At 41.9% G+C, this 72089-nt stretch overlaps 1 protein-coding gene and 1 long non-coding RNA gene across 4 annotated transcripts; one reads left to right on the top strand and one right to left on the bottom strand.

Annotated features, from left to right (window-relative positions):
- Positions 1-15396: 15396 nt before the first annotated feature.
- Positions 15397-37551, top strand: LOC140467417 (uncharacterized). 2 transcript variants are annotated; one of them, XR_011955448.1, is made up of 3 exons: positions 15397-15507; positions 26567-26668; positions 37322-37551. It is a non-coding gene; the product is annotated as an uncharacterized lncRNA (long non-coding RNA). The 2 variants fall into 2 exon arrangements; XR_011955449.1 differs by lacking the exon at positions 37322-37551 and adding an exon at positions 27988-28125.
- Positions 37552-40481: 2930 nt separating this feature from the next.
- LOC140467415 (ras-related protein Rab-7b-like) lies at positions 40482-68686 on the bottom strand. Of its 2 annotated transcripts, none has more exons than XM_072563757.1 (6): positions 68471-68686; positions 58632-58693; positions 55376-55502; positions 53682-53897; positions 44940-45065; positions 40482-41930 (listed from the first exon to the last, which is right to left on the bottom strand). In XM_072563757.1, exons 2-6 carry the CDS (start codon positions 58682-58684, stop codon positions 41847-41849), a joined length of 606 nt encoding a protein of 201 aa, XP_072419858.1. In that variant the 5' UTR covers positions 58685-58693; positions 68471-68686; the 3' UTR covers positions 40482-41846. The 2 variants fall into 2 exon arrangements, with proteins under 2 accessions (XP_072419858.1, XP_072419859.1); XM_072563758.1 differs by having other exon boundaries at positions 68561-68686.
- Between the last annotated feature and the right edge of the window lie 3403 nt (positions 68687-72089).

The following is a 72089-nucleotide window of genomic DNA, read 5'->3' as shown; positions in this document are numbered from 1 at the left end:
GGCCAGAGTCGAGAGTGTGGTGCTGGAAAAGCACAGCAGGTCAGGCAATGTCTGAGGAGCAGGAAAATCGATGTTTCGGGCAAGAGTCCTTCATCAGGAATAGTTAATCAGGATAGTTAATAGTTTGCTTTATTATAGGATATGTCTGTTTCTTTCGTCACTTTGAACAGTTGAAAGTTCTGGATCTTGAATCTGTGGTGATCTCATCGTGAACTGAAAGTTCTGACAAACATATACCAACCCACCAAAGACAAACTGGATTTTGAGTTCTGTTTAGCATTAAGAACAGTTCCTTTTACGTCATTGTTTAATTTGAGCCTGTTGCGTGAAATCATATTGGATCAGAAGGGTGCAACCCTTTGAGTCTGCTTATCATTTGGAACAGCTCAATCAGCAACCCTCCTTCTCATTCTGAGCTCAGAAACAATGCGACCTGCTGAACAAAGACTTAGCTGCTTTCGAATGAACTTGTTTTGAAAATCTGTCAATAGTAATGATAACAGGAGCTGCAGAAAACTAGTTCGGCATCAGAACACAAAAGAAATGGTCACTGGAAGGTGGACCTATTTTTCAAAGTGTGGCATAAAGATTATATATTCTGCTGAAATATAAGGAGGACAGGGGGCTAGTGGGATTAAACAAGTGAAGAAATATCAGGCACAACTGCTCAGCTGAGTCACTGTTTTTCTGTTCAATTGGCTGCTAAAAGTGAGTGTAAGAAAACAAAGTATAAGGCAAGGCCAGCTGGTATGGCAGACTTGTTCCTTCGAAAGACCATGTACAATTAGTCTGTTGTGGACTCTGCCTTGTTTATTAAATCTCTTGAGAGAAGTGAATAACCACAGGTAAAATTTCCAAGATAAAGCTCTGTGAAAGTTATCCCTGACACCCTAAGGTAACATAGCAAAACCCTCAGACATTAGGCTAAAATTACAATCAGCATTATTCAACCCTTGCCAATCGCATTCCACTGGTGACACTTTCTTGGTCTCAGAAGTACAGAAGCTATTGTGTTCCAGAGTGTATTTGAATACCTGTGTCACCGTCATCACCTTCAACCTTGTTCTTTAATAAACCAACAAATGCTTTTTTAGGGAAATTAATCAAGATCGCATTAACTGATTTTTTTGGTGGAAATCCAGTTCACATATGGTTACAGTGGCAAGAGTCAAACTTAGTTTCTTGCTGTACTTGAGACTTTTCTTTTCTGTATCACTATGATCAGAGGTTAAGTAATTCCCTGTATCGATGTTATCCATCCCTTCCTGCATCAGAGAGACTAGAATAACTGTGCTGCCTTAATCTGCTTTATTCAAACGGAAGCAAATTCAATTCCACAAATCTTCCTTCCAAATTAAGAGCTTTAAATAAGGGCATCATCCTTGTTAAAAATAACACAACACCAGGTTATAGTCCAACAGGTTTAATTGGAAGCACACTAGCTTTCAGAGCGACGCTCCTTCATCAGGTGGTAGTGGAGGGCTCGATCCTATTAGGATCGAGCCCTCCACTATCACCTGATGAAGGAGCGTTGCTCTGAAAGCTAGTGCTTCCAATTAAACCTGTTGGACTATAACCTGGTGTTGTGTGATTTTTAACTTTGTACACCCCAGTCCAACACCGGCATCTCCAAGTCATCATCCTTGTTGCCCTTCTCTAAACCTCCTCCACATCATCAATGTCCTTTTGTAAGTTGATCACATTCAAACCTAGCGCTCCAGAAGTGAATGAACTTACAAATGAAACAATATTGAAATAACCTGTTAGAGCTTACAAACTTAAGGATATTTCTGGTACAGAAGGGGCCTGACACTATTAACCAGGATCATCCACATTTCCTCTTTAGGTTCTTGGAGAACTTTATGATGTGTTTGATACACTTATGGTTTAGCTGTTTAGCAAGCTTTGGAATGTTTGGATATGAAAAGCAGGAGAGATCATCCTGATGTTGTAGCCAATATTTACTTGTTAACCAATAACACTAAAAATAAAGTTTGCCTGGTCATTTCCTTTTTTTAAGTGGGATCTCACCATGCACAAATGAGCTACCTCTATCTCCTATATTACAACAATGAATAGGCTTCAAAACCAATTTATTGGCTATAAGATGTTTGGGATGTCATGAAAGATGTTATATAAAAGTAAGTGTTCTCTTATTTCATCCTCTTGGCATTCACTTATTGTCCAGCCTTAATTATGTTTTATTCTGATGTGTAGCACTTGATTTTACTGCTATTAGGAAGCGAAAACAGCTAAGCTGGTTTTGTTAAATTAGGCTGCCTCAATGGGTTTCATGGGTATGTTACTATTCTGACGAATGTGACATTTTAAAAAGACAGCCATAAGAACCAAGAAATGGAAGGCAAGTTAAAACAAACTTAAGGAATATGATAAATCATTTTGTTTATTTTTGGATGGTTTAATAATTTTGCTGAATTGAAGAATTATCTGGCTTTGGCATTGATTGCGGTTTTTTGACAGATGCATTGTGAGATGTTCGAGATGGCCATTCAACTATGAAAATGGCCATTGCCCATGATATCTTTCAAATACAGCCTTAGTTAGTTTGGCAACAAATCTTTCCTTGAAATGCAGTATCACGTTTACTAATTGGCTAGCGCTTGTCATGGTTAATGTGTGAAACCTCCCTTAATGATGAGCAAGAGAACACAAGACTGACAGAATTGGTGGAGAATGATCTTGGCTTCAGTGTTGTAAGACCTAGTTCATTAATTCATTGGTGTTCTGGGGTTATAGAGTCATACAGCACAGAAACAGACCCTTCAGTCCATGCCAACCAAGCCTCCCAAACTAAAGTAATTCTATTTGCCTGCATTTGGTCCATATCCCTTTCTTATTCATGTACCTGTCCAAATGTCTTTTAAATGTTGTAGTTGTACCTGCATCTAACATTTCCTTTAGCAGCTCATACCACATACGAATCACCCTCTGTGAAAAGACTCCCCCTCAGGTCCCTTTTAAATCTTTCTCCTCTCACTCAAAATTATGCCCTCTAGTTTTGAACACCCCTATCCTAGTAAAAAAAACCTTCCTATTTACCTTTATCTATGTCCCTCATGGTTTTATAAACCTCTGTAAGGGCACCACTCAGTTTCAGTAAAATAGGTGCCAACCTATCCAGCCTCTCCCGATAACTCAAATCCTCCCATCTCGGTAGTATCCTCGTAAATCTTATCTACACCAACTTACATAAGGTTGAGGAAACAAGGTTCAGACAGAGCAGTGGAGGGATACAGGATAGCCAGAAGGGACCTGAAGAAAGGGATTAGGAGAGCTAAGAGAGGGCATGAAAAATCCCTGGCGGATAGGATCAAGGATAACCCCAAGGCATTCTATGCGTATGTGAGAAACCTGAGAATGACGAGAACGAGGGTAGGTCCGATCAAGGACAGTGGTGGGAGACTGTGTATTGAGTCGGAAGAGATAGGAGAGGTCTTGAACAAGTACTTCTCTTCAGTATTTACGAACGAGAGGGACTGTATTGTTGAAGAGGAGAGTGTGAAACGGACTGATAAGCTAGAAGAGATATCTGTTAGGAAGGAAGATGTGTTGGACATTTTGAACAACTTGAGGATAGACAAGTCCCCCGGGCCTGACGGGATATATCCTAGGATTATGTGGGAAGCAAGAGAGGAAATTGCAGTACCGTTGGCAATGATCTTCTCGTCTTCACTGGCAACGGGGGTGGTACCAGGGGACTGGAGAGTAGCGAATGTTGTGCCACTGTTCAAAAAAGGGAATAGGGATAACCCCGGGAATTACAGGCCAGTTAGTCTTACTTCTGTGGTAGGCAAAGTAATGGAAAGGGTACTGAGGGATAGGATTTACGAGTATCTGGAACGGCACTGCTTGATTAGGGACAGCCAGCACGGATTTGTGAAGGGTAGGTCTTGCCTTACAAGTCTTATTGAATTCTTCGAGGAGGTGACCAAGCATGTGGATGAGGGTAGAGCAGTGGATGTAGTGTACATGGATTTTAGTAAGGCATTTGATAAGGTTCCCCATGGTAGGCTTATGCGGAAAGTCAGGAGGCATGGGATAGAGGGAAATTTGGCCAATTGGATAGAAAACTGGCTAACCGGTCGAAGTCAGAGAGTGGTAGTAGATGGTAAATATTCAGCATGGAGTCCAGTTACAAGTGGAGTTCCGCAGGGATCAGTTCTGGGTCCTCTGCTGTTTGTAATTTTTATTAATGACTTAGATGAGGGAGTCGAAGGGTGGGTCAGTAAATTTGCAGATGATACAAAGATAGGTGGAGTTGTGGACAGTGAGGAGGGCTGTTGTCGGCTGCAGAGGGACTTAGATATGATGCAGAGCTGGGCTGAGGAGTGGCAGATGGAGTTCAACCCTGCCAAGTGTGAAGTTGTCCATTTTGGAAGAACAAATAAGAATGCGGAATACAGGGTTAATGGTAGGGTTCTTGGTCAGGTGGAGGAACAGAGGGATCTTGGGGTCTATGTACATAGATCTTTGAAGGTTGCCACTCAGGTGGATAGAGTTTGTAAGAAGGCCTATGGAGTATTATCGTTCATTAGCAGAGGGATTGAATTCAAGAGTCGTGAGGTGATGTTGCAGCTGTACAGGACTTTGGTTAGGCCACATTTGGAGTACTGTGTGCAGTTCTGGTCGCCTCACTTTAGGAAAGATGTGGAAGCTTTGGAGAGGGTGCAGAGAAGATTTACCAGGATGTTGCCTGGAATGGAGAGTAGGTCGTACGAGGATAGGTTGAGAGTTCTCGGCCTTTTCTCGTTGGAACGGCGAAGGATGAGGGGTGACTTGATAGAGGTTTATAAGATGATCAGAGGAATAGATAGAGTAGACAGTCAGAAACTTTTTCCCCGGGTACAACAGAGTGTTACAAGGGGACATAAATTTAAGGTGAACGGTGGAAGGTATAGGGGAGATGTCAGGGGTGGGTTCTTCACCCAGAGAGTGGTGGGGGCATGGAATGCGCTGCCCGTGGGAGTGGTAGAGTCAGATTCATTGGCGACCTTTAAGCGGCATTTGGATAGGTACATGGATGGGTGCTTAATCTAGGATAGAAGTTCGGCACAACATCGTGGGCCGAAGGGCCTGTTCTGTGCTGTATTGTTCTATGTTCTAACTCACATTTTATAATATCTTTCTGATAGCAAGCGACCAGAACTGTACACAGTACTCCAAAGTAGCCTTACCAACATTCTGTATAACAACATGACGTCCCAACTCCTACATTGAATGGTCTGAGTAATGAAGGCAAGCTTTCCAAATGGCTTCGTTACCATTCTGTCTATCTGTGACAAAACTTTCAAAATGCTATGTCCTGAACCCCTAGGTCTCTCTATTTGACAAGACTCCCCCGAACCCTACCAATCCAAAAATGTGCAGGTGTGGTGAATTGATCATGCTAAATTGCCCATAGTGTTCAGAGGTGTGTAGGTTAGGTGCATTAGTCAGTGGAAAATATAAAAAACGTAATAAGGTAGGGGAATGGGTCTGGGTTGGGATACTCTTCAAAGGGTCGGTATGGACCTGTTGGGCCAAATGGCCTGCTTCCACACTGTAGGGACTCTATTTAATTGTATTAGTCCTTCCTGTGCTTGTCAACATGTCAAAGTCTCAGGAATTATTCCAAAACTGAATTAACTACCATGCAATACAGGCTAGCTCGGTTGATTGGATGGCTGGTGAATGATGCCAATGGTGTGGGTTCAATTCCTGCACAGACTGAGGTTACCATGCAGGATTCTCCTTCCCAACCTCTTCCCTTACCTGAGGTGGGGTGACCCTCAGGTTAATAAACTGCCAATTGTATTTCCTTAATGAGAGAATGGGATTGTGCTGACCTTGCCTTTTTTTAAACCAGACTTGAATTTTTGTTCCTCGTCAATTCCTTCCAAAACCTGAGGTTATTTCAGGAAAAAAATGTCCTGATATAAGAACCTGCATTAAATGAACCTGCATCACCTGTAAAGTCCTAATAAATCTCAAAATCTTAAGGAGAATAAGGTTTCAAGATTATTAATGAAAGTCTTATTTGAAGGCTCCACCAACAGTCTGTTTATCTTTTTCTTCAGAATTATAAGATATAAGCGTTGCTGACAAGTCTACCATTTATTGCCTACCTTTAATCATTACTCTTGAGAATAATTGTTGATCTTCTTCAGTGTCTCCAATGGCTGTTGCCACAATTAGTGAGCATTGTTCTTCTGATTTCTGTGTTTTATTGTGACTTCAACAATTGCCAATAATAATTACGTTAGTTGTTTAAATGCTGTCCAAGCCACTTCTTGCCTCTGATTCAGGTGGTCAGGGTTAGAAATCCATTTCAAGACTCAAGCACAAAATCTAAGACGGCACTTCATACAGAATGGTGTTGTTAGATATGATGTCAATGATGAACATTAAACATTCCACAGCATTATTGAAGAAAGTTTGGAGGCGCTGTGACCAGAATTCTTCCCTTAACCAATAGCAACAGATATAGTTTAGCTGCTATCCTGCCTATCTGTCACTAGCCTGTGGGATTTTACTATGTCTGAAATACCTAGTACCTTTGTCTGTATGATAACAGAAATGCATTCAAAAATAATTTGTTAAAAATGAAATAGTTTAAGGTCTTGCTGGAGAAATACTACAAGGTGGTATATGAACGCTCTTCAGAACACTTACCTATCCTTACTGAATTCATGAAACCTTTCCTTTGAAAATGAATTTGACACATTTACCATTTTGTAATACTCTTCAATAAGCTTCTTGTAGTTTAGGTCCTTGTTTTTCACTTATTCCAGATGTTTCTTGGTTTCCCTGTTTGAAAGTAGTCTTGAAGGTTGATTTACCACTCTGAACTAGTAACCAGATCCAAACAGAATTTAAACAACTTTCTGTGAACTTAAGAATTCTGCCAAACCATCACTTAGAGTCATAGAGTCATAGAGATGTACAGCATGGAACCCGTCCATGCCGACCAGATATCCCAAACCCGATCTAGTCCCACCTGTCAGCACCTGGCCCATATACCTCCAAACCCTTCCTATTCATATACGCAACCAAATGCCTCTTAAATGTTGCAATTGTACCAGCCTCCACCACTTCCTCTGGTAGCTCATTCCATACACGTACATGAAAAAGTTGCCCCTTAGGTCTCTTTTATATCTTTCCCCTCTCACCCTAAACCTCTGCCCTGTAGTTCTGGACTCCCCGACCCCAGGGAAAAGACTTTGTCTATTTAGCCGATTCATGCCCTTCATAACTTTGTAAACCTCTATAAGGTCACCCCTCAGCCTCTGATGCTCCAGGGAAAACAGCCCCAGCCTGTTCAGCCTCTCCCTGTAGCTCAAATCCTCCAACCCTGTCAACATCCTTGTAAATCTTTTCTGAACCCTTTCAAGTTTCACAACATCTTTCTGATAGGAAGGAGAGCAGAATTGCACGCAATATTCCAACAGTGGCCTAACCAACGTCCTGTACAGCCGCAACATGACCTCCCAACTCCTGTACTCAATACTCTGACCACTAAAGGAAACCAAACGCCTTCTTCACTATCCGACCTACCTGCAAATCCACTTTCAAGGAGCTATGAACCTGCACTCCAAGGTGTCTTTGTTCGGCAACACTCTCTAGGACCTTACCATTAAGTGTATAAGTCCTGCTAAGATTTGCTTTCCCAAAATGCAGCATCTCACATTTATCTAAATTAAACTCTATCTGCCACTTCTCGGCTCATTGGCCCATCTGGGGTCAAGATCCTGTTGTAATCTGAGGTAACCCTCTTCGCTGTCCACTACATCTCCAATTTTGGTGTCATCTGCAAACTTACTAACTGTACCTCTTATGCTCACTTCCAAATCATTTATGTATACGACAAAAAGTAGAGGGCCCGGCACCGATCCTTGTGGCACTCCACTGGTCACAGGCCTCCAGTCTGAAAAACAACCCTCCACCACCACACTCTGTCTTCTACCTTTGAGCCAGTTCTGTATCCAAATGGCTAGTTCTCCCTGTATTCCATGAGATCTAACCTTGCTAATCAATCTCCCATGGGGAACCTTGTTGAACGTCTTACTGAAGTCCATATCAATCATGCCCACTGTTCTGCCCTCATCAATCTTCTATGTTACTTCATCAAAAACCTCAATCAAGTTTGTGAGACTTGATTTCCCACGCTGAAAGCCATGTTGACTGTCCCGAATCAGTCCTTGCCTTTCCAAATACTCCTCAGTCACCTGCCCAGCCTTATTTCCCAAGAGTAGGTCAAGTTTTGTAACTTCTCTCCTAGGTACATCCACACACTGAATCAGAAAATTGTCTTGTACACACTCCATCTCAACCTTTAACACTATGGCAGTCCCAGTTGATGTTTGGAAAGTTAAAATCCCCTACCATAACCACCCTATTATTCTTTCAGATAGCTGGGATCTCCTTGCAAGTTTGTTTCTCAACTTCCCTCTGACTACTGGGGGGTCTATAATACAATCCCAATAAGGTGATCATCCCCTTCTTATTTCTCAGTTCCACCCAAATAACTTCCCTGGATGTATTTCCAGGAATATCCTCCCTCGGCACAGCTGTAATGCTATCCCTTATCAAAAATGCCACTCCCCCTCCTCTCTTGCCTCCCTTTCTATCCTTCCTGTAGCATTTGTGTCCTGGAACATTAGCTGACAGTTCTGCCCATCCCTGAGCCATGTTTCTGTAATTGCTATGATATCCCAGTCCCATGTTCCAAACCATGCACTGAGTTCATCTGCCTTCCCTGTTAGGCCCCTTGCATTGAAATAAATGCAGTTTAATTTATTAGTCCTACCTTGTCCCTGCCTGCCCTGACTGTTTGACTTGCTTCTGTTCTCAACTGTACAAGCCTCAGATCGATCTCTTTCCTCACTATCTCCCTGGGTCCCACCCCCCCACCTTACTAGTTTAAATCCTCCCAAGCAGTTCTAGCAAATTTCCCTGTCAGTATATTAGTCCCCTTCCAATTTAGGTGCAATCCGTCCTTCTTGTACAGGTCACTTCTACCACAAAAGAGATTCCAATGATCCAAAAATGTGAATCCTTCTCCCAAACACCAGCTCCTCAACCAGGCATTCATCTGCTCTATCTTCCAATTCCTGCCCTCACTAGCTCGTAGCACCAAGAGTAATCCAGATATTACTATCCTTGAGGACCTCCTTTTTAAATTCCTGCCTAACTCTCTGTAATCTCCCTTCAGAATCTCAACCTTTTCCCTTTCTATGTCGTTGGTTCCAATATGTTCAATGACCTCCTGCTGGCCCCTCTCCCCCTTGAGAACATTCTGCACCCTCTCTGAGACATCCTTGATCATGGCATCAGGGAATCAACACACCATTCTGCTTTTTCTCTGCTGGCCACAGAAACATCTGTCTGTACCTCTGAATACAGAATCCCCGAACACAATTGATCTCTTAGAACCTGACGTACCCCTCGTTGCATTAGAGCTAGTCTCAATACCAGAAACTTGGCTGTTGGTGCTACGTTCCCCTGCGAATCCATTACCCCCTACATTTTCCAAAACAACATACCTGTTTGAAATGGGTATATCCACAAAAGACTCCTGCACTAGCTGCCTACCTCTCTTACTCTTCCTGGAGTTAACCCATCTATGTGTCTGTATCTGAGACTTTCCCCCCTTCCCCCATCACATACTGTTGCTGTTGCAAATTCCTCATCGCTTCTATCTGTCTCTCCATGAAATCCACTTGATCTGATAAGATTTGCATCCAACAGCATTTATGGCAGGTGTATTCCGCAGTAACCCTTAAACTCTCTTTAAACTCCCATATCTGACAAGAAGTACATCTCACTGCAAAGGCCATTTTTGCTCCTTCACAATCTACAGACCCAGAAAATAACACCGTCTTATTCCTCTACAAACACTGCCCCAGGTTATATTAATAACTATGGCTTATATATTAAGTTTAACCAAGAGACTTATCTCCAAAAACATATAATCAAGAAAGAATCCACTGTACCCACTACTGCAGCCTTTCTCTTGGACAGACTTAAAACAACAATTAACTTACCTGATTCTGTGCTGTGAACATCGCCCAACAGTTCCTCCAAGATTAGTTGTGAATTTCACTGTTTGTTAATTTTCCCAGATGCACTCCGATGTCCAGCGATACACGAATTCAAACAGTCTTAACTGAACACATCACATCGCATGATTGTATTTGAATTTAGTAAAAACTGGTTCCTCAAGCAAGCTGCCCAGAATGAATCCTATAATATCTTCAGAATTTCTTTGGGCTTAACCCTGAGTAAACAAGGTTTTTGAGCGCGATAACAGAAATAAACTGACAAATACCAGCCTTCAAGTTAGGAAAAAAAATGTTTAACTGAAATCCACACACACACCAGAGTCATAACTGAGCACCGTGGGCCTCTCAATTTTCATGGATAGGCCATATGGAGCCATTCAGTGATTATATTAAGCAGACAGACCTTCTACTACAGGAAATTCCCTGTTTGTATACAATATTGATTTCTTCCACTAACCTGAGAAGTTATTGGACTTCCCCTTCTCTCCATTGCCCCAGATAGCACTGGAAGCAATCCAGATACTTTCACCTTTGCACTCTTCACTTTTAAACTTGCATATCATACCTTGCTTTCCTGCTGTGCTTCTGAACTATTGTTCAGACTTGACTAGTTAGATTGATGGATAATATTTCTCTGGTCCCAGTAGGACTGCAACAAATGTTCCAGGGGACATTTGATTCTCTATGTCGAAGCCTCTGCTTTTGACTTTTAATCCCATTCTTAACACCATGTTCATCCAGCTTATTTTCAAATGTTAATCAACATAGCTTTGCATTGTGCCACATATCTATTACTCTACAGGGAGAAAAGGCTTCTAATCTTGCGTGAGACTTGCCAATTTTTGTGCCAGTGTTTTCACTCATTTTGATCATGGTATAAGCTGGATTGCATGCTTATATCTGCATTATTGATGCATATCAAATAAAGTTTTGGGTGGGTGGTGGTCACACTGCACTGTTTTGCCTTGTGTATAAAGCTTCTTCCTGGTTTGGATGAAGTTTGGACACAGTAGTGCAAAGTATGCAGAAACACGTAATGCAAGTTGTGGAAAGCCTTATCTGGAATATGACTTCCAAACAAGGAAAGAGATTATGGGGAAAGGTTTAAAAGGGCACAATATTTATTTTTCATTAAGCATCAGGTTGCCTCTGATTCATGGCAAAACTTAGTAATCCTTGAACTTAGCAGTAATAAACAGATCTTGATAGAGAGGATGAGTAGTTACAAAGTTATTTTTCAATATTAGTTTGTCCTCCGATCACAACAGCACACCTTCACACCTCAACTTCTGTGTAATGAAGTACAGCAAGCACGTTTTCAGAAGGCAAGGTGAACAGCAAGCACAATGTCAAGTGGAATTAATGGAGAAGGTCAAAGAGGTGGTGAAAGAGGTATGCTTTCAAGATTCATTTGAGAGCGGACAGTGGGTTTTGAGAAAGGAATTCAGAAGAATTGGCACCTAAAGTGTATACCATCAATAAAGGAGCAGCTTTGGGATAGAACAGATGGACTGGGGCTGCCTGGGTGGAGGATGCTGTTGAGATCTGTTTAGCAATAACATTGCAGGCTAAGGGAAGAGAAAGGTAATGGAATTTTGGAGATAAATATTGGTTATGATTCCATTGCATGGAGAAAGCAAATAGATTGATATGTGATCAGAAATGTATATGGGACACAAAATGGTCTCTGGGTAAATTGGAACTTGAGTAGAGCATGACTGGGTCAAAGGTTTGCCAGAGGTTTTGAATTTTGGACCAGATGGAGCATTCTGCTGAAAGCTATATGTGATATAGGGAAATTAGGGAGTGGTAATCAGAGGGCAGAGGAGGGGTGATCGGTTCGTACACAAGATGTGTGATTTGAAGTCCAATCCTGGGTTCGTGAGACAATGTAGATTGGTCGGTTCAACTGAGTGGGAGCCAGTATGAACAGTGGAACCAAGACCTGGAGCCTCCTGAGAAGTACTGATCCAACTAACTCCATATGGCTGACATTGAGCTGGTTCTTTCCGAAAGAGGGGCTGGATTTTAGTTTCCCGACCCGCGAGCAACACGGGAACTTGGCAGCACATACGGAAGCCAGGCATTTCAGAAAACATTTGTTTGATCGTGGCGTCTTAACACAGTCAGTGCATTAGCAACTGATATCGTGGGTTTCTGACCAATTAGCGCAAGTGGGTGTGGTGATGACCTGTATCTGTCTATTGCAGCTCAAATATTTAAAAGGGCTTGTTAAGATGAGATTTGAAACATTGTACAGCTGTTTAAACAGAGCCAGAGCCTGGAGCTATGGATTCACAACATTATAACAAGGTAATACCAAGATAATACCACTGATGCCTCCCTGGAGATGATGTTGGCTCCAAGGGCCCACAAGGAGATTCAGTTCCCTGCCAATGGGAAGAAGAAACTTAATACAGAGTACAAGAAAGTGTGGTTAGAAGTTGCCGAGAGAAGTGAGCAGAGAAAGTGCGGTTCTACGCTCCTGGATATAGTCCTACGAGAAGTTAATGACCTTATCAGAGAAGGTAAGTAACGTGGCACAGTGAAGAATTTCCAAATGTGTGTCTTAGCCCAGCAGCCCATCAATCTGCCTTCCAAAGCTTTCTCCAGCAAATCACACTCATACCACACCTTAGAAAGACACCCAACCCTCTGTGTTGAGATACTTCCTCACATTACAATCTGGACACTCACTACCTTAATGCAGTGTTATGCCATCACTTTCTATGATTTCCTAAATCTTGCCTTTATGCCCATTCAATTCACTCCTTTTCTTACACTTGAAGTCTCTACTTTGCTTGCTTTCAGGAGGAGAGAGCTCAGAACACCATGGAGAGGCAGCTAACTAGTGCCATCTCTGGACAGATAGAGTCATAGAGAGGTCTAGCACAGAAACAAGCCCTTCGGTCTGACTTGCTTATGCCGCCCAGTTGTCACAATTTAACCTAGTCCCATGTGCCAGCACTTGACCCAAATCCCTCTAAACCATTCCTATTCATATACCCATGCTGATGCCTTTTAAATGTTGTAATCATACCAGCCTTCACCACTTCCCCTGGTAGCTCATTCCATGCACACACCACCCTCTGTGTATATAGGCCCCTCAGGTCCTTTTTATATCTTCCCCCTGTCACCATAAACCTATGCCTTCTAGTTTTGAACTCCCCTACCCTGGGAATAAGACTTTGTCTATTCATCCTGTCCATGTCCCTCATGATTTTATAAACCTCTATCAGGTCACCCCTCAGCCTCTGACACTCCATGGAAAACAGCCCCAGCCTATTCATCCTCTCCTATAGTTCAAGCCCTCCAATCCTGGCAACATCCTTGTAAATCTTTTCTGCTCCACCTCAAGTTTAAAAATGTCTGTTCTAAGTTAGGGTGACCAAAATTGAATGCAGTATTCTAAAAGTGGCCGAACCAATGTCCTGAACAGCTGCAACATGACATCCCAACTCAATGCACTGACCAATAAAGTCATGCATGCCAAATGCTTTCATCACTACCTGCGACTCCATCTTTAGGGAGCTATGAAACTGCACCCCAAGGTCTTTTTGTTCAGCCACATTCCCCAGGACCTTACCATTAGTGAATAACTCCTGCCCTGATTTGCCTGTCCAAAATGCAACTCCTCATATCTATCTAAATTAAACTCCATCTGCCACTTCTCGGCCCAGTAGCCCATCAGCCCATTGGCCTAACTGTTGTACTCCGAGATAACCTTCTCTGCTGTCCACTACACCTCCAACTTTGGTGTCATCTGAAAACTTACTAACTATCCCTCTTATGTTCACACCCAAATCCTTTATATAAGTGACAAAATGCAGTGGACCTAGCACTGATATTTGTAGCACAGCGCTGGTCACAGGGCTCCAGTACAATAGCAATCCTCAACTACCACCCTCTGTCTCCTACATTCCAGTCAGTTTTGTATCCAAATGGCTAGCTCTTTCCTTGTATTCCATGTGATCTAACTTTGCAAACTAGTCTACTATGTGGAAGCTTGTCAAATGCTTTGCTGAAGTCCATATGGTCAAAGTCCTCTGCTCTGCCTTCATCAATTTTCTTCATCATTGCTTCAAAAAAAATAAACCAAGTTAGTGAGACACATTTCTCACACGCCAAGCCATGTTGACTATCCCTAATCAGTCCTTGCCTTTCCAAACACATGTAAGTCCTGCCCATCAGAAACCCCTCTAACAACTTACCCACCACTGATGTCAGGCTCACTGGTCTATTGTTCCCTTGCTTTTCCTTACCACCTTTCTTAAATAATGGAACCACATTAGCCACCCTCCAGTCTTCTGACACCTCATCAGTGGCTATCAGTGATATAAGTATCTCAGCAAGGGGTCCAGCACTCACTTCCCTAGCTTCACACAAACTTCTCAGGTACACCTGATCAGGTCACGGGGATTTATCTACTTTTATGCATTTTAAAAGGTCCAGCAGCTCCTCCTCTGTCATGTGGCCGATATTTCAAGATATCATTATTCATTTCTCCAAGTTCTCTAGCTTCCAAGTCCTTCTCCACAGTAAGTACTGACATGAAATACTCGTTTAGTATTTCATCCATTTCCTGCTGATCCACACATCAATGAACTCGTCGATTTTTAAGGGGCCCTATTCTCTCCCTAGTTACTCTTTTAACCTTAATGCATTTGTAGACTCTCTTTAGATTCTCCTTAACCTGCTTTGCCAAAGCTATTTCATGTTCCTCTTTTGCCCTCCTAATTTCCATGTTGAATATATTCCTACTGCTGTTATACTCCTCAAGGGATTCACTCAATCCCAGCTGTCTATACCTACCATATATCTCCTTTGTTTTCTTGACCAGTGCCTCAATTTCTCTAGTCATCCAACGTTCCCTACACCTACCAGCCTTGGCCTTCACACCAACAAGAACATACTGTCTCTGGACTCTGGTCACCTCATTGTTGACGGCCTTCCACTTTCCAACCATCCCATTACCTGCAAGTAACCTTTCCCAATCAACTTCTGAAAGTTCTTGTCCACTACTGTCAAACTTGGCTGACGGAATTGGAGTGGGAAAGCGGGGTTTCCACATGCCAGATTGTCAGAATAGGAGAGATAGAATCTTCCAGCTACCTTTAGACAGAATTAATTACCAATGAACACAGCCCACAAAGCATTCAGTAGCTTCCTGATGTAAGCAGGACTCAAAAATGATAAGATGGGTGCAAGCCAGACTGGAAAGTCACAAAATGTAACCCCACTATTTAAAACAAAAGGAGAGAGAAATTGTAGAATGATGGGCTTGTTGATTTGTCATCAGTAGAAGGCAATGTTAAGATTGCTTTTATTCATTCACAGGTTGCTGGCTGGCCCAACATTTATTACTCATCCCCCGTTGTCCTTGAGAAGGTGTTGGTGAGCTGCCTTCAACTATGAATGAATGATGATATATTCTCAAGTCAGGATGGTGAGTGGCTTGGAGGGGAACTTGCAGGTTGCAGTATTCCCATGTATCTTCTGCCCTTGACCGGGACATGATCTGGGTTTGGAAGATGCTTTCTCAAGAGCTATGGTGAATTTCCACAACCCGTGTTTTGGATGATACATACTGCTACATCTAAGCATTGGTAGTGGAGTGTGCGTATGTTTGTGGTTATGGTGCCAATCAAGGGGGCTGCTTTATGCTGGATGACACAATCCAGGACAAAACAAACCAATTAATTGCCAAAACATCCACAAAACATTCAATCCCCCCACTACTAATACTCAGTAGCAACAGTGTGTATCACCTGCAACCACTTGAGTATTGGTGGAGCTGCACTCATCCAGGCAAGAGGGGATATTTGGTCATGCTCCTGACTTGTTCCTTATTGATGATAATCATGTTGTGGAGAGTCAGGAGCTGAGTCCTCCACTGAAGGATTATGAGGCTTGATCTGTACTGTGGGTCGTATGTTAACTTTCAACCTCCATGTCTGTGGATAGGCTAACTTGCATTACATATGTGTGGTGAATTTCAGCTGGATATTCCCAACCGTCTGTTAGAAGGGTGTTTTCGGAGCACTGCAGTTGGAGTAATCACTGCTTCAAGCAGTGCCATGTAGATATTGCCACAAGTGGACAGATATATTAAGACATATGGAGAGAAAGACTAAACATTACAGTCTATAATGCATGGTAACTACAGGCAAAGTTATGATAGATGGTCCAATGAGAGAAGTCCATCCCCAGATGCTCAGACAGCTGCTGTAATGACTTGGAGTTCCAGCTTTTCAGATCAGCAGGATTACCCAAAAAGTGGGGGCTTTATTGATCTTCAGGTCGTCCATCACAGTAAGCATTGAGCATGGGGAGGAATTGAAGCTCAATCTGAAGTTTCAACCTGATGGAATATGTCACTCCAGTGTCTTTTCTCAGAAAATACCAGAAATTGACCAACTTCTGCCTGTGAGGTAGTGGATAGGATAAAACAGGTATAAGAGAACATATTTACCAAGAGAAAGCACGAGAGGAAAAAAATGATTGGCAATGACACACATCATGTATAGAATTATTTAAAAATCTGTTAGCACTGATGAGAAAACTGAAATACTTTAGTCAAGAGGTTGGTGGATGGAGTCGAGTGCAATGTGCAATTTTTAATATTTGGAAGTTACTGTGGCCGTAGTTATTTATTTACAATCCCTGCAGCTTTCCCCCAGCTGCTGTTCATGATGCTCATGTACGTGCCACCATAATGATGCTCCTTTTGCATGACTAAGATGCCAAGATTACCACAGGCCTTGACCTCTTAGCTGGAATTCACAGTAGGACAACATTAGCATCCAAAACTGCTGAGTCAACATTCCAATGATGTGGTTCATGACCACTCTTGTGGAAGTCAACACCTGGGTGGTTAGAAATGACTAAATCCTATTGTCGATGCTGTGCTTTGTTTGTAGGTTATGTTTAGTGTATGTTTGTTGGGTGGAGAGAATGTGCACATCACAATACGTGCTGCAGCTCTGCTAATTTAGGTGTGGCTTTTTGTAAACTTCGCTTCTTGTTCTTTTCATCCATGCTATGGATCAACTGAAATATTCTTGGTACATTATTCCCAGCCTCTTCATATTTATTCCATGCGCATATTTGTTTAAAAGAGTCATGTGCTTATCTCTACCACCAGCATCAAGGTGTGATTGTCAAACCTGCAAAATGTTCATGTTATCAAAATCTTTAACCTTCTTCACTTCCTTCACCCATCAACTGGAATCTATTCATAAGATCTTCAATTTTTATTCATTAGCCCTTTGTACAATCAGCCCCTATGAGATAATATTGGAGTGGCCTGTATGTATACTCTGCCTTGCCAATTTATGAAGAACAAAATAACTCATTATATGTATGAAAGTACTGCACAAACCTGTGATATGGTAGGCTAGTATAGAATGCTGATGTCAAACAGGAGCATTGAGGGCAACTTTATTCTAACCTGCTAAGGGCAATGGGAGACAAGCAATAAATGCTGCCTCAGCCAACAACGGACAAATGACATGAGTGAATTAAAAAGAAAAGCTGATTGGTTGTATTACTTGATTTACATCCCACCTATTCTCAACTGAAGTTAATAAGAGGTATATTGAGTGTGGTGTAAAACCAGCTGATCTTGTGTTTTCTCTGTCAGCCAGGAGTCGGGTTAAAATATCCTTGGTAATGTGCTGCATTACGCAAATTTCAGAGCTACCAGTAATCAAGAAAATATCAACGCCAAGATTTGTGCAATTGTCAAAAACCACAATACATTACTCTAAACTGGTCTGACTTGGTCTTTCTCTGGTTTAAATAGAAACATGTGGGCCTATTTAATCAATCTGCCAATTTTTAAAAAATGTTGACATCCATAATTGTTTTTTATGTTTAAGCACAATTGTGCTTACCAATGTCTGATTTGTGTTTTCCCATCATCTACATCGTGAACTCACATCAATCCAATCCTCTCTATAGCAACAGATTAACTCTGGACACCAAATGAATCTTGAAGCCACTAAATGTGTGGGTTGCTCCACTCATGAGTATCTGTTCTGATAAATGTTGGTACGATAAAGGGTGTGTTGACCGTAAATCTATTTCAAGCTCAGCATGTTTAAAGGTTGGGGTCATCTTATAATGAAATACAGCTACAAGTTTTATCAATTTAGATCGGTAATCTTAACCGTTTTGGCAATTCAAAAGATCCAACTTAATTGCTGGAGTATGAGCTTGAAAAGTTGTTGATTGTTAAGGCTGTTTTCCATTTGTTTGCTTTCATGTGTAAGGCTCTCTGTATTCATTTGAAAACGGAATGCTGGGCGGTGCTGTTCTCTTCAATTCCACCTGTGTTGCCATGTATCTGATTCATTGGGAGTGAATGCATGCGGAAGAAACTGGACTTGCTCATCCACTTTTATTCCTCGTTCCTTCAGGGGAACTGTTCTGTATCATTTCTGTTCTCTTGGGAACGACTGCAATGGGAGTCAGGAACTTCTTTCTAAAGTGTCTGTGAACCTTTTACTAATCTGTTTGACTACAGGGCTTAAAAATTTTAATTGGAAAAAAAAGTAATCAAAGCAGTTCATGAACGCTGGGAAACAACTTATTAAAAATGATAAAAATTTGATGCTTCTTTCAAAGCTTAGGGTTTCCATTTTCTTGTCTGTGACAACCTACTCTGAATGTTTTTGCGGTCTGGCAAGAAAATATTATCCTGATGTTAATCAAACTGGCACCAAAGGTTTGAGAGTTAAATTATAATAAAACTATTGATGAATAAACACAAAAATAATACAATACTCATCACTTTGAAATGACATTGATTGTGGTACACTGACACTTGATGCTTTGTCAACTGTGGGAAATGTTCTATGGATGACCTCATAACAACTCAGTCAAATATATTTCATGCTTGTGAAATAACCCCACAGAGGCCGGTATCCAGTCACCAAGTCACACGTGCACAGTACCTGACACTGATACAGCTACTTCAGAGTCAACTCTCTGAGCAAATAGAGCCTCTGACACTCCTGTTTATATTTGTCAGCCAGAGATCTCTGATTGGACCAGATTAACAGCCGTAATCAGGGAACTCATATCCTATGAGAACTACCTGGTTGACCTCATTATAATCACTAGATCATGGTTGCCCACTTGCCAGTTGTCACTGCCTGACTTTTCCTTATTGTTCTATTATTATTCCATTGTTGTCAAAATGCCTGGCACCGTTCTGTATGTCAGATAAGCAGATCGCTTCCTCTTTGGGTCCAGCTTCCCACAGTTGTGGATATATTGACCATATGACTTAAATCGTTGCTTCTTCATTTTTTTTCTTGAATCATTTCCTTTGTACCCAAATTGCTCTTTCTCCTATTGACCAGCTATCAAATACAGTGTTCATCTTCCACAGAGGTACAATCCAATCCAACAGAGTTTCTGTTCAGTTCTGAAGGGTAAACATCCCTTGATGGAGCACTGCAAGAGAAATCCAATCAAATGGTTAACCAAAACTTACAGAAATGCAATGGAAACTTACCAAAATCAAATTCAAATAACATTAGAATTTTTGAAAAGATTTGTAGCTCAGGTTGTGGATGAGGTTGTAGATTTGTTTGCCAGGCTTCTACAAGATACCCTGCAAGGACTGTGAAAAACACTACATAGGACAAACAAGATAAAAACGGAATTTACGAGTGAATGACCATTAACTCACCACTGCCAGACACGACCAGTACTCTCTCCTTTCTACCCACACAGACAATGAAGTAGACAAATTCGACTGGGACAATGTAACCAGCCGAGCACAGGCAAAACAGAGACACGCTAGAGAATTCTTTGAAACCTGGCACCCCGACCAGAATTCAGTCAATAAACATATTGAACTGGACCCGCTATGCAAATGATTCAGATACAGAACTGGAAGTACCAGAAAACAGACACATAAAAACAAGGCGGGACAGACCACCAACGCTTCATCGGAGGCACACTGTCGATTACACCTAGCGTGGTGATGAAATGTCTGGGAGCCAAACACACTGATGATGCACCCTAACCCCTGAGGTGCCCAACAGAGCTTCTGTACTGACCTTGTAACTGGACTGCAGCAACCTACTGCTCAACATTTTACCTTGTCACTTACTTTTCATGAGATGACACAGATATGTTTGTAGCATTTCCTGACTGCTCCACAGCTACATACTATAGAGTTCAGGGTTGTTCATGTTTAAAAATGCAGTGAGCACCATACTTGCACTGTCTTCCTGTAACTTTGATTTAAGCTCAAACTGTGTTCCTTCTAAGAACAATGGTACAGATAATTGCACACTGTCTGGCTTTCTTCTCCAGGCTTGATTTAGAACATAGAACAGTACAGCACAGTACTGGCCCTTCAGCCCTCAATGTTGTGCTAACCTTTTATCCTACTCTAAGATCAGATTAACCTACATGCGCTTCATTGTCCTATCTTCCATGTGTCTCTCCAAGAGTTGCTTAAATGTCCCTAATGTCTCCGATTCTACTACCACTGGTGGCAGTGCATTCCATCCACCCACCACTCTCTGTATAAAGAACCTGCCTCTGACATCTCCCCTAAACCTTCCTCCAAACACCTTAAAATTATGCCCCCTCACGATAGCCATTTCCGCCCGAGGAAAAAGTGTCTGGCTATCCACGCTATGCCTCTTATCATCTTTTACACCTCTATCAAGTCATGTCTCATCCTTCTTTGCTCCAATGAGAAAATCCCTCAGCTTTTCTTCATTAGATGTGCCCTCCAGTCCAGGCAGCATCTGGGTAAATCTCCTCTGCACCCTCTCTAAAGCTTCCACATCCTTCCTATAATGAGGTGACCAGAACTGAACACAACATTCCAAGTGAGGTCTAAGCAGGGCTTTATAAAGCTGCAGCAAAACCACGTGGCTCTTAAACTCAATCCCCCTGCTAATGAAAGCCAACACACCATATGTCTTCTTAACAAACTTATCAACTTGGGTGGAAACTTTGAGGGATCTATGGACATGGACCCCGAGATTCCTCTGTTCCTCCACACTGCCAAGAATCCTGCCTTTAACCCTGTAATCTGCATTCAATATTGACCTTCCGAAATGAATCACATCACACTTTTCCAAGTTGAACTCCATCTGCCACCTCTCAGCCCAGCTCTGTATGCAGATGGCCTATTCTTGTCCCTACTTATTACCTTCTTGTGACTCAGTCCACTGGCTAATGATATAGAATTTAGACCACTTAGCTTTGTGTTCTATATGACAGCATTTTGGCTTCATCCTCAGCCTGGTCTGAGGTGAAATGGTACAATTTATTGTTTGTTGTTTCTTTTGGTCAAACAGTAACACAAGGTGAGCTCAATAAATTGATTCATGATCGGCTTCACATGAAGGCTAGAAATCTTCCAATTTTCCAGGGGTGAGAATCCTGGAAAATTAGGTGAGTTGTTGCCAGGACTGTAAGACCATGTCCCATCTCTGTCCATGTAACATCCAGGCAGGAAGATATATGAGCAACCGTCAACACTGTCCCCACTTGGGAAGCTTATGTAGTCAAGTAACTACCATTAAAAACCACTTGAGGGCCTATTGCTGCTTTGGCAGGAACTTTCTCAGCTACAGTTGAGAAAGATGAAAGACTATCTAACTGCCAGATAAATCTACTTGCAGGCTGCATGTTTGTTTGGTGGAGACATGAGGGAGGTGGGAGATTGGTGAAATCCCTTGATCTTAAATAATTGATCATGCCTTGTCATGGACTACTGTCAACATTCCTACTGCTCTTGTTTCCAACTCCATCTCCCTGTGATCCCCTCTCTGTGGGGCAGTCCCTCGACAACACCTGTCTTTGTTTCTAATTCCTCCAACCTGGAATCTTAGGGATGGGGTGGGGATCTGTGGAACAGCAGTCACAACCTCCTCAGTGGTGTTGAGTACCTGTAATACCTGGACTGTGTGCACTTGGCCTCTCAGGAGATTGACCATGTGCCAGTCCCCAGGACATGGATCCCCCAGACTCTGGTAAGTTCAGATATCTGTCTGATTGCATTCACACTCCTGGGCTGGACTGTGGTGATACACTTTGACTGACTGTAATCTCCCTTTATCCCACTAAGGACTGCTTTCCATTGAATTTCACTCATGGCTATTTTCTTGCAGCACAAGCAGTGTGTTTGCCACATAAGCTGCTGGCCCATGCTGCAGTTTTGATGTTGATGTAGTATGGACATAGAGCAACATGTCAACCCCTTTGATTGTTCAGTGCTCCCCACCATCATATGATGCCTGCCTCTCCCTCTGTGCTATGCAGCAGCTGCTAGTCAGTAATTAAACACTTAAGACTCTGTACACGTAGGAAGCAATGTGACCCACACAGAGGCTAGCAGTCTGTAAGTCAGTGCTGAAGTCAGTGAGTGTGCACGAACAAAACAATGAGAAATATACAGAGACTAGAATCCTCCAATTAAATACAAACTGAGTGAGCTCTAAGAAAGCCAGTGAGATGCATGTGTTCTTGGGGCTAAAGGGTTCAAAAGTAATGGGAAGAAAGCAGCAACTGGATACCGAGTTGGATGATCAGCCAGGAGTATAATAAATGACAGAACAGGCTCGAGGGGATGAATGACCTATTCCAATTCCTATTTTCTATATTTCTATGTGGCTGCAAAGTAACCTGCCAGAAGCAAGCGAGTTATAGGTGTCCCTCAGTTCCAAAATGAAGCATTGAAGGGCTGAAGTGGCACCTGAGTTGGTCTGAGAGTAGGCATGGTGATACTGCTGATGGTTTGCCAATATTGGCATGCATGGATGAAGGGTCAAGGAGAATGGTGATGACAGAACATGCGGGAATAGCAGAGAGAAGGTGGCACTTACTCCAGCAAAGCAGAGAAGGTCGTTGACCTTTTTGTGCCAACGCTGAGCATTTCTCTGGATGGTGGAGACCATAATGACTAGAGTGGCAACCTCAGACCCAACTGGCAGGGTCTGGTGTGATGGTCTCCTCTGATCCTGGGGGAAGAGGACATTGTTGCTCTGCAGCATCCTGTCCCCTAGGACCTCTAAGTCCCTGTCTACAAAATGGGGCACCGATTTTCTCTTATCTGCCTTGTCAAAAGCAAATGTCATGAATGGTACAGAGCTGTCAGAACTTGACTGGGTGAATAACGGCTTTTTAGTTATGGCACTGGTGCCAGGAATCCTGATATGTTCCAGTAGTGATGAATACTTCGGCCTACAGCCAGTGAGAAAATCAGGCCAGCACCATACAACCAGGATTTCATATTAATGAGGTAAGTTTGGAATGATAGAATGAGAAAACTCCCAATGCTTCATAGAGGGAAACCCTCCATTAAACATGATAAAAATGACACTGAGCTGATCTCTGGTTACAATCAACCCATTGTCCATGAACTGTCAATGAGACATATTGAAAAAATGATGAATAACTTGTGAATGTCCTAGCTGCTTGGATGAATGGGTCTGTAAATTTACTTGAAGTGTCCTGTGTAGTAAAATGTTGGTCTAGTTTTACACCTCCTTCCCCTTATGTATGTTGCTCCTGTTCCACGTGGAACACCTTGCTCTGTGTTAGCATTCTGAACAGCAATTTCATCAAGAACAGAAGGAATTGCAAAACTAGGGAAAATAGGTTTGAGCCCACAAATAAGAGCTTCATTAGAGCAAATTGCAGAAGATCTCTTCATGTTATTTTAGACATAATGATAAGAGAGAAAACAATGGATCATAGTGGTCCATATACTGCTAAGGGGTTGGTTAGCACAGTTGGCTAGATGACTACAGTCTGGTGCAAAATAAAGCCTACAGAGCGGACTGTCATTTCATCTGATCCCACATTTGTGGAATGGTTACTCTCAAGCTGTACATAACCAATTTTCTCTCTACAATGAATCACAGAATTGTTATAGTGTAGAAAGAGGCAATTTGGCCCATCATCTGTTCAAATAAGCATCATTACCTTATGACAGTCTCTTGCCTTTTCCCCATACCCTTGCAAACTATTTCTAAACAAATATCACCCAATACCCTCTTGATACCTGACTCTGGATGGACTGCTCTTCAGAGGGCCAGTGTGGACTTAAAGTGCCTGAGGGACATCCACTCTGTAGGCAGCCTATGATCCTAAATTGATGCTCAGTTGAAGTTCTGTCAGGACCATACCAAACATCATCCCAGTCTTGACCCAAATATGAGTTACAATCCCAACTATGTTATTACTAATCAAGTTAGATCCCAGACTGTTTCATTTTCACTTTAACAAAGTGTCATTTACTGAAACATAAATACATGACGCTGTGTATTCAAGATAGCACTAACAATAAATGAATGTTTATTAGACAAGATAAATAAAGTTAAATAGAAAAAACCCAAGCTATTTATGTATAAATTTTAAAGATTTTGAAATATGGCAAAATACAACTATGTTAATGCCAACAACATACTTTTATAGTACTCACATTGGAGAAAATGTCCTTCTATTTCACATCTACAGGGATTAATTTAACTATGGTATCAATGCCTTGGCTTGAGACGTGGTTAGTATGTTACTGGAGCATTCATACAATTGAGCTTAGCTTTTTCAGCTTCAAATAACCCCCTCAGAATTTTAACCAAACACTTTTGGTCTGGAACGTTTAAATTAAACACTAAAACCGAAAGTATTAAACAAAAATAAACCAAAGAACTATGCATGCTGAAAATCAGAAACAAAAACAGGAAATTCTAGAAAAAGACTCAGCAGGTTTAGCAGCATCTCTGGAGAGACAGCAGAGTTAATATTTTGTCTCCAGTGACCCTTCTTGAGTTCTGAATATCTGCTGCAAGCACAGGTCAGAGGCTGAGAATTCTGTGTAAGTAACTCACTTCCTGATTTCTCAATGTGTCCACCATCTACAAAACACAAGTTTGTGAGTGTGATGGAATATTCTCCATTTGCCTGATTAGATTAGCTTCTCTACAATGTGGAAACAGGCCCTTCGGCCCAACCAGTCCACACCGACCCTCCAAAGAGTAACCCACCCAGACCCATTTCCCTCTGCCTAATGCACCTAACACTACAGGCAATTGAGCATGGCCAATTCACCTGACCTGCACATCTTTGGACTGTGGGAAGTAACCAGAGCACCCAGAGGAAACCCACACAGACACGGGGAGAATGTGCAGACAGTCAACCGAGGCTAGAATCGAATCTGGGACCCTAATGCTGTGAGGCAGCAATGCTAACCACTGAGCCACTGTGCCACTCTAATCATACACAAGAAGTTGAACACCTTCTGAGCAAAATAGCCTGCTGGACAGGCACCCTGTACTCCACCATCAAACATTCACTCTCGTTCACTATCTACTTCAAACCTTCAACATTCACTCCTATTCATTATCTACCACTAGAAGGACAAGGGCAGTGAACACATGGGTCACAATCACCTCAATGATTCCCTCTGAGCCACACACCATCTCAACATGGAACAACATGGCTGTCCCTTCACTTGCTTGGTCAGAACGCTGGAAATCCATTTCCAATACCCTGGTGTTTACCTACACCGTGCAGGTGAGAAAGGGGAAAAGAGCTCAATTCCTCCTATTCAATTATTGATGGACATTAAAGACTGGGTTTGACACTGTTGTAAAGGTTTTTAAAAATGCGTCTACTGGGGAGTAGAAAATAAACTTGATGGATTTTAGTTTCTTTTGGTCCACAAATTCCAATATTTCTATGAGTTCATCCACTACTTTTGATAATTCGATTTTATTTACGAGATATCTCCACTTTAATTCAATTATATTTACTACATGTCTCCACCTTAAGCTAACTTCTGAGTAAGTCGTCTGGCCTCCATTACTGCCTTCTCCCATTCTGCAAGAGGAAGATGACGCATGGCAAAGATATAACAAAAAAATTAAAATCCCACTTTTAGAATCACCAGTTCTTATGTAAATAAAAATCTGTCAGAGGTTCATGTTTATAAACTGGAACAATGGTTAGCATTGAGAATGTTTGAAATTGTCATAAATTTATTACTTAGAAGATCCCAAAGTCTCTCAGCTGTTGAAAAGACGCAAATGATTTTGACCTAAAGCTGGATAAAGGAAAATGTATTAAGACCACAGAGATATCGATACTGTATGGTTAGCAATCAATATTTGTTGGTTGTCTTGTATATTTTTTGTTGATTGAGCTTAGTCCCAGACTTTGGGGATAATACTAATGTGAGTAAATTAGAATGAATGAGGTGGTGATGACTTCAAAACCAGGTTGGCAGATATGCTGCACCATTATTAGCATTTACAAAGCCTCCACCACTTTCAGGCTATTACTGTATAACCCATGCATCTGAAGACTATTATTTTAGCAGAAATGTGAACAAAGCTGTGATTTTCTGGTTTTTACCAAGGGGCTGGCCAAGGTTAATCAGTGAAAGAAACTTGCCAATTTTTCTTTTATTTCTGAAGAAGTATCATGTCAGACTTGAAACACTTATTTAATTTCTCTCTCCACAGATGCTGCCGGATCTGCTGAATTTCATCAATATGCTTTGTGTTTGCTTCAGAGTTCCAGCATCTGCAATATTTGCATTTATTGATTGGAACATCACTTTTCAGGTGCTCAACCTTTCAGTCACAGTTCAGATCACCAATGTATGTGATCATGAGGGAGCCACAAAGAAGTGACCTAATATTGGGCCCTTGTATTTTCATGTACACATATCCATCCTTACTCTGCAAGGGTTTATACATTACAAATACAATGTTAGCAGCTTGAATCTGATCTGCTCCATTGGAATACCTTGCTTGGGTCAGGAATTTTGTTCATCTTCTTTAAATGGCATCCCACACTCACAACGGATGCAGCCTATCTACATTTTGACAGAGGTGAGCATCTACCAGTATTCTATCAGTCAGCTGCTGGGAGATTAGAACACAGTTTCTCATCCCTGTAGTATATTTTGTGTCACAATGGTGACAGCTGGCTCAATTTTTGCAGGTTTCCAATTTAGTTTTCACCTACATTCCAAAAATCACCCCAATGACCCTCTCTGACGTAACCATTCGTGCTTAGTCAGACCACTTACGTGACTGTGATCACATTTGTATTTTGTTGATCTGTGTGAATAGCTTTTTAAATACATAATGACTCATCTAGTAAAACAAAAACATTTTCCTAAGGTTGAATTGAAGTTGAGTTCTGTTCCATGAGCAAGTGTGTGTCCTGTTCGGGCAATTATTGTAGTGGGAGCTCCAAATCAGATTGTACTTTCGAAACAATGTTGGTAATGGAGCTCAAACCAGAACTGTAAATGTGTGCCAGACAAGGTGATGGAGGAGTACCAACTGAGATAAGGAACACCGTGCTTTCTGAAGGAAAATGAAGGAAAAGCTGGGTGTTGAGATCTTCAATTTCCTCTCAAGTTTTAATAATGACATCGGAGACCTACAAGCCTAAGGGCTTGGCCTGAGTTTCTTGAGGAAGTGCATAAAATTTAATGATCTTTATTATTTTACATAAGTCCAGCTAAATATGGCCACATTCTCTCAATAGGCATGAAATACCATGTTCATGTCGACCCAAACTTAATTTCTTTCAGATGTGAGTCATGCAACTTGCAAATATTTATTTCTATGCCTCCAACATTCTAACGTCAAATATTGTACCCTGGCTGTACAACAACAAAAGAAAAATCTCAGCAAGCGTCATGCGGTGGAAAGATTTTGAGCACTGATTTGGAGACACCTGTGATTATAAAAATGCTCCATGCCTTAGTCCTTTTGTGTTACTTCACCCATTCCCGTAAAACCTATGGGACACAGAACAGTTGAATGGAAAGTTGCCAAGAACATGGTTTCAAAGGATTATTAGTCAAGAGCAAAGGTTGGAATTTTAACCCTTCACCTTTTTGCTGACAAAACATTTCTAATTGCAGTAAACAACGGGATATCTGTCTACAAAACAGCAGATGAAAAGAAGTGACAAACACAAAGGAGGAAATGAATACTCAGGACTGTGCGGGCTTTTGCATAATTGGAATTTCTGCATAATTAGGAATGAGAAATCGGCAGAAATCTATGTGCTTCTTGCACTTGTTTCAATTTTCATGTTAATCTTCTCCCAAAGTAGAAAGTAATAGGAAGATGATTTGAGATGGATCTTCCTGTATGTGAGATAAATCCAGCTATTGGTGGAATACTAGGGGCAAATATATTCATTGACAAGCTAGGTGATTGCTGAAATCAGTCAATAATACATTGCTATAGCCTGATATTTTATTTAAACTATGCAAAAAAGTGATAGCAACAGGAGTATAATGTGACATATTGCATGCAAATTTCACTATTTGGAGTTTTGACTTGTCCAGATTGTAATCAACTGATCTGTGCAATTAAGGCAGGATCCCGAATTTCAGCTGTGGAGTTTTGGGAAGGCATGACTTTCACCCAGCCCTTTATATCGATTACAGATCTGGCCTATTTTCCTGATGTTTAGTTCTGATATGTTGGGCTCTTCCATGACTGGCAATCATATAATCCCTACAATGTGGAAACAGGCCATCAGGCCCAGTAAGTCCACACTGACCCTCTGAAGGGTGACCCTCCCAAACCCATTCCCCTACCCTATTCCTCTATATTTATCCCTAATTAACGAACCTAACCTACGCATCTCTGAACACTATGGGCAATTTAGCACGGCCAATTCACCTCACCTGACATTCCTTGGACTGTGGGGGGAATCCAGAGCACCCGGAGGAAATCCACACAGACATAGGGAGAATGTGCAAACTCCACACAGGCAATTGCCCGAGGCTAGAATCGAACTTGGATACCTGTGAGGTAGCAGTGCTAACCACTGAGACTCTATGCCACCCAAATGAGTAATATGTGTAGCTTCCTCCTCCAGTGAGTTGTTTGATCGTCCACCGCCATTTTTGACTGGAAGTGGCAGGACTGAAGAGCAAGTCCAATGAATTTTTTCTTAACTAATTGTGGCCATCATTGGCTTGTCTTGCATTTATTGCCCAGAGGACAGTCAAGGGTCACATCTGGGTCTGGAGTCACACATAGATGTAAGAACAACAGATTTCACTCCTCGAGGATATTAGTGAACCAAGTAGGTTTTTACACCAACCAATAGTGGTTACATGGCCACCAGCTTTTTTTTACTGAATTCAAACTCATGTCCCCAGAAACTTAGTCTGGAGGTCTGGAATGCTCATTCAGTGACATTACCAATATGCTCCCATGTCCCCAAATTGGATTACAGAATACTGCTCCTGCCATTGTATGCAACAGTGTATCCTCCATTTAAAGGTGTGCAGGGGAACTGGCAGTTCACAATGTATCTGTCAATGTACTTCATTCTTTGGTGCTCCCTTCTACACCAACATGTCCTCCCTTTCATGCCTATGATCTCCACTTGTTAATACTCCACCCTTGGAGTTCATTTTACTAAGTTACCTCCTGTCCTGCTTGTTTGATTCTGTGTTGCAGAACCTTTCACTTGTGCTGCTCAATTAACTAAAACACTTGAGGTTAAAAAAAAATGATGAATGGGCAGTAAATTAATCTTTGATGCTTTAAATTGCATCATGCCTTGAGATAGTTTTTATGTGCATAACAACAATAACATTTAAGTTCCCATTATTGCGATGCCTTTGCTCTTGTGATATCAGTAACAGAATAGATACTGTAAATATTTAATAAGTGATAGAGTGTTACAAAAGGTTAAACATAGCAATTCCTGTATCTGAGCACTCAACGATAATAAAGCCAAATCCTAAACGTTCACCACTTGCCAATTGTGATTACTGTTTGCTATACTTTAGGAAATTGGATGGTGACAGGGGTAAGATTGTTGGCCTTGTCTCTCTGGAAACAGCTTTAGCACAGACTCCTCTGCAAGAATCTTACAGGACTGGAGAGTCTCAGTCTTATTCCTAGAATGCACTGGCTGGCAGTGCTAAATGATCCTTAATTTAGTGCAAATCAGATAAGTTTGCTTTGAAAAGCCTCAGCATGACCATGAGTGAGAAAATGTCACACTGCTGCAGTAGCAGCACACGTTAGATTAGATTCCCTACAATGTGGGAACAGGCCCTTTGGTCCAACAAGTCCATACCGGCCCTCTGAAGAGTAATTCAGTCAACCCCATTTTAATCTGACTAATGCACCTAACACTATGGACAATTTAGAATGGCCAATTCACCTGAGCTGCACATGTTTGGACTGTGGGAGGAAATCAGAGCAAACCCGCACAGACACAGGGAGCAAACTCCACACAGACAGTCACCCAAGGCTGGAATTGAACCTGGGTCCCTGGCACCGTGAGGCAGCGGAGCTAGCCACTGTGTCACACACTTCTGGGTTGAAAAACATGATTAAGGAGCATAAAGAAAAGTAAAGGAAAACTTGCGTTTGTACAGCACCTTTCACAACCTCAGCATGTCTCAAAATGTATTACAGTCAATGAAGTACTCTTGAAATGTTGCCAGTTTTGCAATATAGGAAAGACAGCAGTCAATACTGTGTACTGCAAACTCTCACAAAATGGTAACATGATAATGACCAGTAAAGATGCTTTAGTAACATTGACTGAAGGATAAATATCAGGATAACTACCTTATTCCTCTTAGAAACAGAGGACCGGAAATCTTTTGCATCTATATTAGGATGCTGATGAGGCTTAAATTTAATATCATATTTGAAAGTGTGATGATACCATGCTTTAAGATAGTATTTTGCCCTGTTTTCGTTTGAGGAGAGTTTTAAGACAGGTGTACCGAGCGGTCTATCTGAATGCAATGAACAGTTTGTGAGGCCTTGGGATTTCTTTAAAAGTTGGATTTTTCAAGCTCCCCCAGAACCAGGATTTTTAAAAAAATTTTCATTTTTCAGGAGCAGTTCTGGTTTCGAAGCTGTAGTACATCGTGACAAACTTTCGCAGCGTTGTCTTTCTTTCTTCTGCTAGGGCCTTTCTTTCCTTTCCTGCAGACAGCACTTCAGCCAGTGCAGCACCCTCTCAGTCATGCAGCAGAGGAAAGATGATTTGCACTCCAACTGGGAGTGAGTTTCCCGAAGCTGACATTTCTTACTACAGTCACCTGGGTAAAAGCTACATTAGGTAGATGCATTGCCACCACCTTCCTTTTAGGGCAGTAAAGGACCTGACAACATTAACGAGTTTTGAGAAGATTTGTAGCTCAGTTTGAGGTTCTGGATGTAGGCTTGCTCGCTGAACTGGAAAGTTCATTTTCAGTCACTTCATCACCGTATTAGGTAACATCATCAGTGAGCCTCTGGATGAAGTCATTTGGTGATTTTCCTTGGCTTTGCATAGTTCTTCTGTGCTGCCATGTGTGGTGGCTCATTGAAATAATGTTTTAATGCTGTTTTGTTTGTGGGTGTTGGGATGATTGCTTCTGTAGTTCAGTGTTTGGTCAGTATGTGCTATTTTCCTGTAGATGCTGGTTTGAAGTTCCCCATGACTTCATCTGCAGGCTCACTGAGAATGTAACCCAGTGTGGTGACAAAACGTTGGAAAATGAGCCTTCAAGCTCAGCGAGTAAACCTACATCTAGGATCTGACAACATGTGGGAGGGGAACACCACTCTGTAGTCTAACTGGAAGAGCTGTTGTCTTAAATAAAGTGATGTTTATTTCCCAATCACAATCAAGTCCCTGTTACAACAGTAAGATAAATATTGTCACTACCGAGTAAGACTATGAGGGAGATCTTGAGGGTAGGTTTGGCTCCTTCAGGATCCAGTGCTGTTCCCCACCAAACTCTATATGATGTCTTCATATTGGGTGGAGCGTTATGCACTCCTCAGCAACAAGCCTTTCAGAAACGAACACCTTATACAAACATTATACAGAAGAGGACAGTGTTTCACTCACCAATTCATCACAGCTTGCAAAATATCAACCAAGAAAAAATGTATTAAAGCCTTAATATTTATGTCCTATAGATGAACGTGTTCAAAATTGTAATGAGTCTGGGCTAAAGTAGAAGAGAAAAAACTGTTTCTACTGACCAAAGGATCAGAAACCAAATGACACCGATTTAGGCAATGTCCAAAATAAACAATCACAATGAGGAAAAGCTTCTTTTTCACAATGTGTGGCTAAGATCTGATACGTGCTGAAAATATGTTGCTGGAAAAGCGCAGCAGGTCAGGCAGCATCCAAGGAACAGGAGAAGAAGGGCTTATGCCCGAAACGTAGATTCTCCTGTTCCTTTGATGCTGCCTGACCTGCTGCGCTTTTCCAGCAACACATTTTCAGCTCTGATCTCCAGCATCTGCAGTCCTCACTTTCTCCTCTAAGATCTGATATGTGCCCATGTTTATGTTGGAAGCAGATTCAATCACGGTTTTCAAAAGAGAATTGAGCAATTATCTAAAAAGAAAAGATTTTCAAGGCCTGGAAACAAATCTGGGGTGTGGATGAGATGAATTTTTCTTGTAGGCAGCTTGCAGGAAAAGCTGGAATAAACAGTTTCCCGCTGCAAAATCTCCTTTACTTCACCTCTATTCTTTTGTGATTCTATTTTACAAAAGCACTGTAAAAGCTCTGTCACATGATATGCTTTGCAGAAGTTGTCAAGGCAGTTATGAATGACAAACATTGAAATCAAGATAAGTTGGTGCTATCCCTTAGATTCAACTAAATGGGAGAGATGTCCAGGATTCTTTCTGCACGTGGAGTTTCACTTGGTTTGAAGGGGGGCTTTCACCTCAGTCAAAGGCAAGTACTTGAGACTTATTTTAAAAACAAAACTATGCAATTAATTATTCTGCAATTATTGATTTAAAGAGGATTGGAAAGAATAGAAGCTTACATCTTCAAATACAATAACTAAGGATGCATACAGTTGTTTATTCTGCTGTGGTCTTTATTCTGGATCTGATCAACTAGACTCTCCTCAAAACTCCTTCCTCACATTGAAAATTGTAGAGTTTGATTCAATGCAGATGACAATTTTTAGGAAATGCATTCAACTCACAGCACATAATAGTTGGGAAGTTTACTGTAATTGAGAAAGGAACAGTTCTTGCCTTGTAAATTTTCATGAATTTCAGCCTTGTGAGTTGCTCTAACAGAGGGGATTCTTGAATAGGATAAGTAACTGAGTGTCTCCTTAAACAATCAAAGTGGTGGAATATGAAATGAACATTACAGCGTTCCTGCACCTTGGTTGCTGCCTGACCTGCTGTGCCTTTCCATCACCACACTCTCGACTCTAATCTCCAGCATCTGCAGTACTCACTTTCGCCTAGTTGATTACAGCATCTGAGCCAGGAAGTGGAAGTTAGAATAAATAATTCAATATCAAGTATGTACCATAATACAAACAGAGGGGAAAAGAAGATAAACTTCAAGTACAAAATTAAAAAGACAAAAAGAAAACACTTTGAAATAATCTTTTTACACAAGTATCCAACAATAATTAAGCTGAAGGAATTAACCTCCACAATATTACGTTGAGTTATTTTTTGTTAAGTTTGACCTGATCAAGCAAGTGAGGAATTAAATTATTGTCTGTTTTATTGGGGTTATTAATAAAACACTTCACTGTAAAGAAGAATAGCCAAAGGACTCAAGTTACAAGTAAAGGCATAGATTTATGGCTCTTTATCATGGCCCAAGGATAACAAATGTAAAGTCCTTTGAAGTAAAAATAACTTCTGCATTTTGGGACACAGCAATGTTTTAAAATGTTTTGTCTTATAACAGGTCGGTATGTGTACGTTATTGAAATAAATTCAGTAAAGAGGTTTGTACACTTATTTTGACCTAAGTGCAAAGGCACTTAGTAATCTCAGTTTTAACAGACTCCAGTAAGGGGATAAGATTTGGTTCTTGTTAAGGTAGCTCTCATTTCTTATGCAGAACAAAATAAGCCAGTATAATCTTTTGAAAGTGACTTTAGTTTACTTGTTTCAGTCATCAACTGTTATTGTGGAAGCACACGTGGCTCTTTAAACTGAAAGTCATTAATAACTATGGAATTTTCCATAATACTTAGATACATCAGTCATAACACTGGAAATGGTATTAATCACCAGAATGTACCCAACATAAAAACATATGAATTATGGTCATTTGGCTCCTTGATTCCACACTGCAATTCAGTAAGATCACAGCTGATTAGATTTCTTCATATTCCTGCCTATCCTGTTAAGCTTTCACCCTCTTCTTTGTCAAGAATCTAGGTCATAGAGTCATAGAGTCGGACAGCATGGAAACACACCCTTCGGTCCAACCAGTCCATGTCAACCAGAATCCCAAACTAAACTATTCCCAGCTGCCTGCACTTGGCCCATAACCCTCTAAACGTTTCTTATTCATGCACTTATCCAAATGTCTTTTAAATGTTGTAACTGTACTCACATCCACCACTTCCTATGGAAATTCATTCCGCACACAAGCCACTCTCCATGTAAAAAAAGTTGTTCTTCCGTGTCCTTTTTAAATCTCTCTCCTCTCACATTAAAGATATTTCTCCTAGTCTTGAAATCCCCCACCTCAGGGAAAAGACACATGCCTACCACCTTATCTATATCCCTCATGATTTAAAAACCTCTATAAGGTCATCCCTCAACCTCCGAGGCTACAGTGAAAAAAGTCCCAGCGTATCCAACCTCTCCTTATAACTCAACTATTCCATTCCCCAGCAACATTGTGATAATTCATTTCTGAACCCTTCCTGCTTGATAATATCCTTCCTATGACAGGGCAACCAGTTACCTCTGCTTTAAAAACATTCAAAACCTCTGCATCCACTACTTTTAGAGAGACACAGTTCCGAAGTTTCACAACTCCATGTGAGAGAAAACAGCTCCTCTCAATCAGGCATAAATTGCTCTCATGATGTCCTATAATCTTAATAGAGATCTATAAAGGTAGTAAGTTAAGTCAGACAGCTTCCAATGAAAGGGATGATCCCAGAAATAACTGACATCCCAGGAATGAAATGGAACAAAGAACTGAAGATGCTGAAGATCTGAAACAAAAAGGAAATTGCTGGAGAAACTCAGCAGCATCTGTGGGAAGAAAGCAGAGTTAATGTTTCAAGTCCAGTGACTCTCAGGAAAATAGTCAGGAGATAATAGGAAGTAATATCAGTAAGGTGACCATCACTTTTAGAGGAACCAATTAGAAATTTGATACATGCTACCTGGACAGTCTAAGAAGAAAAAAATCCAAAAGAACTGCAGATGCTGGAAATCAGAAACAAGAACAGAAATTAATGGAAAAGCTTAGTAGGTCTAGCCACATCTGTGGAGAGAAATCAGAGTTAACGTCTTGAGTCACTGGACCTCAGATGTTAAATCTAAAGTTAATCATGTATTCTTCATACAGTGCTTAGCCAACAACATTTCAGGATGCCTCTGGTCATATCCAGGTGGCAGTGGTAGCAAAAGCTAATAAGCTATAACTTTTAGCAGTCTGTCAAACAATGGGAAGATAGAGGACAGAAGAGAAGATGTCAGTTAATGAAAGAGAACAAGACACTAGTATCCAGCCAGCCAGAAACCACAAGCTGAAGTCCTGAAGGAGATTGACTGAAAATTATCACCTTTACAGATTTGTTACGAAAACTTAATAGCTTCAATATATTCTGTAATACATATGAAAACATACTTTCATCAGGAATGGCCCTTTCATTAATCAAGACTAGTAGACATTCTAGGTAGGTTCTCACAAATTCAGTCTATAATTGTAAGTGAGCTAAGTCTTACAATTAAAGTGAACACCAAATCTGATACACTTGTAAAAAAACATGTTTTACAGCCATAGAGTTTGATCAGGGTAAGTTAAGACTTAGGACAAGGCCTACCAAGTGTACCTACCATGCAAACACAGAAGCCTCCCATGTGTTTGAGTGGTGAGTTAATTGGGGATAACAACACCCAGATCTTTTGTGTTTCACCACGCATCTGCCCTCACTTGAATCTATTGTAAGATTTATGCATTGATAACTACCAACCATTTATTATTTTAGCAGGATAATCTGGGATATCAGTTTTGCTGAATACATGGTTTCGTTCATTTAAAACTCCTCACGACTGTTAATCCATTTAACATATGCTAACGAGAAACATTGCTTTTGTTAAGATCTCAGACAAAACAATTTGATGTGAATGTGTTAACCTATTCATTACTAATCTGACCTCACCACCTCTGGTGTGAGATCAAGAACTTGTGTCTGTACAATGTCTTTAATTTAAATAAGTTCATAGAGAAATATAGTAAAAGTCAGTTATAAAAGTAGGGAGGTTTAATTTGGTACACACTCATTGTCTAAACTTGAGCTGACTAGTTTGCTGAAATGTGTTAAGAGAGTAATAATGTTAAATTAAGATGCAGAATAAATTTTATGTAAATGAATTAACCCGTGATAAAAACTGTAAGTGCAAGAAACAATCTTTAGGTTATGCAGCAAAAATGAAGAGTGAAAAGTAGTTAACCTTCCTTTCCAGTTAGGTCCAATAGCAACACTCACAACATCTTCTCAGGAGGCTGTAGGTTCAAGTCCTACAAAGAGATTTGAGTATGTCAATCTGTACTGACAACATACAGCAGTACCTGGGGGAGTGCATTCTATTGAAGATACCATTTTAAATCAAAGCATGGTCTATTCTCTCTGGTGGATATTAAAGGTCCTATGGCAGTACTTTGAAATGAGGCAAGAGAGTTATTTCATGGTACACAGCCCAATATTTATCCCTCAGTCAATGTCACAAAAGAAACAAGACTATCTGGTCATTATCACATTGCTGCTTCTGGGATTTTGCTGTGCGCAAATTAGTTGATACATTTCATACATGTAGGTGGGACTACATTTTGAAAATACTTGATTGGCCGCACAACTTTTAGGGATGACTAGGATTTGTGAACGTGCGCTACACAAATGCAAGTCTGTCTTTCTCATTAGATGCTGAGAGCTCCCAACACTTCTTTAAATTTAAGATTTGCAGCATTTTGCTCTTGTGGCCAGAGCATAATCACAAGAAATGAAATATTTAAAGTCAAAGTAAAAAAGATCACCGAGAAAGGAAGTAATTTCTATACATTTTATTTGACAATAAAATAAACCTTAAGACAATAACAATGTTGTATATTAAATTTGACATGCTTTGGAATTTTTTGTACATTCTTGCCTTGGCATAATTTAAATCAAGTGAATATTCAGTCAATGATTTATTGATATAGACAGTGATTTCCTTGTGTAACGAACATCATCCATTTTTGTACAGACTAACCTGCCTGCACAGTCAACACAAAGATGGCCTACGTGGAGCATACAATACTTCATTTATTTTCTGGAGATCCGATATTTGGCTGAAATGACAGCCTTAGGAACAGTTACCAATATGTGGTATTGTTTAGGCAGCAACCTAACTTGTTTGAGTCAACTTAGCTGATGCACCAGTCTCTTAAACTGTACTATTATCCAATTATTTGTGAAAAAATATTTATAGTCAATAAATACAAATGAATGTCATGGTCTCTCACTCACCTGTCTATACACTGCGATTGTGCAATACAGTTTTGACTAGTTTCCTGAACTGTACTAACAACCAGTTTCCTGGTTGTAATAACCCTGCTAACCTTGCAGATCATCAAGGTAAAAAAAATGCAACAAGCAGAAGGAACATTTACAGGTCATCAATTAATTTGAATTAAAATGTTAAAAGAATCAGTGGAAGAGGTTTTTAGACAACAATCTGCCCAAATAGAGAATAATACATCTCCTTTTACTTACTGAATCTGCCTCGTTGCTTTCCTGAATTAGATTAAAAATCACACAGCACCAGGTTAGGGTCCAACAGGTTTATTTGAAGCACTAGCTTTCAGAGCACCGCTCCTTCATCGGGTGGTTGTGTGATCATTTCCTGAATTACTGAGTCTACAGCAGTTGGTCAAGCTGCTCTGCAATGTGCTTTCCTCAAGTAATGGAGATGAAACCAACCTGCATGGTGGCTATTCAGAGCCATGATTGTGATGCTGGAAAAGCACAGCCAGTCAGGCAGCATCTGAGGAGCAGGAAAATCGTTTCGGGCAAAAGCCCTTCATCAGGAATGAGGTGGGGAGCCTCAGGGGTAGAGAGATAAATGGGAGAGGGGTGGGGCTTGGGGGAGTAGGTGCAATAGGTGAATGGAGGTGGGAGTAATGGTGATAGGTCGGAGGGGAGGGTGGAGTGGATAGGTGGGAAGGAAGATGGACAGATGGGTCAGGTCATGAGGATGGTGCTGAGCTGGGAGGTTGGAACTGTGGTAAAGTGGGGGGGAGGGGAAATGAGAAAACTGGTGAAGTCCATATTGATGCTATGGGGCTGGAGGTCCCTAGACGGAAGGTGAGGCATCCTTCCTCCAGGCGCCTGTTGATAGAGGAAGCCCAGGATCTGAATGTCCTCAGCGGAATGGGAGGGGGAGTTAAAGTGTTTGGCCATGGGGCAGTGGGATTGATTGGTGCCGATGTCCCGGAGATGTTCTCTGAAGCGCTCTGCGAGTAGGCATCCTGTCTCCCCAGTGTAGAGGAGACCACATTGGGAACAACTGATACAATAAATGACATGTGTGGAAGTGTCGGTGAAACTTTGAGGGGTGTGGAAGGCTCCTTTGGGGCCTTGGATGGATGTGAGGGGGGAGGTGTGGGTGCAGGTTTTGCAATTCCTGCAGTGGCAGGGGAAGGTGCTGGGAGGGGAGGTTGGGTTGTCGGGGGGTGTGGACCTCACCAAGCAGTCAGAGGGGGAACAGTCTTTTAGGAAAGCGGATGGGGGTGGGGAAGGAAATATATCCCTGGTGGTGGGATCCGTTTGTAGGTAGCGGAAATGGCGGAGGATGATGCGATGTATACAGAGATTGGAGGGTTGGAAGGTGAGGACCAGGGGGGTTCTGTCCTTGTTATGGTTGGAGGGGTGGGGTTTGAGGGCGGAGGTGCGGGATGTGGATGAGATGCGTTGAAGGGCATCATCAACTGTGTGGGAGGGGAAATTGCCGTCTTTAAAGAAAGGGGCCATCTGGTGTGTTCTGTGGTGGAACTAGCCCTCCTGGGAACGGATGCAGCAGAGGTGGAGGAATTGGGAATAAGGGATAACATTTTTACAGGAGGTAGGGTGGGAGGAGGTGTAATCCAGGTAGCTGTGAGAGTCAGTGGGTTTGTAGAAAATGTCAGTATTGAGTTGGTCATTGTTGATGGAAATGGAGAGGTCCAGATAGGGGAGAGAGGTGTCAGAGGTGGCCCAGGTGAATCTAAGGTAAGGGTGGAATGTGTTGGTGAAGTTGATGAAGTGCTCAACCTCCTCATCGGAGCACGCAGGGGTGCCGATGCAGTCATCAATGTAGCGGAGGAAAAGGTGGGGAGTGGTGCCACGTAGCCAACAAAGAGACAGACATAACTGAGGCCCATGCAGGTGCCCATGGCTGCCCCTTTCGTGTTGAGGAAGTGCTAACCACTAAGCTAACGTGCCTTAGAGTCATAGAGATGTACAGCACAGAAACAGACCCTTCAATTCAACTCGTCCATGCCAACCAGATATCCTAAACCTAATCTAGCCCCATTTGCCATACTTGGCCCATATCCCTCTAAACCCTTCTTATTCATATACCCAGCCAGATGCATTTTAAATGCTGTAACTGTACCAGCCTCCACCACTTCTTCTGGCAGCTCATTCGACACATATACCACCCTCTGCACGTAAAAGTTGCCCCTTAGGTCCCTTTTATATCTTTCTCCTCTCAACCTAAACCTGTGTCCTCTAGTTCTGGACACCCCATCCCAGGGAAAAGACCCTGTCTATTTATCTTATCCATGCCCCTCATGATTTTGTAAACCTCTATAAGATCACTCCTTAGCCTCTGATGCTCCAGGCAAAACAGCCCCAGCTTACTCCAACAATTATTCAAACTTTCATTTATAAATTTCATTTACATTTTCTCCTGGATCTGCTGGTAACTTTTATCTTCAATCAGTGATTATGCCACATTTATAGTGCTGTATTAAATAATAATTCCATGTTGTCCTGATAGCTGTTTAGAGCTATGTGGATTGAAGGAGGGAGACACATCATCTATTTACCTCCCTATTGGGAAATTGAGAAGATTGGATCTGATGGTTGCTTGACACACTACTTGAATTTACTTTCCAATGACTTCAATCCTTTTGAAATTTGATTATATTTCTGGTAAAATTTAAATAAATTTAATTTGTTCACTTAAAATTGAGTTTATGCAGTTCAGTGATACCAGATGTTGTTAGTGCAAATATTTTCTTGAGTCGTGGAATAGTTATTTATTACAGCTAAATGCATGAATGAACACATTGCACTTAAACATTTTTCATCTCATTGAGTTGTATTCAAAATGAATTCAAAATGAATTGATGCGTATTTGTAAATGTATGCAGCTAAACACATGCCTTTAACTCCTTTATTTGTCCCAATACTAGCAGCATCCATTAACGTAGTGCAGGTAACTGCAACGGACAGTGTTGTATCAGCCTTTGTGCATTTCTTGTAAGGCTTTTAAATTGAAGACAAACTGAAGCTGTAGTTCCCTTCACCAACAATTTTTTAAAATGCAAAAAAATTCTACAAGCCAAACTCCAGCCATGATTATTAGATTAGATTTCCAATAGCATGGAAACAGGCCCTTTGGCCCAACAAGTCCACACTAACCCTCCAAAGAGCAACCCACCCAGACCTATTCCCCCACATTTACCCCTGACTAACGTACCTAAAACTACGGGCAATTTAACATGGCTAATTCACCCAACCTGCACATTTTTGGATTGTGGGAGGAAACCAAAGCACCTAGAGGAAACCCACGCAGACACAGGAAGAATGTGCAAACTCCATATAGATAGTCATCCGAGGTGTGAACTGAACCCGGGTCCCTGGCACTGTGAGGCAGCAGTGCTAACTACTGTGCCACCATGTTCTTCAGAACCAATGTTTTAATTGTGTTTTGACTTCTGAATGGCATCCATAAATCCTAAAATTAGTGCATGCTTGAGTGCCATTATTTATTGTGCTTTTTCATAGTTGGATAAAAGCGTAACTAAAGTTGTTCTTCTGGAATTCAAAGCAGCTGTTGTACAAACAGGGCAGAAATTCTGTGGTATAGCTGTGAGATTACTTTTGAGATATATAAAATCTGGTTCCTTAATGCAGGCTCTGTTGTGAAGATTCCAAATACTAACAACCCATATCTTTATTAAAAAGTTATATATGCATATTTAACTTTCACTTTTGGCAACTCCTTTTCTCTGCAATCTGCATTCCCTCGATAATAACCTATTCACCTATGATAGCACAGTGCAAAGTAGCGTAAAGTTCAGAAAACTGCATTACCAAGAACCTGAAAGGGATTTTACACTCCTGTTGTCCAGACAGGAAGATCTTGCGTTGGCTCCATTTCAATTACAAGTTCCTGTCAATGGCCTGATTCAGTTGAGAATTAAGTGTTGTCCAGCTTAAATGTACCCTGGCATGGGTCCAGTTTTAAGAGCTTGAATCTCAAGGTGCTGAATGACTTCTGTATCTGCCAAGTTATCTCATGTGCTGTAAGGAAACGAATGCAAATCCACTGCAACTTCTGAATTATGGAAAAGCCATTGAGCTATTATACTAGTTACGAAATTGAGTTGCAGACTTCACAGACTCTTAGAAAAATAAATCTTTGTATGAAGCCACAGTTGAAGGCATAGCCAACACACCAGGACATTACAAAAAATATAGTCCCCACACAAGGAATTTCCACTTTGATCCAGTCCCAGTGCTCAGCAGCACTTTTTGTTCGTCGATGTTCTGTTGCCTCCTAAGGAGATGGAGTTCGTCAAATAACAATCTTTCCATTCAGAATCCTTAGGGGGAGAAAAGGGAAAACAAGAAGGCATGATTTATAGATTCAATTGTAAAAGGCTTGCCAAAAAAGCTCCATGTTAGTGGATCATGAAGGGTTACCGCCAGCTGAATATGTTACAACAAAAGGGAAAAAAAGAAATCAGATGAGTTAATAAGAAAAGACTCCCTCAGCCAATCAAACCCAACTCTATTTCTTTTTCTCTCTAGACTAAGGGGATTCCAAATCTCCTGGTAATTCTTTTTTTCCTCTTTACCTCCACACTACCACCTAACTGCAGTAGTGCTTATATTTTCCCTAGCACCCAAGTTTGTGTGTGTGCAGGACACAGTGAAGAACAAGCGGTGTTTCAGTCTTTATTCATTTTTCACCACCAGGAAGAAAGGAAGCACCCGAGGGACCAGTGACAAGTAATGCCCTTTACATCAAAGGGCAATGCTGTGTGATCAAAAAAGTGAAGGGAGGGAAGGGATTAAATCAAAATAGAGTTGGAGGGGAAAATAAAGCAGTCCACTCCCTGCGGTGCCCACCTCTCCCTGAACAGCTCAAGTGAGTTGGTAGACATCGCATGCTTTTTCTCCAGGGACACCCGGGCTCAGATGTAGCCTGGAAGAGGGGCAGGCATTCGGATCGAACCCAGTTCTATCCCAGAGGTTTAGGAATAACCTGCTGAATCACTGACTGCACTTAATAATGCTAACCTCTAGTCTTTTAAAGCGTGTCAGTTTAATAGGTTTGTTACGACATGTAGGAAGGCATAGCTTTTCTGAGAAGTCTCAGGAAATTGGGAGAACAGCTGAAACCATGGGCTAGTTATAATGCGTGCTATTATCTTGTGGTGGGAGCTTTGAGTAGAAGGGTCTTTTCATGGACTCGCACTTTCCCTTTACGGGGAATTTCTAAAATTGTGTAATGATGGAACACTTTTGAATGAAAATATCACAATCCAAGAAAAGAAGGTTAAGTAAATAAATCTGCTATAGTTACAGTTTCTCAACATAACTACTCCCACATTGTGCATCACACCCTAACCACTGATTAATTCTGTAGCTCAGAAAACATTTCAGTCAAATACTCTGTCTCACTGATAATCGCTGTTAACTTAATAGCTAGTGGGCTGAGACCATTCCAAAGAGGGCAAGGAATTTTGCTCCCTGTTGGTGCTACATCGTTTGCTTCCCTTTCTTAAGGTTCGTGGTGCTCCCTGCCCTGCTCCAAATAGATAACTTGTTTGCTTCAGCAGCAGCTTCCGGCTTGGCATTCTAATAGCTCGGTGCGGCCATCTCACAGCAGTACTGCCTTTCCCAAACCCAGGAGCCATGAATTTAATGAAGATGGGCTTTGTCGTAATTTTTAAAATCTATGCCTTTTGTTATTAAAATAGGTGCTAAGGTATAGTGACTTAACCACTTTTCACTGTCTTGTCTCTGTAAAAAAATAAAAGTGACGATAAATTACTACGTGAAAGTGAGGACTGCAGATGCTGGAGATCAGAGCTGAGATTGTGGGGCTGGAAAAGCACAGCAGGTCAGGCAGCATCCGAGAAGCAGGGGAATCGATGTTTCAGGCATAAGCCCTTCATCAGGAATATGAAATCCTTCTCAGCCTCTCATTTCTGATGAAGGGCTTATGTCCAAAGCATCGATTCTCCTGCTCCTTGGATGCTGCCTGACCTGCTGTGCTTTTCCAGCACCACACTCTCAACAATAAATGACTACTCTATTCTAAAGACAACAAAGCTGTTTTACCAAGTGGTGTATGTTCTGTATCCAGCATGGTATTTGTATCTGACATAGCAATTCTTCTGTTATCTCCTACAAATGAAAATCTAGACACAGACAACATGGCATTGAAGAATCTAGCAGAATATGGAACTCAAAAATTAATATGGAAATATACAGCACGAAAACAGACCCTTCGGGTCAACCCGTCCATGCCGACCAGATAGCCTAACCTAATCTCCAGCTCTTGGACCATATCCCTTTAAACCCTTCCTCCTCATATATCCATTGAGTTGCTTTTTAAATTTTGTTATTGTACCAGCCTCCACCACTTCCCCTGGCAGTTCATTCCATACATACACCACCCTCTGCATGAAAAGGATGTCCCTTAGATCCCTTTTGAATCCCTTTCACCTGTCAGCTTAAACCAATGCCCTCTAGTTTTGGACTCCACCACCCTGGGGAGAAGCTACTCACCCTATCCATGCCCCTCATGATTGTATAAACTTCTATAAGGTCATCCCTAAGCCTCCAGCACTCCAAAGAAATAGCCCCAGCCTATTCAGCCTCTCCCGAGAGTTCAAATCCTCCACATCTTCCCTGCACTCTTTCAGGTTTCACAACATCCTTCCTAATTTCACTCCTGAATGGAGTGCTCTAGCTTTCAGATCATGGCCTTGGCCCTAGACTCACACAGAAATATGAATTAGCACCAGGAGTAGGCTATTCATCCCTTTGAGCCAGCTCTATCACTAAAAAGACCATGGCTGATCTGATTTTGGCCTCAATACAACATGTTGCTGTCTGTCTACTCCTTCACTTCCAACCCGCCCTCCTCCCCCACCCGACCCCCCACCATCCCCCAAGAACCTTTGATCCTCTTGTTCATCAAGAAACTAACTACCTAAATAACTACCGAAATATTTCCGAGATTAGGGAATAAATTGAACAAATTGTTGTTCCTTCAGCTGCCTTCAGAGGCAAGCAGATGTAAACTGTAACTGCTTTCTTCCAAGCAGCAAGATGACAAGCTTGATCCATAGTTTAGGTTGAGTTTGTGTTTACTGGATGCTACAGTTGTTCTCAACAGCTTTGGGACAAGGGAGTAAAAACATTAGGATTCCGGTTTCACCTGATTATTTCATTACATGCAATTGCATCCTACCCCCACCCCTCCCAACATATATATATACACACACACACACACACACACACACAAATGTGCATTAACCTCTCAATTCTGAGACCTTTGACAGGTTTAATTGTTAAGAAACTGATGTAATTTTTACCTGCAACAGAGCTTTTCTGGCAATGTTCTCAAAGGCATGGTCCACATTAATATCTTCTTTTGCACTCACTTCAAAGTAAGGAATGTTGTGAGATGCACACCAAGTTTCTGCCTCATCACTTGTAACCTGCAAAGGTGAAAGGAGAGGATGACCATAATGCGAACACAACTGGAGAATCAGAGTCGATAAGGTTAGTCATTAGTCTGCTCAAAAGAATCTTTCACTTGGAAACTCAGAAGCTGGATTTCGTGCTTTACCTCACCTGATTCTGGAGTTGTTCTTGCATGTCCCAATCTGCCAATCGTGAGTGAACATTAGATTTCTGTCATGTCACTAAAATCAAACTTCCATGAATTTTTGAGCTGCAGATCCACAGGCTCACAAAATTGGCCAGGCAATATATTGCCTTCATGTTGCTCTTGTTCAGGATATGTAAGGGGGCACAAATGTCTCTGACAACTGTTCCATAAAATGTTTCATCAACCTATCATTGTGTTTATGTGTCAGAAATTATGTGATTGTGACAAGGGTGCCACATTATTCCTCTAACTGGTTAATTTACCAACAAAGAAGGAATTTAAAATATGAATTTCTGAACAGCCTTTCTCAAATTCGGCCCATGTTAGTGTTTTCATTACTTCTGAAGTGTAGGCACAAGTGGTAAGATTATAACAACCAGATTGTTAATAGTATGATAATTATATTAAGAAACACCAGTGAAAAGTATCATTTAATTAAGTATTTGAAGTGCTTCCTGTCAAGCTGTTGTGGTGCAGTAGTTGCGTCCCTACGTCTAAGCCAGGAGGCTGGAGTTCAAGTTCCACCTGCTCCAGAGGTGTGTCATAACACATCAAAGAATAGGTGGATTAGAAAATATATTTTGAAGCCTTTCTATAAAGGGAATGCTGGGTGGTCATATATGATGTTGCATTCTGTAGGTAAACCACTTACAGTAAAACTGAGGTATGCCAATATTGCAAGTGATCTGCCCACAAATTTGAGTTAATTAGAGCTGTGAAATAGCCAAAGAAAAAGCCAATTGTAACCACATAACTCAATTGCCTCCAAATATAATCTATATCAAAAAAAATTCTAAATAGAGTAAAGTGGGAAATAAATACTTTCAAATTTTTACACCTTACAATAGCCTGACCTTATTAAGTAAAAAGCATTGAAAAATGTTGGGAATTAGCTTTGAGAAAAGGCAGGAATCATAGCATGCTGTTCGTAGCTGAGTGTGATAGTATCCGCCAAATCTTCAAGGCAATCAAAAGTGGTCTCAATGACGTTGCGCCGCAGTGTGAAATCCCAAAGCCTCTCTACGGTCTTCGTGACTTCAGGTAGGAATGTAGGCAGACAGCAGCTGAGGATTCATCAATTCAACCTCCTCAGCTGAAGATTGGACCATATCTGTGATTGCCTCATCTGTCTGTTCTATTGTAGGGTGGGTGGTGGCAGGCACCTTGGGGTTTCTCAGGTTGTCACTGCTGGAATGTCCATGCTAGCCACCTGCAGGGAAGCGAAAATAGCTTTGATCTCATCCAAAACCTCCTCGTTCTTGACCTCCTCGTTGTTTGAACATTCTTTCACAGGCAGATTTTATAAATTATGCTTACGTTCTAAAGGCTGCCAAAGTACAGCAGAGAGAAGCCACAATGGATTGAGCAAGGTCATGAGTTTTCCATGGCTGCCTATTGTGAGCTGAAGTCCAAACAGAAGCCTTTCTCAATTACTTGGGTCATTTAATCAGTGACTAACTGAGTCATGAAAAGCCTAACATTGCAGGTTCCATCTGTGATATATGCTGAATTAGCTGACCTCTCAGAACACTGGAACTGGCCTCCACAGAATATCAACAAGGACAGCCATTCCTGATCTCTATCCTGCGTTCGTGGGTAGTGGGAATATTTTAGGCTAATTGATCTTGGATTACAACCAAAGAAACTGACAAAACACAATGACAAGCTCACACATCACTAACGGTCACAGGGCTGAGATATTAGAGTCCACAGAATGCAAGTAATATCATCGCTACAGTGAGGAAAAAGATCATTCAGCCCATTGAGTCTGCATGACCATCCGAAGAGCAGCCCACTCAGATGCAGCCCCCACACTACCCCTAAAACCCCGTATTTACTACGGCTAACCCACCTAGCCGGCATATCCCTGGACACTATGGATCAAATTGCCATGGCCAATCTACTTAACCTGCACATCTTTGACCAGAGGGAGGAAACCAAAGCACCCGGTAAAATTCAAGCCAACACGAGGATAACAACGCAAAGTCCACACAGTCACCCAAGTCTAGAGTCAAACCCAAGTCCTTGACACTGGTAGGACTTGAATCCGGGCCTCCAAACCTAGGGGTAGGGACACTATTTCTGTGCCACAAGAGGGCCCTAACGAGTGTTTGAATTTTTGTTTCACTTAACCTATTTTTCTAATCAACCTATTCAGAGAAATTGTTACATACTGCTAGGACACAGGGTTAACCCTCCTGCTTAATTTAAACCAGCAACACAGAAAAAAATTATCCTGTGTAGTAATCTGTGAAAAGCCGAGAGGCCAAGAACTATTTAAAGCAAAAATTAACAACTTTATTTCTTGAAGTATAACAGAGAATAATGAACTATTTACAAGCCCTTCCTCTAACCTACCTTTTACTTTCCTTTCTATAATAGAGTCATAGAGTCATAGAGATGTACTGCATGAAAACAGACCCTTCAGTCCAACCTGTTCATGCCGACCAGATATCTCAACCCAATCTAATCCCACCTGCCAGCATCTGGCCCATATCCCTCCAAACCCTTCCTATTCATATACCCATCCAAATGCCTCTTAAATGTTGCAATTGTACCAGCCTCCACCACTTCCTCTGGCAGCTCATTCCATACAAGTATCACCCTCTGTGTGAAAAAGTTGCCCCTTAGGTCTCTTTTATATCTTTCCCCTCTCACCCTAAACCTATGCCCTCTAGTTCTGGACTCCCCATCCCCAGGGAAAACACTTTGCCTATTTACCCTATCCATGCCTCTCATAATTTTGTAAACCTCTATAAGGTCACCCCTCAGCCTCCAACGGTCCAGGGAAACAGCCATCCAATAAAAGCCATTTTTACTGAAAAATTCAAATTTTAAAACCAGCCAGCAGTCGAATTTTCTCCTTATCTCCATCTGTAGATTGGCTCTCCAGGTCAGTGCTGAGGTTTTTCTCAAACTCCTTCTCTAGACAAGTACCTCTCAGAGAGTTCAGACTAACAGCCTACATCTGTTGGTCTTTTGGCAGTTCTCCCTCAATGTTCAATTTATCCCAGTCTTATACCCCCCAAAACTTTGGATTGTGTCATTGGCTTTTAATATTGTCAACATACTCAATTCAAACTTGATTGGAGTTTTGTTTTTTTGGGGGGTATAATTTAAACTGATTGACCTAATTCAAATTTGTTTTTGTCTCCAGACAACCAGCTACCCTAGCTGTTGGACCACATGTTACATTGTATCTTATTCAAAGCCCTTGGTGATATCAGGTAGTTCTGCTAGCTTTTAACTCTCTTAAAGGTGCAGTACACCCTCATCTTCATAACAATACCTCTAGAGCAGGTGGGACTTGAACAGTGTCTCTCGGTCCAGGAGTACGGACACTACTACTGTGCCATATGAGGACCGCCAACAAATGTTTTAAGTACTTAATTAAATAATGCTTTTCACCTGGGTATTTTAACAATATAGTAAACATACCCTAACAAAGATAAGCAGAAAAAAAACCTGACAGCAGAGCAAAAAATGACTAGTTGGACAAATTTTAGCAAATGAGCTGGAGAATCGACGTTTCGGGCATAAGCCCTTCTTCAGGAATGAGGAAAGTGTGTCCAGCAGGCTAAGATAAAAGTTAGGGAGGAGGGACTTGGGGGAGAGGCGTTGGAAATGCGATAGGTGGAAGGAGGTCAAGGTGAGGGTGATAGGCCGGAGTGTGGGTGGGGGCGGAGAGGTCAGGAAGAAGATTTCAGGTTAGGAAGGCGGTGCGGAGTTCGAGGGATTTGACTCAGACAAGGTGGGGGGAGGGGAAATGAGGAAACTGGAGAAATCTGAGTTCATCCCTTGTGGTTGGAGGGTTCCTAGGTGGAAGATGAGGCGCTCTTCCTCCAACCGTCGTGTTGCTATGGTCTGGCGATGGAGGAGTCCAAGGACCTGCATGTCCTTGGTGGAGTGGGAGGGGGATTTGAAGTGTTGAGCCACGGGGTGGTTGGGTTGGTTGGTCCGGGTGTCCCAGAGGTGTTCTCTGAAACATTCAGCAAGTAGGCGGCCTGTCTCCCCAATATAGCGGAGGCCACATTGGGTGCAGCAGATGCAATAAATGATGTGTGTGGAGGTGCAGGTGAATTTGTGGCCCACACCTCCCCCCTTACTTCCCTCCAAGGCCCCAAGGGATCCTTCCATATCCACCACAAATTCACCTGCACCTCCACACACATCATTTATTGCATCCGCTGCACCCAATGTGGCCTCCTCTATATTGGGGAGACAGGCCGCCTACTTGCGGAACATTCCAGAGAACACCTCTGGGACACCCGGACCAACCAACCCAACCACCCCGTGGCTCAACACTTCAAATCGCCCTCCCACTCCACCAAGGACATGCAGGTCCTTGGACTCCTCCATCGCCAGACCATAGCAACATGACGGTTGGAGGAAGAGCGCCTCATCTTCCACCTAGGAACCCTCCAACCACAAGGGATGAACTCAGATTTCTCCAGTTTCCTCATTTCCCCTCCCCCACCTTGTCTGAGTCAAATCCCTCGAACTCAACATCACCTTCCTAACCTGAAATCTTCTTCCTGACCTCTCCGCCCCCATCCCCACTCCGGCCTATCACACTCACCTTGACCTCCTTCCACCTATCACATTTCCAATGCCCCTCCCCCAAGTCCCTCCTCCCTAACTTTTATCTTAGCCTGCTGGACACACTTTCCTCATTCCTGAAGAAGGGCTTATGCCCGAAACGTCGATTCTCCTGCTCCTTGGATGCTGCCTGACCTGTTGCGCTTTTCCAGCAACACATTTTCAGCTCTGATCTCCAGCATCTGCAGTCCTCACTTTCTCCTCAAATTTTAGCAAATGCCAATTCACTCTGCCTGTCATTTGGAACGTCACAGAGAATGTTCCATTAAAAGTATATTCATTAAAAGTATAAATGTTGCAAAAAAACACAAAAACAAAACTTAAATTACAGGCCATAGTTATAGGTCAGTCACTAATATATCCAGCTAAGTATTCAGTTGGAAGTTTTTTAATATAAATCCCAGAATGTTAAGAATATAGAACACATTCCCACAGGGGAATAAATGCTGGCCTAGCAAGTGATGCCCACAAACTGTGAACAGTTTTTGTAAGAAAACTACAAGGTAAATAACAAAAATATATTCAAGAAGAAAGTGGATAGGTCTATGAGATAGTAAGGTGTAGAGGGATAACATATGGATAGGTTTAAATGATGAGGAATGTCAGGTGGCTGATAAGAGTTAAACGCCATCATTGACAGTTGAACCAAATGGCCTGTTTCTATGCTGCAGACTTGCTGAAATTCTATGAAAGCCAAAGGTAGCTGAAAGAATGATTAATTCAGTAGTTTCTCACAATGGTAGTACATTTCTACCCTTGTTGTTTCATGATGAAAGGGAATGCGAGAGTTGGTGCGGATTAAATCTCTCCTTGGATCCTCTGCTCATAAAGCTCCTAGTAGTGTCTTCAAAGTTTTCTGCTGGTCTGAGAGCACCCTCTATGGGAGGAGAGAATGCGAGCATCAGAAGGTGGATCAAAGTCAGACCCTTCTCCACCACCACCTGCTGGCTGGCTGAAGAACAGCAGAGTTTTTATATTAGATTGAGCTCTCTACAGTATGGAAACAGTCTCTTCGGCCCAACAAGTCCACACTGACCCTCCGAAGAGTAATCCATCCAGACTGTTTCCCCTACCCTATATTTACCCCTGATTAATGCACCTAACATTATGGGCAATTTAGCATGACCAATTCATCTAACCTGCACATTTTTGGATTGTGGGAGGAAACCCACACACACGGGGAGAATGTACAAACTCCACACAGACAGTGGCCCGAGGCTGGAATCGAACCTTGGTCCCTGGCACTGTGAGGCAGCAGTGCTAACCACTGAGTGATTGTGCCACCCTGATTTGAGTTTCTTCACTACAAAGCTGGTCGGTTTGAATGGAAATCCTGCACTTTGTTCCTTCCTTTGCTTCTTGTACTGTCCCTTTCCTTCTCTTGTATGTGACTGCAATCAGTTACAGAGTATGGCCAAAGAAATTACTTTTGTTTTACACTCTGATGATTTCACCAACACCCACTGCAATGATCAAATAAACAGTGGACAGCAAAACGGCTATTTTTCTCTAAACAGTGTGCATTGTAGTTATTAAATGTACTTTTTAAATAATGACAGGTGGCTCAGTTAGTACTTGTCACATCTTTGAGTTAAAGATTGTTGCTGTCTAGATTAGAGTAGTGCTGGAAAAGCACAGCAGGTCAGGCAGCATCCGAGGAACAGGAAAATCGGCCTTTTGCCCGAAACGTCGATTTTCCTGCTCCTGGGATGCTGCCTGACCTGATGTGCTTTTCCAGCACCACTCTAATCTAGAATCTGATCTCCAGCATCTGCAGTCCTCACTTTTGCCTTAAAGGTTGTTGCTTCAAATCCTGTTCAAGGTCGTACGAGGAAAATATTTAGGCTCATACCTAGTGCAGTACTGAGGGAGTGAGGAAGTGTTGTCATTTATGTGAGACATTGGACTGAGGAAGGCTCTCTGCCTGTATTCCTGATGAAGGGCTTTTGCCCGAAACATCGATTTTCCTGCTCCTTGGATGCTGCCTGGACTGCTGTGCTTTTCCAGCACCACTCTAATCTAGACTCTGGTTTCCAGCATCTGCAGTCCTTGTTTTTACCCTGAGGACGGGTCCCCTGGCAAACTTTTCATTAAAGGTAGGTGAGTTTATGCCGATATCTTGACCAATATTTATCCCTGAATTGACATTACAGAAAGAAATGGTCAGCCATTATCAAATTATTGTGCACAAATTCCCTGGTGCATTTCTTTCATCACAACAGTGACAAGCCTTCAAATGTCCTTCATGGGCTGTGAGATACTTTTGACACAGGCTGATGTTGGGAAAGGTGCTTTATAAATGCAAGTCTTTTTTTTGGATTTACTGTTCTATTGTTTTCACTACTGAATAACAATATATAATAACACACTCAAACTGAGCATGAACGGTGGTAACTATAAGAGAGAGAGCTAAGGCTAATGCAAATAAACATGGTTGTTTTGTTGGATTATAGTGTGATTTTCAGAATGAGAATCAAAAATTCCAAACTTAAACACGAAACTCACTGATAGCTTTTCTTTCTTTGCAAATTACCATGGCAGCAGCACTTACTGTTAATTAGGAACACTGGCTTCTACAACATGTCAAAATTTATGAATTACTTCTATCCATCAGAATGTTAGCAGATTTCTCAGTTTGGTGCTAGGGACTTCAATTATGTGGCTAGATTACAGAATATGGGAGGTGTCTGAGAGAGTTGTTAGAAGTGTTCCAATGTATGAGCGGCTTCAGCAATGTAAGAACAGGAGGAGGCCATTTGGCCTTGACCCTGCTCAATCAGATCAAAGTTGTTTGCAGTCTCACTCCCTGGAGTTACTGTGGTGCCAGGGATACAAGGTAGGAGGCAACCCGTCCAGGGTACAAAAAAATAGGTTTGCAGCTATTCAATGGCCAATTTTCCATCCATTCACTGGAGACAGAATTTCCTCAGACACACGGAGCCTGCTGCTGACCAATTAGAGACGAGCAGTTCTCAATGTTCCAGTATGGCCCATTGGTGCAGTGGCCATTGTCGGGACTGCGATGAGGAGACCAGCAGCAATAAATCCAAACTCAGTCGGTGTTTGGAGTCAGTGAGATAGGCTTTTGAGTGGGGTGGGGCTGGTGTTTGAAAGTCCGTAGGAGTGAGTGACTAGATCTTGGTGTGGTTGGACAGTGGGTGATGGGTTAAGGAGGGACATATCCAGCCTGTGCAAAGAGACCTCCCAGGGCTGGGCCTCCTTCGCCTGCTACCAGTTGATTCCTGGTGTTCCTGGGATGAGGTTCCAATATTGATTGTAATTGCCCACTGAAGGATATCACTTTGAATATTGGCAGGTGTCACCCTGCCCTCTAGCACTGGCAGTAACGCAGGAATAGGCAGTGGGCTAGTCAAATGCTGGATACAAACATATCTCTGTGGCAGTGTTTAATCCAGCCCAAATATCCACTGTTACCCCAGATCCCTCAATGTTTTTTGCAAACCATATGTCTATCAATGTCATCAATGGTTGATCTGTGGCTGTTTGTTGAAGAGAGAACCAAAGCTGACAAACTCAATGTGGACAAAGAAATAAAAAAAGAAACACTTTCAACAGGCAGAAGGCACAGATAGAAAATAACTGACAAGAAAGTCAAGGGATAATGAGTTTTTTTTTAATGCAGGGCATTGCTATGATCTGGAATTTTCTGCTTGAAAGGGCAGTTGGAATAACTTTCTAGAGATATGTACATGAAAATGTTAAAAATGTAGGGTTCCGAATATGTGTGGTACTCATTGGAAGATCTGCCAAAGGATGTGACAGAGGTGGCGGCTCAATGGCCACTTGCTGTGCTCTACCATTGTAAGGTTTTGTAGTGACTTACCTGCCTCTCCATTACATCAACTTTATTGCCCAGAGTAATGAAAGGGTAGTCTTTATATTCCAAAGGAATTTGCAGCAAAATCTCTTCCCTCCAGTCTTCCAGAGCATATAGAGAGTCTCGATCAGTCACATCAAATACAAGGACACAACCATCTGATCCTTTAGAGAAGGAGGGCACCAGTGATTTAAAACGTTCCTGACCTCCAGTGTCCCAGATCTGAATTGAAGAACGAAACGCAAATCAGTCAATAATGGACCAAACTGTTGCCTCATTAGTGATCCCTAATTATTTCTGTGGGATATCGGTGTTGCCCATTCATTACCATCCAATTTGTCCTGGACAGCAGTAAATCATTGTTCAGGACAACCAATTTACTTCCCAAAAGAGCATTAGTGAAACCAATGGTTTTTTTTATAAACCTCAATGATATTTCATAGGTCCCTTTACTAGAGTAATAGGGGGAGGTGGTGGTGTAGTGGTAATGTTATTGGAATAGTCATCCAAAACCCCAGGGTAATGTTCTGGGGATGTGAGTGTGAATCTCTCCATGGCAGATTGTGAAATTTAGAAAACCCCCAAGAGTTCAAAAAGGTAACGTAAATACTTGCGTATTAGTCAAATTCTTTTTTACTACTTTTTAAGGTTGAATTTATGGGGTTGACTATTACACATGGATATTAGTTTTGAGGGGCTGAAGTTCATGCCTGTCAAAATTCAGACTGTATCATTAGCAGAAGCCCAACTAATCTTTAAATGAATAAAGAAAATAAAATGAATTATGGTAATTCTGAAGATCTGGAGGGGATTCCAACAGCTAATGGACTGGAAGACCGGGAACGGAGCGGAACAACGGCAGACTGGAAAGCTGGAGGGGGATGTGACAGCCGGCACACCGACTCACAAACATTGATCTGCTATCTGTGAAGAACTAGGGTCCACTTTTACATGAGATATATGGAAAATTCCAGGTTGTTTGGCCAAAAATAGGGGGTCAACGTTTACATGTGATCGACTATTACTCAAGTATATATGGCAGTCTGATAGTGACACTCTAAATACTGCTGTTTGTTGGTAAAAACCATTTGATTGCTTTATGATAGGGAATTTACAGTCCTTACCTGGTCTGGTCTATGTGACCACACACTCACAGCAACACAGAATCTCTACAGTACCGAAAGAGATCATTTGGCCCATCGAATTTGCACCAATCTCCGAAGAGAATCCCACTCAGACCCCTACCTTATTCCCTTATTTCCCATAGACAATCTATCCAGCCTGCATATCCCTGGACACTACGGACAATTTAGCATGGCCAATCTACCTAACCTGCACATCTTTGGACTGTGGGAGGAAACCAGAGAACCCAGAGGAAATCCCCGCAGACACTGGGAGAACTCCGTACAGACAGTCACCCAAGGTTGGAGTTGAACCTGGGTCCCTGGATCTGTGAGGCAGCAGTGTTACCACAGAGCCATGGTGCTGCCCAACATGGTTAACTGTTAACTGCTTTTCTGGGCAAGTAGGGATGGGCCATAAATTTTGGCTTTGGCCAGTGATGCCCACATCTCATGAATGATTAAAACGAAAGTTACTGGAATCATACATTGGTACATCTGCTGAACTAGAACAGTTAGGTCTTCAGTTTGGCTCAGATGGACAGAGGCCTGTGATGAAGCAAAACAAATATTCCTCACCTGTAGCTTCACTAATGTATTGTCCACTTTGATCTCTTTTGGAAGGATGCTTGCTCCCAGGGTGGTACGGTACTCCTGAATGAATCTGTTGTTGACATACCGGTTCAGAAGAGACGTTTTACCAACCCTACAGCAAAGGATTCAGGAAAATACAGTCATAACTCAACCTCTGTTATAAGATGGCACTCCAACCCGCCCCAAGTAAATTGATGCAAAATACAGATTTTTCAGGGAAGGAGTCATGTGACATATGCAGAGCAATTCTTTGAATTTGCTGCCCAGATCTACTCGAGACAGAGAGAATGGTAGGTGCCACTTGATGTCCCTGTGCTGTGATGTTGTTGATCAGTCAGTAATTTTAATACAGAGAATCACACAGGAGCAAAACAAAATAAGTTTCATTTTATTTTATATTATGTGTTAGTGTTTATGCTCCTCAACATCATCTCACCCTGTCAGCATATAACGCTGTGCAATTCTCCCTCAGGCATTTAGCTGGCATCGCCTTAGTGCCATTCATTTCAGCTATGTCTTGTAGTAGTGCGCTTCACATTCCCAACAATGTAAAGAACTCTCCCCTGAATTCTTTGCATCAGATTAGTTAGTGGCCGCCATATATTATAACCCTTTGTTTTGGAGTTCCCCACAGAAAGGGGTGCCACCTCTCCATCTGCCCTATCCAACACCACCTTAATTTTAAAAATAACCTTTACTTGGTCAAGCCCACAATCTTCTGCTTTCCAGAGGAAAGACCATAGGCTGATAGTTATAATTTGTAATAATGTGTATCACTCCTGCAAGCAGGTTTGCACTTTCCTTCCACATTGTTTATTAAATACGGAGACCCAGAATAGTGCACACTGCTTCATTTGGCGAAGTACCAGGTGTGCGATATAAATTTAATAGAATTTCCTTGCTTTATGATTTTATTGACTCAATGTGGCTCGAAGGTGGTGCACTTGCTGACTAGCTCCAAGTTACTGTGTGCTGAAGTATGTTGTTGTCTTCATGATATTGGGGTGTTATGGTTCATTCACGGAGTCTAAGTTCCTGTGGCAATGTATACTTTGTCCAACACACTTCAATGGAGCCATATATTGTGATGGTAGAGACTCCAATGTTCTTTGCAATGTATGGCTGACCAGGAATCTGGTCTATTCCTGACGAAGGGCTTTTGCCCAAAACGTCGATTTTCCCGCTCCTCGGATGCTGCCTGACCTGCTGTGCTTTTCCAGCTCCATTCTAATCTAGACTCTGGATTCCAGCATCTGCAGCCCTTGTTTTTAACCTGTTTTGACCAGGAATCTTTCCCACTCTCAACTGTTGACGCGTGCAGATTGAGAATCAACTTCTGTGCTGGTTTGTGAATGCAACTTCCTTGATTATCAAGTACTGATTGGGACTCAAGCCCAGAGGTTCTGGCTCAGGGGCGGGAATGCTGCCCTTATTGTATTGATGCGAGGTCAGGAAAGTTCTCCGTTTACCTTGAGCCACCCAACAGGAAAACTTTGCATTTGTGGAATCTCCTTTTCTAGTACAACATGTCCATGGTGACTTGAGGGGAACTTCACTCAAGTGAAGGGAGTCCACAGTGAGGACTATGTTCACTGGAATTTAAAATATAGGGGGAATCTCATTGGAACCAATAAAATTCTAAAAGGACTACATGTAAGAAGGATGTTCCCATTGAATAGGGAGTCCAGAACCAGGGGCCACAATCTATGAACACGGGGTAGGTTATTTAGGAGTGAGATAAGGAAAACCTCCTGCACCTGGAGAGTGGGGACCCTGTGGAATTCTTTGTCATAGAAAGCAGTTGAGGCTAAACCGTTGAATGTTTACAAGAAGCAGTTAGATATAATTCTTAGGGCTAAAGAAATCAAAGGGTTCAGAGAGATGCAGGAACTGGGTACTGAGTTGGATTGTCATACTGAATGATGGAGCAGGCTTGAAGGGTGAAATATTTCCGAAGTTTCTATGTATTTTGAGTGGAGAATTTAGACTGGTGGACCCACACTGCAACAAGGGATAATCCTCTCCATTAGTTATTTTAAAATTCCACACTTTATTTGAGTCATTGTAGAGGAAGTTCTCATGGTGGCCTGTCAAAAATTTATCTGACGCGTAAGGTTCGATAAAAATTGAAGTTTTCTCTATGTGTACTTGCAGGCATTGAGCCATCAGTGTAGATGTCTCAAAATGAATGTAAGGATGCACTTGCTTGATTTCTGACTATGTTTGTGACAAGTGCAAGGATATGAAAATATTAAGAAGTAGTATCTGGACCATAGAGTCATAGAGATTTACAGTATAGAAACAGGCCCTTCGGTCTAACCTGAATCAATCTAGTCCCACCTGCCAGCACCCAGCCCATATCCCTCCAAACCCTTCCTATTCATATACCCATCCAAATGCTTCTTAAATGTTGCAATTGTACCAGCCTCCACCACTTCCTCTGGCAGCTCATTCCATACACGTACCACCCTCTGCGTGAAAAAGTTGCCCCTTAGGTCTCTTTTATGTCTTTCCCCTCTCATCCAGGATTGAATCTAATATTTATTTCAAATGATTTCTCCAGGTCTGTGCCTTTGCCAGTTTACACTGAACCAATTTGCATTTGAATATTTGACTGAAGTTGTTCCTCAGACTGCCCAGAGTTTGACAGAATTCCATATTTTATTCTTCATAGTCTACTGGCTTTTGAGAGGCTGGAGAGAGAGTTACCCATCAGTGAAGCATCCACATGCAAGGAAGTTTGTTTCTAATGTAGCATTCTAAGTCGGTAGCTCTTCTCTGGAGAGGATACATTGAGGGTGGACACACAGTAGTGAGAGGAAAGTTACTGGTGTAGAACTTGAACCCATGTCCCCAGATCACTAGCCTTGGATTCTGGTCTAGTGACATGGCCGCTTTAGTACCATTACCAAGGAAAGAAGTGTTCCTGACTGGTGTTCCCTCTGGCCCCAGTAGAAGCACAGCAATACCGAACCTACCAAGTTATGAACAAACACACCTCACAGCAGTTTTAAAGAGACCACACAGAACAACAAACTGGCTATCCAGCAAAGACAGACCACAGAGCACATTGTTACCAAGATACAGAAATATTATCAGTCAACTACTTACTGTGCCTTGATTTTACTTGATGATGCCTTAAAATAATTTTGTTTCATTCCTCTCTCCTCCCAAATTCTCCTGAATGATATAAATGCTTGCAATACATATTTTTAAAAGCTCTACTTTTGCTAATACTTACCCAAGGGAACCAAGGATAACTATTTTCAAGTCCACTCTCTTTTTAATGCTCATCTATGGTGCCTGGAAATAAAAATGTAAGAAGATACTTTGTTATCGCTTGACTGAAAGAAACATGTCCTTGCTGGTTACAGACTGATCGACTTGAATGGTTATGGCTCTAATATGACCTATCTGGACTTGATAAAAACAAATGGAGTATTTTTTATTAGGGTGGCTCTATTCCAAGCTTATTTTTCATTTACTTGTGGGATGTGGGTGCATTTATTGCCCATCCCTGGTTGCCCATGAGAAGGTGGTGGTAGGCTGCCTTCTTGAACCGCTGCAGTCCATCTGCTGTGTGTTGACCCACAACGCCATTAGGGCGGGAATTCCAGGATTTTGATCCGGCGACAGCGAGGAATGGCAATATATTTCCAAGTTAGGATGGTGAGTGACTAGTGTTCTCATATATTTCTGCCCTTGTCCTTCTAGATGGGAGTGGTCTTGGGTTTGAAAGTTGCTGACGGAGGAACTTCAACCTCTCTGTGCACAAATGAGTGTCTCATTTTCTCTGAGTAAAGGCATTTCTCTTGAGTTCTTAATAGGATTTATCAGCAATTAATTAGAGAGAAAAAGTTTTAGCATTTCACATCAATAACCTTTTGCTGAAACTTGACACAACAATTTACATTAACTTAATTGCAAATGCTGTTGTGCTGCTCAATGATGTGTTGCCAAGGTAAATGTTATTTCAACATGGAAATTATATCAGTCAGATTTACAGGGTCTCCATGATAATAAAAACATGTTAGAGGCATTTGAGGAGTTGCATCAAAAATTTACAAGGCTGATATCAGAGCTAAGACATTATGAATATGAGGGAAAACTTGATTGAGTGACAGCATTTTCTCTAGAAAGAAGAATGTTGAGGGGTAATCAAATAGAGGCCATTAAAATGATAATGGGGCATTTGGAGAAAACATTTCCAACTGTGGGAGCCTGAAATTAGGTGTTCTGAGTCCAAAATGCTCACTATATGTCAAATGAATAATTCTGGAGAAACGCCTTTGCTCAGACTATGATAAAAAAACCTGGCCTTATATGGTGTAGTTGAGGTGATAAGCATTAATAACTTTAAGGGGTGTCTAGGTGGATCCATGAAGGAGAAAGAAATAGTGCACATGTAGGTGAGGTTAGATAAGTAGGTGCAGGAAGGAAAAAGCTTATGTGAAGCATAAATATTGACACATGTCAAGTTTGTTTGCTCTAAATTCTATACAGTCTACAATTGTCAACTGTAAAGATTCTAACAATCACACACACACATAAATATAACATACTTGAAGTCCTATATCTACACATAAATTTGTCCAGAGTTTAGCTTTGTATTTTCACAGTTTTGTTAGATTTTTCAATTGTTGTACATTCCTATTCCTACTTTCCTCTTGACAATTGGTATCTGCCTGTGTAAAGATGTCACACTGCAATTGCACCCTCTTTTCAATAACGGAGTTGTAACACCTTCATTTCCCACCTTCTAGCTCCTCATCATGTCCTGCAGAGAAACACCAATGTGGTGATCAACAATACTTCTCTGCTTCCCAAATTGTGGTAAGTTTAGGAAGTTATTAAAATAAAATAAAATAAAATCAAAGTAACACAATGACATGCATGCACAATAACTTTGAAACAGGACTAAATGACATCTGTGTACCCTGGATCTGTAACCCTGCACCCTCTGCTTTTCAACAGAGGATTGCACTCGATCTCAGTACAGCAATTCATTTTGTAAGTTAATAAATTATCCCTGCTTCTAGACACAAGATATAGAATTTTCTAGGAATCTACTGCAGGTGATTTCCCAACCAAATTGGGGAATGTACTGTCATCCATTCTTCCCATTTGAATAGCACAATACAAAACAAATGTTACAATTCCACCATCATTGTCTGTCAGTGTGCACTCTTTAGCACCAATTTATGAGTCCAATACCAAGTAAAACCCTTCAGTAAAATGTCACCTGTTATTAATGCAGTCATCACTAATGCTTGAGACCCTTCGGTGTTTGTGGAGTTGTAACTCGGTTTGGGACAGTGCTTCTTGAAGTGGGACAGAACAATAATAAATCTGTAGCTCAGGGCCATTGGTAGGTGGGGTTGCAGAGAAATACAATCTAACTTCTCTCATTTAAAGTCACAAATATTGTTAAATAATCTTGTGACTTTAATCTAATCTCAGAAGTCAAAGATCAGCTATAAACCTCTTGAGTTTTACTTTCACACTTTATAACTTAAACCCAACTCTGTAATTCAATTACAGCCTTCTGAACACGTGTTGGTCCCATAAACCTGCAGCATTTATAGCCTTATGGCATTGGATCAGTACTCCTGTTGTGTTGTGTGGGTGCATAGCTCGGTAGCAATCCAGCAATGTACCAAATTGTGTAACAAACACTAATAAGCAACATTCCCTTCTCAGATGTGTGTGATGATGCTGCACTTAAAGGGGCCACACACAGCAAGGAACAGTTAAAGGGAAAGTCCCTCCCTCCTCGCCCTGATTGCAAAGCTGCCTCTGTTCCCCTCTCCAGTCTTTCCTCCTTCTGACTGCCCCTTCACAAAAGCCCATATCAAAGGACAGTGCAGTGTGTTGACTGAGCCCTGTAGAATCTGCTCAAACTATTTTCAGCTTCCTCATGCGTTTCCATTAACAACTTCCCTCAAACTGTGAATTGTAAATGATTTCATTTACTGAACTCACATTGCATTGCACCAGATGGCACTTTAACTTACAAGCTAACTATTTAAATGTACAATGTGTGTTATAATGTTGGTCATATTTACTTGGGCATGTTTCCTCATTGGAATTTGGTGAAGGAAATTTATCAATTTCAATTTACTCAATTTTAAAATTCTCATCCTTGTTTTCAAACCCCTCCCTGGCCTCCTAATTCTATATTCTACAACCCTACAGGCTTCAAGATTCCTGTGCTTTTCCAATTCTGGCCTTCTGTGGGTCCCCAATTCAAATTGTTTCATGATTGGCCACTATGCTTGGTCCCCAACTTCTGGAATGCCTTCCTGACATCTGTCTGTCCCTTGATTCACTGACCTCTTTGAGATACTCCCTATCTCTTTAAACATTTGTTCATCTGCCCTAATATTTCCTAGTATCATCTGCAAGCAGACTTTGTTGGCAATGCTCCTGTGAGGTAGCTTGGAATGTTTAACAAAATGAAAGGTGCTAGTTAAATACAAGATTTTATTGAATTTTCCAGGGTATCACAGAGTATGGGCGGCATGGTGGCACAGTGGTTAGCACTGTTGTCTCACAGCGCCAGAGACCTGGGTTCAATTCCTGCCTCAGGCAACTGACTGTGTGGAGTTTGCACATTCTCCCCGTGTCTGTGTGGGTTTCCTCTGGGTGTTCTGGTTTCCTCCCACAGTCCAAAAATGTGCAGGTTAGGTGAATTGGCTATGCTCAATTGCCCATAGTGGTAGGTGAAGGGGTGAAATGTAGGGGAATGAGTCTGGGTGGGTTGCGGGTCGGTGTGGACTTGTTGGGCCAAAGGGCCTGTTTCCACACTGTAAGTAATCTAATCTACATAGATGCACAAGTGCTGAATTGGTCAGTCTTATCAGCGTTTTATCTCTCTCTCTTCCCCTCTCTTATCGCTCTCTTGGACACCATCTTGAATACTTACATTTGCCTCATGTGGTATTGGGCCATCCACTGATTGGCCTGTACACCCCCATCAGAAGGTCAGCTGAGGAGATGGTCCACAGGAAGGCCTAAATCTCAACCAAAGACGAGGTAGTGTGAAGAAGCACACTTGGATAAGTTCAAAGTGCAATTAGAAGAATAAACCAGCTCTGTTGGATACTCAGACCATTCTCGTTTACTGTCAGATGGCAAGGAGGACAGGTTGTCATGTACAGTGCGATCAAATTGTTCACACTGTCCATTGTGCACTAGGTGACAGGGGCTAGTGTGACCCTTAGCAATGCCATACACCCTGCAGAGCTCCTGTAGGAGCTTGTTTTGAAGTTGTGCCCTGATCACTGAGAATCTGACATAAAACACTGAAACGGACAGACCAATCACACACACTAACACTCTGACTGTGGATGAAACCTTTAGGTCATGGATGGGAGTGGCCTGTGTGAACTTGGTGAAGACACTGTAAATACAAGAACACACTCAGTCCCTTTACTACTGGGATAAAAGATCGCAACATCCGTTACAAGGACATCTAGACATCACTTGGTGACCAGCAATCTCATGCTGGGCTCAAGTCATTTCCCGGCTTCGGTCAAAGTAGACCCTTCACAATTCTGGCAGTAATCATCGCTAGCAGCAGCCAATCTTAGGCCAGTAATACCAGCCTGTGACCAAAGCAAACATCTTTACTGTCACTTGGTGTCTTGCTTGAGGATCAATGGCTTGTTGAACACCTGAGGCTCTCAGGAAGGATGAGTTGCTCTCTCTGGATGTTGGGCCATCCAGTAATGGTGCCGTCCACTGACGCCTATGTCACACGGCTGAAGGTCTCTGAGGTCCTCTATCGAGCTAGGTAGCAAAGGTAAAGGCTTCCCCAACTGACCTTTCTCTGTCCTGGTTTGGATCTCACTTATAAGTGCATTGGTGGCACTAGCTGAATCATAGTGGAATGCTGCCTTTGACCTGGGATTTGGCTCTGGCCATGGCATCAGCCATAAAGCCCTCCAGCTGGACAGGGTTAGGATCCATTCTGTGTATGGCTTGATTTGATGTGATTTACCACTGTCATGTACACTAAGGTACAGTGAAAAATGTTGTCTTATGTGCTTTACAGGTATATCATGCCCCCAAGTGCATCAGGGTAACAGAACAGAGTGAACGATACAATGTTAAAGCTGCCAAGAAGATGCACAGAGAGATCAACATTAACACTAAAGAGGTCCATTCAAAAGTCTGTTGATGGAGCGGAAGAATTTGTTCTTTAATCTGTTTGTACGTGAATACAAACTTTTATTACTTCTGCCCAGTGGAAGAGAGTGGTCAGTCTTCCCACAGAGGCCATCAGAATTTGTCTTACAATTGCTTGAACTGTACTGGATTTGGAATCAAAACCTTGGCAGCTGTTTGAAAGTAACTAACAGGGTGGTTATCAGTAAACACCTCAAACTCTATACTCATCAGAATGTTTCCGAATTTCAGGGAAATAGTCTGGCTCAAAGCTAGCAATTCAACTTGCATTCTGGAGTAATTCTCCATATTCTTCTTGCTCAGCTTCAGATGCAGACAGGAGTTAGGGATAATCACTTTTTTCCATTTTTGATCCTGTGACAGCTCCATATGTAGGCAAAGGAAACAGTCAAACAGTTAACATTGCTGCCTCACAGCAACAGGACCCATGTTCAAGTCCAGCTTTGGGTGACATGTCTGCGTGGGTTTCCTCCAGGTGCTCAGATTTCCTCCCACAGTCCAAAGGTGTTCACATTAGGTGGATTGGTCATGCTAAACTGCCCCGCAGTGTCCAGAGTTGTTTGGGATAGGTGGATTAGCCATGGGAAATACAGGGTTATGAGGATAGATGGGTCTGGGTGGGATGCTCTTTGGAAGATCAATGCAGATTCGATGGGCCAAATGGCCTCCTGCTGCACTGTATGAATTTGCTGACTCATTTCTATGAAAATACAGCAGATGCTGGAAATCTGAACTAAACATGGAACATACTGGAGAAACTCAGCAGATCTGGCAGCATCTGAGAAGAGTTACTATTTTGAGTCCATATAACTGCTTCTTTGAACACAGAATGTTAACTCTTTTCTCTTTCCATAGATGCTGCCAGACCTGCTGCGTTTTCTCCGCATTATCCCTCCTTATTCCAAGGAAACCAATGGTGGTTTCCAGTGTGAAAGGAAGTTGAAAATCTGGGTAGCCAAGGGCAGGTCATGGGACATGTTCCTGTTTGGGGCTGCAAAAGGGGCATTTGCACTTTGGGTTCAGATCCTTGTGATACGATCTGACATTTCACACTTGGACACCCCTTTCTCAACCGCCCCTGCAGCATTCTCTGATTTCCTTAGAAAACTATGGAAAGGGACGACCAACTGTGCACCACCATGCACAGAACATCCTTCAGTAACCAGATAGAGCAAGGAACCCACACAGTTTCCTCTATGACTTAGCTCAGGCTCACTTCTCTACTGCTTGGATTTTCTCATCATCAGGAGCAATGCCTTCCCTGATCACAAAGTGCCGCAGAAACTTTATTTTAGTCTAGACAAGTTGGCACTTTCTGCTTTGACTTTCAAGGTAAATTATGACAAGTGGGCTAAGACAGTGTCTTGTCTTGCGAGGGTCTCCTTGAATGTAGGGATGAGTGCATTATTCAGATACACCAAGATGGACTGACAATTAAAGTCGACAAAAACTTTATCCATCACATGCATGATGTTGGCAGTAGAATTACAGAGCCCAAATGGTGTTCTCATGCATTTTTTAAAATCTCCTGGTCCCTGCTCAGAATGCAGTCTTTTCAATGTCCTGTTCAGCGATACATAGCTGATTATAACCATGGGCAAAATTGATATTGTAGAAATATTTTGCACTTTTGAGAACTTGCGGTACTTCCCAATTCTAGGATGAGGTTAAACCCTCCTATGAGTCTTTGCACTTGGGTGCCTGGTAATGGACACAGGTCTTCAGTTTTCTATCCTTCTTCCTCACCAGCACTGTATGGAACGCAAACAGAACTTTTCACCCTCAGGTGACACCTCACTTCAATGACTTCTCCAAGTCATCACATATTTCTCCTATTGATGGGATGAGACCCTGTGGTAAGGGATCTTAACTGGATGGTCATCTCTAGTTATGATCCTGTGGCTTACCAGGTCACAACTGTCAATGTCATCATCACTATCTTCACTGAAAGTCACGCTGTATTCGGTGACAGTAGAAACAAGCTGCCTCGTCTGAGCCTTTTCCAACTTAAGGATGCCCATCTTTGTAATAAGGTTGGAGATATCTCCTCTGGTCAGTCACTGTTCTTGATGGTGGCAGGTCTCAGGTTACCTGTGGGCATTCTTTTTTTTTTGGTTATTTATGGGATGTTGGTGCTGCTGGCTCGGCCGGCGTTTATTGCCCAGCCCTAATTGCCCAGAGGGCAGATCAGAATCAATCACATTGCTGTGAGTCTAGAGTCACATATAGGCCAGACCAAATAAGGATGACAGTTTCCTTCCCTAAAGGACATTAGTAAACCAGATGGATATTTTCTGACAATCATTAATGGTCATTAGACTCTTATTTTACATTTTCTTTTGTTGAATTCAAACTTCACCCTCTGTCATGGTGGGATTAGAACCCCACTCCCAGAACTTTGCCAGGTTTCTGGATTAAAAGTCTAACGATGATACCAGTCATCCATCACCTCCCTTCCTTTGCTGGAGGGAAACATATGTTGTCACCTATCTTCAGATAGCCTACCCTTTCCTCCCACAGTGATCAGTGCGTTTCCCAGAGTTACACTCAACTCTGCTACATGTATTACTCTTACAAGACCTAGTGTTGACCAGTTAGAGTCAGTCAGCATGAGTTTTCAAGAACAATAATGATATGGGTTGGTAAAAGAACAGCCTTATTCCCTACTCCTCAAACTGTTCCTGTATAGGTTGATACACATTGAATGTCTGGAGCAAGCTTGAAGCCACTTGTTCTCCATCTATGAACCTTGTGATGTGCTGCTCAGAGAAGTCATCATTTTCCAAGCTTTCCAAGACACCTGGATATATTTGACCCCAATATCACCAATATTTTCAATGTCCTTCCTTTCACTGGAGTATCAATTAGACAATAAGCAACCAGAATCTGCAGGCCATGAACAATGCGATTGGGTATGTTTGGGGAGAGCTCAATGTGGTCATGATAGGCCACAATGGCCACACTCTCAGCATCTCATTAAGAGTTAAATTAAAGTCAAATGCCTCCACCAATCATTTTGGACCTCGTCAAAAATTCCCATATGGATTCCCTTGATCCTTGATTTGCTGAATAAAACCAATAGTATCTCAGAATTAGAGGAGGTAAGGGATCATAATATTCCTTAACTCAATCCATTGTCTCTTGAAAGGTTTTAGCATCTGATGTCTCAGGAAACATAAGGCTCCCAATAACCAAGTAAACTGTGGCTCCACACGCTGTCAGGAGAATTACTTGTGGTTTTTCATCTGCCTCAATGTTCATTTTTCTGGAAGAAATAACACGCTTTTCCCACATACTGGACACAATCTTCAACTTCAGGATCAAATGATGCAAAACTTCCCAAATACTGGTATTAAAATTTTATCGGTTTCCATGAAATCCCAATTCATTCTTCAAAACCCCAGTGAATGTACTCCTAACCGATCCAATCTCTCTTACCATGTGAGTCCTGTCATTCTCTGAATCAGTCAGCGTGATATTTAAGTACAGGAATTAACAGGGCCGATTGGTCGAGTGTGGAAAGAGAAACCCATGTACGGGTCCAAATTCTTGGAGATAATATGAGTTGCTTTATTACGTGACACTGATCCAGCTCTCTTAGAGCAAGCTCTCATAGGGAACCGAGCCTCTGACACTCCAGTTTATATCTGTCAGTCAGGGCTCCCTGATCAGACCAGATTAACAGCCCTAATAAGGGAACCCATATTCTATAAGGTCCATCTGACTGACCTTGCTACAATCACTACAGTTACATTGATATGGCAAACACTGACACAGAGACTTTGAGGAGCATCTGGATGATAGGCCTCACTCTCCTGAGATCCTAAACTGTTCCAACCACATCATCATAATGGACTGTGCTTCAGGCACTCTTCAATCATGAAAGCAAAGTCAATATAGACCTAATTGACCACTGGGCTACTCTATTATTAGATGGAGACAGCTGCTGGTGGTTTGACCTGGGGGTCACGAAACTCTGGACAGGTGAGAAAGAGAATCCTTCATGGTAACCTCAGCCAGTGCAGAAATTGAACCCACATCGTGTGATGTTACTCTACAATGCAAACCAGCCCTTCTGCCAACTGTGCCAACTGACCCTGACCCTTTAGTAGTAACCCCTTCTATAAAAGACAAGCTCAAGTCCTTGGTGCGTCAGCCTAAGCCTATGGATTGCTAGTCCTGTACTTTACCACTACGCCACCATCTCCCCACACTGCCCAGTGGTATTAGCCCAGATTTCTGTGTCCAAGTGTCTGTGGAGGACAGGGTTGGGGTTGGGGAGGCGGGGCTTGAATCTACAATAAAGTAACACGGAGGCAACAATGATAGTCACTGAGCCTGTATGCAGCTAAGAACATGAACACAATTTGGAAAGGCCTTCCAAAATCAGAATCCTCAGAACACAATTCTCGACCTAAGGCATGACTGATCCTGGAGGAATCAAATTTTCAGGGCCCCTTAATTGATCCCAGGAAACACAAAGCTATGTTCTTTTCTGACTGAAGTTTACAACTGTCTGAGATTTAACATGGACAGAATCTACTCGAATTGCACTGATATTACAAACAGAACCTTGTTTTTAACCAAAGCTTTAACATGACAGACTACTACATGAAGGCATATTTTGGTATTGTCAGTTCGTGTCAATGCAAGTTTCTGTACAGAGATAATTCAGGGACACAGGCACTGACATGAAGTTTTAGAATGTAAAATCACAGTCAAGATGGTCAGGCATAAAGTGACAGATCGATCCCCTTCATGACTACGTCAGTATTGAAAGGGAAATATAAATTAGAACAAATGAATATTAATAAAGCACTGCTACCAACATGCACTTTCTGTAGTAGGGAAAGCTGCAGTTTCTTCAAGTTAAATCTCTGGTTTACTCACAGTTTGGCTCATTCGCACGTAGCTCTTGGCAGGATATGAGGAGACTATGTGCTCAGTACAAATCTACAGCAGCAGTTTGAAGGCTGATACCTTCAGATCCATTTTACTTTCTGTTCATCTCATGAGGGTGTAGGGGTGTAGAAAGCCGACAGCTGATATCAACGCTCTGTCACACAAAGCAGCTGCTCGGACAGAGTGTGAAGCCGGTTTGTTCAGATTCAGATTGTTCTGCCTGACGTAGCAACATGGGTGTTTCCCACCAGAGAGCAGCTGGCACAGTGCAGCAGGGTGGAACAAAGCCGTCACTGGTCTCAGGCAGTGAATTAAAGAGAGAGCTTCCTTGAGGTTAAACTGTTACTCTGATTATGCAACCTCTGACAGAACCATACTTACTAAAAGAATTCAGCTGTTTGCGTATCCTCCACCATTCAGTAAGATCAGTAAGCTTAATTTGAACGTGGCTTCATTTCAACTTTCCTGTCTACCCCAATACCCTTTGGCAACCGTGTCAATCACAAATCTATCTAATACAGCCAATAAAATATTTAATGACCCTGCATGGCTCTCTGGGGAAAAGAATTCCACATACTAATGACATGTTGAGAGAAAACCCTTCCTCATCATCTTAAATGGGAGACACCTTATTTTTAAACCATGTCTCCTCCTTCCCAGAAACAGAAACAGCCTTTCTGTATCCATACTGTCAAATCCCCTTTATCTTTCAACAAGATCACCTTTCATTCCTCTAATCTCCAGTGAGTCTTCATCTAACCTGTCCAACCATTCTTCAAAAGATAACTCCTTAATCGCTGGGTTCAGTTGAATGAACCTTCTCTGAACTGCTTGTAGTGCACAATAGAAATAATGGCATAATATCTTCTTTGCAAATGGAATAGAAGATCGAGCACTTTACTAGGGGCATGTCTGATTTAATTGTTTACGGAGTAAAGCACGTATAAAGGAACATAACATAAGAATAGGAGCAGAATTAGATAATTCAGTCGTTGAGCCTGCTCTGTCATTTTTTACAGTCATGACTGATATGATCTCAGCCTCATCTACACTTTCCTTCTCCTTCCTCATCACTCTTTCACCTGTTACTAATTAAAAGTTGGTCTATCTCTGCCTTAAATTTATTCAATGTCCCAGTGTACATTACAGTCTATGGTAATGAGTTCCAGAGCTTCCTGACCTTTTGAGAGAAGCGATTCCTCCTCAGCTGTTTTGAATCTGCCGTCCCTCATCCAAAAACTATGATCACATATTCTAGATTGCCCCACAGGGGAAGCAGCTGTTTTGACTCTACTTTGCCAATCCTCTTTAATATGATCTAGACATTCATTCAATCACCTCTCAATCTTCTAAACTCCAGAGAGTATAGGCTGAAACTGCTCAATCTCTCATAGAACAATACAGCGCAGAACAGGCCCTTCGCCAACATGTGAACTAATCTAAGCCCATCCCCCTACACTATCCCATCATCATCCATATGCCTATCCAAGAACTGTGTAAATATCCCTAATGTGGCTGAGTTAACTGCATTGGCAGGCAGGGCATTCCACACCCTTATCACTTTTTGAGTAAAGAACCTGTCTCTGCCATCTGTCTTAAATCTATCACCCCTCAATTTGCAGCTATGCCCCCTCGTACAAGCTGACATTATCATCCTGGAAAAAATGAGTCTCACTGTCCACCTTATCTAATCGTCTGATCACCTTGCATGTCTCTATCAAATCCTCTCTTAGCCTTTTTCTCTCCAATGAAAACAGACCCAAGTCCCTCAGCCTTTCCTCATAAGACCTTTCCTCCAGACCAGGCAACATCCTGGTAAATCTCCTCTGCATCTTTTCCAATGCTTCCACATCCTTCCTGTAATGAGGCAACCAGAACTGTACACAATATTCCAAGTGAGGCCACACTAGCATTTTGGGTAGTTGCAGCATGACATCACAGCTCTGGAACTCAATCCCTCTACCAATGAAACCTAACACACCGTATGCCTTCTTAATAGCTCTATCAACCTGGGTGGCAACTTTCAGGGATCTTTGTACATGGACACCAAGATCCCTCTGCACATCCACACTGCCAAGAATCTTTCCATTGACCCAGTACTCTGCCTTCCTGTTATTTTTCCCTAAGTAAATCACCTCACATTTATCTGCATTGAACTCCATTTGCCAACTCTCAGCCCAATTCTGCAGTTTATCCAAGTCCCCCTGCAACCTGCAACATTCTTCCACACTGTCCACTACTCCATCAACTTTAGTGTCATCTGCAAATTTACTAATCCATCCACCTATGCCTGCTTACAGGTCATTTATAAAAATGATAAACAGCAGTGGTACCAAAACAGATCCTTGTGGGTGCATAGCTACAAATTGAGGGGTGATAGATTTAAGTCAGATGTCAGAGGCGGGTTCTTTACTCAGAGAGTAGTAAGGGCGTGGAATGCCCTGCCTGCCATGCAGTTAACTCAGCCACATTAGGGCCATCTAAACAGTCCTCAGATAAGCACATGAATGATGATGAGATAGTGTTGGGAGATGGGCTTAGATTAGTGCACAGATCAGCGCAACATTGAGGGCCAAAGGGCCTGTTCTACATTGTATTGTTCTATGTTCTTCTAGTATTTCCTGATTTATACTGTGCCCTACTGTGGGACCATAGTTTGGGAACGTATCGATTATTCCCATCAAAGATTCTTGCACTTGTTATTTTTTATTTTAACCTGAACTGATTGTACATCTTGAATTCTAGTGCCTGTAACTTTTTAGATTAGATTAGATTACTTACAGTGTGGAAACAGGTCCTTCGGCCCAACAAGTCCACACCGACCCGCCGAAGCGCAACCCACCCATACATTTACCCCTTCACCTAATACTACAGCCAATTCACCTGATCTGCACATCTTTGGACTGTATGAGGAAACCGGGGCAAACCCACGCAGACACAGGGAGAATGTGCAAACTCCACCCAGTCAGTCGCCTGAGGCAGGAATTGAACCCGGGTCTCTGGCGCTGTGAGGCAGCAGTGCTAACCACTGTGCCACCGTGCCACCCCACAGCACTCATCTCTTCCTTTGCTAACAGAGCTACAGTATCTTTTTCTCCTTCTAGCCTATCCTTCTGGAACACTGAGTACCTTTGGCTATTCAATTCCAAAATCTGGAATTTCCACATCTCAGTAATCATTGCCCAATTATATCCATTTGTCTCTATCTGCACTGTTAACTCATTAATTTTATTCTGAATGCATTCAGGTACAAAGCCTTTAAATTTGTTTAATTATTAAATTTATTTACTCTTTTATGATTCTTTGGTGCAATATGATATTCTTTTTATTTTCACTAACAATCAACCTCAACATTAACCTGAGCTCCTACTTTGTCCTTTAACTTTTTCAATTTTCTGCGCAACTGAATCTGCTCCCTCCAACCAAAGTCCTATCTTCAGCCCTAGTTGTATATTTTGCCAGAGCCCTGGTCCCAGCATGATTCAAGTGGAGCCCGTCACATGAAAAACTCCAAATTTTTTCATTTCTGATATAAATGCCCCATGAATCTGAAATTTGGGATGTTCAATTGATGACCACTTTTCGAAACCAACCGGGTAGCTGAAAA

The sequence above is a fragment of the Chiloscyllium punctatum genome, chromosome 45 (assembly GCF_047496795.1).
Source record: "Chiloscyllium punctatum isolate Juve2018m chromosome 45, sChiPun1.3, whole genome shotgun sequence".
NCBI lineage: Eukaryota > Metazoa > Chordata > Chondrichthyes > Orectolobiformes > Hemiscylliidae > Chiloscyllium > Chiloscyllium punctatum.
Note: the sequence above shows the minus strand (reverse complement) of the source record. Positions and strands in the feature narration are given on the sequence as shown.

Coding starts and splice junctions, on each gene's coding strand:
- LOC140467415 (XM_072563757.1), bottom strand. CDS start 58,684: ATGAGCATTAAAAAGAGAGTGGACTTGAAAATAGTTATCCTTGGTTCC. Junction 55,503..58,631: donor GTTATCCTTGGTTCCCTTGG/GTAAGTATTAGC, acceptor CCTTTGCTGTAG/GGTTGGTAAAACGTCTCTTC. Junction 45,066..53,681: donor TTGATGTAATGGAGAGGCAG/GTAAGTCACTAC, acceptor TCACCTTTGCAG/GTTACAAGTGATGAGGCAGA.